Source organism: Psammomys obesus, unplaced genomic scaffold (genome assembly GCF_907164565.1).
Source record: "Psammomys obesus unplaced genomic scaffold, mPsaObe1.curated_primary_1811, whole genome shotgun sequence".
NCBI classification, from domain to species: domain Eukaryota; kingdom Metazoa; phylum Chordata; class Mammalia; order Rodentia; family Muridae; genus Psammomys; species Psammomys obesus.
The window spans coordinates 11,273,107-11,345,195 of record NW_026590767.1 but is presented as its reverse complement, the minus strand read 5'-3'; the positions used below and the strand labels follow the sequence as shown (position 1 = coordinate 11,345,195).

Genomic DNA, 72,089 nt, shown 5'->3' with positions numbered 1-72,089 from the left:
GGAGAAAGAGAGAGAGAGAGAGAGAGAGAGAGAGAGAGAACAGAGAGAAGCTGGAACACAGAGCTGGGGTGGCAGAGGCAGATGGTGATGTAATTCATTGCTAGGGCACTGAGGGAGGCCAGCAGAATTGCCCGTATGCTAACAACAGCCCTTAAGAAGAATAAAGTGTGCGGATAAGGAGTATGTTAAGTCAGAAAAGGACTCAGCATCATTTCAGCAGCACTTGCTGCAGACACTGCCTTGTCTCCACCAGTTATCTTAGCAGTGGCCGCAGATGAACTTCCTCTTCGTCTTCCTTCAATACTCCTCTTCCTTTATGTTCTCAGAGCATGTGAAGAATGTAGCTTTGACTGCCACAGCCCAGAGGAAGCTGTGAAATAGAGGAGCAGAGTCACTCAACATTAGTCTTCTCAAGATTCTGTGTCCATTCTGTCTCCTCAGGTTTCTTTATGAAGTTTATATTCATTAGCCGTAGTTCTGAAACAAGGTCCTTTGATATTTGCAAGAAAGCACTGGATAAAGTACTTTGTTTTGTGACTATCACTTTTAAAATGGTTTCTACCAGTCAGAAAAACATGATTGTGAGGATCTCATTCCATCTGAAGAATTTTGTTGCATCTGAGGTTACAGTGACTGGAATTGTCCAGTCATTGCAGCAGAGAAAGGTTTTCTAAAGTAGCAATAGCTCCATAAGGCTGCACTCAGAAAAGCAAGTTTAGGAACAGCCTAGTCCAGGAGAACAGCCTAGGCCAGGAGAATAGCCTGCACATCTCCACCTAATGTGAGAAAGAGGGCAACAGTCTGCCCAGGGCGAGCTTGACATCCTTGTTCCTCAGTGTGTAGATGAGGGGGTTCAGGGTCGGGCTGAGGACCGAGTACAGCACTGAAGTCACTTTGCTTCTTTCTGGGCTGTAGCTGGAAGCAGGACTGATGTAGGCACAGAACACAGAGGAGTAGTACACACAGACCACGATGAGGTGGGAGGAGCAGGTAGAGAAGGCCTTCCTCTTGCCCTCAGCAGAGCGCATGCGCAGGATGGTGGCGATGATGTAGCCATAGGACAGCAAGGTGAGCGCGAAGTTGATGCCTCCGTAAAAGGCATCTGCCACAAGAGTCATAACGCTATTCACGTATGTGGGGCTGCAGGAGAGCAGGAGGAGTGGGGGGATCTCACAGAAGAAGTGGGTGATGACCTTGGGGCCACAGAATGACAGCCGTGTCATCAGGCCTGTGTTGATAGAAGCATTCAGTGCACAGATGGACCATACACCAATGGCCAGGGCCCCACACAGCTGTGGACTCATCCTGGAGCTGTAATGCAGGGGATAGCAGATGGCCACATAGCGGTCATAGGCCATGACTGTGAGAAGCAGCAACTCAGAGGATCCAGACCACACAAGGAAGAAGAGCTGGGCCATGCATCCCTTGAAGGAGATAGTGTTTTCTTCAGAGACTAGGCCAAGCAGGGCCTTGGGCAGCACAGAGGAGGTGCAGATAATATCCATGGTGGCCAGGTTGCACAGGAAAAAGTACATGGGGCTGTGGAGCCCAGTGCTGGAGGTGACCAAAGCAATGATCACTATGTTGCCTGTGAGAGTCATTGTGTAGAGGGACAGGAAGCAGACTATCAGGAACAGCCTTAGACTGGGGTGCTCTGAGAAGCCTTCCAGCACAAACTCTGTCACCATTGTCTGATTGGAACTGAGCATCCTTGTGGGGAGTATCCAGTTCACAGATGTGTCTGTCATCTTCTGAGAAAACATTAGTTTACCACGCCAAAGCCTGGATTAGAAATTGGATCATCTCAAAATTCTCTGTTGTCAGAAAAGGAAAGAGTGAATGTATTTCCATTGGATAAGCCTCTTGTTCCTCACTTCACTTCCTTATCACATGATTTGATGTGTGTGTGTGTGTGTGTTTTTTTTTTTAATTTTGATTTTTCACCAAGAAATTTCTCCCTGTAGATTTGGATCAAGGACATCTGCTCCTCCCTCATATTCTTGCACATGTGGACTGAGTGAAGCATCTATCTTTTAAGACTTGCCTGTGCTTTACATGTCTGTCAGCTGTAGCTCTGTGTGTGCTGGCAGTGCTGGAAATGCAGTACCCCTTACATCACTAGAGCAGGATTCTCCACACATGCCATATTTTCAATGGATGCCCACTGAGATGACACCTGCACCTTCCTTCACACCAGAGCTACTGGATTCTAAGTCACTTTCTTTTGTCTTATATTTAGAGTGAGATCTTTTCTATCTATCCAAACCTTATCATTATAATTCTCTATGGCTATGTAGACACTTATCTTCTGATTTAACTTAACTGTGATTTGTGATTTTTTTTTCCTGTGGATGAAACTGTCCTGATTATAATCCACTTCTAATCTATTTCCCCAGAGAGCACTTCTTAAAACCTCAAACTATAAAGAGAAGGTACTTCTATGCCTTTTCTGTCTCAACAAAACATAGTGGCATCAAAGTCAAAACATCCCAACGTGAAGTCATTACCACATCTACTCCTGTTCCTGTGTGATTTCAATGGCATGAGTAGAAGCCCATCATCACCTTCCCGGATTGCTGGGATGCTTGTTTTACAGAGCACAGCTCCAACTCTCTGACCCCCCTTCTTAACTTTACCCTACGCCCCTGGAAGTTCCTGTTCCATGCGCCACATTTGTTCTTCTGCATCTTATTACCTCTTTCACCTAACTTATCCTCAAAGCTTGCAAGTACAGCTTTCTCAACATTAGAACATGCTCCCAGTTTCTTCAGCTCTTTCATGATTTCCGACTCCTTTTCATTTCCAACATTTCCAGTTTACTCCTCCATCACTCAAGAAGTACAGAGTGTGTGCCTTTAGATCACTGGTCTTTGATATCTTAATAGTACAATTTTAAACATTATTTCTGCCTCTATTTCAAACTAGAGATACTCAAAGATATTTACCTGTGACTATGTGAATAGTGTTGTATCTGCCCATGTTTCTTCCCCACTCCTATTCTTTTTTTCTAGAGAACGCCAGTTCTCTAGATGATTTGCGGACCCAGACATATGTTTACATACCTACAAACACATGATTTATTACACAGGAGTAAAAAAACACACCATAGAAAAGAAAAATAATGCGCCTTTTCAACTAATGGTCATGGTCAAACTGGATGATTACATATAGAGGAATTATACTACACCCTTATTGTTCATCATTACAAATGTCAACTCCAAGTAAATCAAGACCTCAACCTAAGACCAACACTCTGAAAATGACAGTGTAGAAAATATGGAATATGCTTGAACTCATTGTCACTGGAAAGGACTTTCTGAACAGAACCATGGCAGTATTGAGATCTATAATTGACAAATAGGCCTACTTGCAAATGTAATGCTTTAGTACGGCAAAGAGCATCCTCATTTGAGCTAAGGGGTATCCTACAGAATGGCAAAATAATTACCATTTCAACATCTGACAGAGGGTTAATATATAGAATATTTAAAAATTTTAAAAGAAAACATGCAACCCAACTCACCTGGGGAATGGAACCAAACAGAGAAATTTCAAACGATGAAACACAAATAGATTAAAAACAATTTTAAATATTCAACTACTTTGAGATTAAATCTTACTCCAGTGAGAATGGCACACAGAGAGAAAAGAGAGAAGGGGGGGGAGAGAGAGAGAACTGGCAAAGATGCAGGGAAAAGGAAACACGTATTCACTGCTAGTGGGAGAACAAACTGGTACAGCTACGATGGGAATTAGTACAGAGAGTCATCGAAAAAGCTGGAAATAGACACCGTACATGCTCCAGGTATACCACTCTTAGGCATAACCCCAAGGAAGAGTAGGTAGTGAACCTGTGGTATTTACAAAATGGAACATTATTCAACTGTTAAGGAAATTATTATTATGAAGTTTTTAGGAAAACGGGTGGAGCATGAAGCAATCACCCTGAGTGAAGTCACCTAGACCCAGAAAGACAAACCTCACATGCTTTCTCACACACATAGACATTACCTTTTTTTAAATACCATTTACCACAGTTAAATCAAGATTAGATATGCAATTTATTTTTATTTTTTATTTATTTTTTTAACTTTTTTATTTTTTATTAATTACACTTTATTCATTTTGTATTCCCCCATAAGCCCCTCCCTTCTCCCCTCCCGATCCCACCCTCCCTCCCCTTTCTGCATGCATGCCCCTCCCCAAGTCCACTGATAGGGGAGGTTCTCCTCTCCTTTCTGATCTTAGTCTATCAGTTCTCGTCAAAAATGGCTGCATTGTCCTCTTCTGTGGCCTGGTAGGGCTGCTCCCCCCTCAGGGGGAGGTGATCAATGAGCAGGCCAATCAGATTATGTCAGAGGCAGTCCCTCTTCCCATTACTAGGTAACCCACTTGGACACTGAACTGCTATGGGCTACATCTGTGAAGGGGTTCTAGGTTATCTCCATGAATAGTCCTTGGTTGGAGTATGAGTCTCTGGGAAGTTCCCTGTGTTCAAATTTTCTTGTTCTGTTGCTCTCCTTGTGCAGTTCCTGTCCTAGACATTACCTTTTAAGCTTTAGATACATGTGCTTCCTTTGAAATGCTCCTAGAGGATCGCATCTAGCAAGGCAACATGCAGAGGTAGAAGGGAAGATGACATATGATGTTTCCAAGAGGGGAAGAAGATCACTAAATAAGGATGAGGAACCAGATGCTGCTTCTTGTCAGGATCAAAGGAGGCACCCCTGCACAGCATCATGACCGACATTTTTACTGCATTGGCCACCTGGGGCATGACATGCACTCTATCACCAACAAACTAATGCACAGGGTTTTGTTTTTCTAGGATATTTTGAATTCAATACAGAGAGTAGAATGGTACCTATGAAAAACCACGGGTAAATAATTGTTCTTACTGGGTTAAGGAAGCACTGTTTTGAAGCTTGTCATTCCTAAGGGTCTAGCAGACAATATTATCTTACTCTGGCATGACACTGCTATACAGAGGGGAAAGTTAAGAGGTATTTCAACTGCTCACCTGTACATACTGTGAAGCAGTCAGACGAGCTGTGTATACTTGAGCCCTCTGTCCGTAACTCCATTCTTCTCTTTTGTGAATTTAGTTTTGATTGCTAGCATGCCCATTTCATCCTAAGCGAACACGGGAGAATCTAGTAACCAGGTGGGGAGTTTGTGTGGAGCAAATTCACAACAGCCCCTCATGGCTACATGTAAGCCAGATCTCAGCAAAGCTGACTTGAAAACATTCAGAAACTGAGCCTCAAGGAGGACCAAAGAAGCTGAGGATCCTCACCATGGTCATGAACTGGAGTGTTTGCTGACCCCATGGTCTGGCAAGAACAAAAAGAGAGAAGAAACATCTACCCCTGCAGCCCTGTTATCACAGACCTCCCCTCTTTATTTGGCCATTTTTTAATTTATACTTAATATTAGACAGGTGTAATAATCATTTCTTTAGGTGAGTCCCAGTCATGCCAGCCCTGATCTGCAGCAGACAGGGCAAGGCTAACTTCAGCAGGGCTTGCCTGATGTTTTAAACTCCATGGACTGTGAAGGTCATTTTTTTGTACCTCTGCAGTGGATTCTGGACAACAGGATGCAATTCTCCTCTTTCACATTTTTTCACCATCCTCTATGGATGCTAAGGCAAGACGGCATTCAACCCCTACTTAGTCATATGTATATATCATAGATTCATCTAAATATGCTGGTTTCATTTCAAAATTAGTGTGAGTACTGGGGGTGACGAATGAATAACTATGTTTATGAACATAAGGCAAAATATCAGACATGATTAAACTCTCCGATTGTGACTAGAAACAGACATTCTGCTGTTTATACAGTAGAGCATGAAACCAAATCTTACTATCATCTTCTGTCCTTTGACCCAGAACTATTCATTAAACTCAAGACTCATTGAAAACATGAGCTAATGTCCCTCTGTGCTGACATCCAAACATGGAGACAAATGTCACTTTTAGAGTCAGACTTTTGCTTCGGCGCTCCACTGCTAGCTAGAAGAGTCAGACAGTGGAGATGTTTTGCTTTCACTCACCTTTCCCTGATGCAATGGATTCAGGTGAACGGTGGCTTTCAGGAAAGTTCACACTGTGCTGCCCACAGCTCTCCTTTCCTGAAAGCACAGAGGCTTTAGTGTTGCTCTGAAGCTTTGTTTCTTTATGTAGAGGTCACTGACCTTTAGAAATACCTGCAATTTCTTAGATCACAGGCAGATGCTTTTCCTGGTGCCTCCTGGGATAGAGACTCAAGAAGAAAGGAATTGTCTTAGGAACAATTACTCAGGCACCCTGAAGACTGGTGTAGAGGACAATGGTCAGGGGAGCCACATACTCTGTGTAGGAGCAGTTTCCCCCCTACACCTCTCTCCGCCAACCCTCTGCACTCATGTCTCAGAAGGTCTTGGGTGTTTTCAGACCTGTTTGAAAGGTCTCCCCTCTGTGTTCTATGGAGAGTACTTCACCTGAATTTCAAACACGTGCAGTGGGCTTATTCTAAGTATGTTGTACATCTGTTCCTCTCCTTCCTCTTCCCACATTCAAGCCTTTCAGTATATTGTCATGAACTGATGTTCCTTCAGCACTTCCATTCTCTTTGCTACATTTTTAAGTGTTTAAAATATTCATTCAGCCCTGAGATTATATATACAGGTAGCATTATACAGACAGAACATGTTTTTTTTTATTAATTACAGTTTATTCACTTTATATCCCAGCTGTAGTCCCCTCCCACCTCCCTCCATCCCACCCTCCCTCCCTCAACTTTTCCCATGCCCCTCCCCAAGTCCACTGATAAGGGAGGTCCTCCTCTTCTTCCCTCTAAACCTAGCATATCAGGTGTCATCAGAACTGGCTGCATTGTCTTCCTCTGTGGCCTAGTAAGGATGTTCCCCACTCAGGAGGAGGTGATCAAAGAGCCAGCCACTGAGTTCATGTCAGAGACAGTCCCTGTTCCCATTATTAGGGAACCCACTTGGACACTGAACTGCCATGGGCTACATCTGTACAGGGGTTCTAGATTATATCCATGGTTTTTGGTTGGAGTATCAGTCTCAGAAAAGAACCCTGTGCCCAGATTTTTTGGTTCTGTTGCTCTCCTTGTGTAGTTCCTGTCCCCTCTAGGTATTTCTATCTCCCCCTTCTTTCATAAGATTCCCTGCACTCTGCCCAAAGTTTGGCTATGAGTCTCAGCCTCTGCTTTGATACCTTGCTGGGTAGAGTCTTTCAGAGGCCCTCTTTGGTAGGCTCCTGTCCTGTTCCCTGTTTTCTCTCTCTTCTGATGTCTATCCTGTTTGCCTTTCTGAATGAGGATTGAGCATCTTTCCCAAGATCTTCCTTCTGGTTTAACTTCTTTAGGTGTATAGATTTTAGTATAATTATCCTATATTATATGTCTAATATCCACTTATAAGTGAGTATATACCATATGTGTTTTTCTGCTTCTGGGATACCTCACACAGGATGATCCTAATGATTCCTAATTCCAATAATTTGCCTGCAAATTTCATGATTTCCTTGTTTTTAATTGCTGAGTAGTATTCCACTGTGTAAATGTACCACAAGTTCTGAATCCATTGCTCAATTGAGGAACAACTTGGTTGTTTCTGGATTCTGGTTATCATGAATAAAGCTGCTACAAACATGGTTGAGCAAATGTTCTTGTCATATACTTGAGCATCTATTGAATATATGCCCAGGAGTGGTATAGCTGGGTCTTGAGGTAGCGCTATTCCTAATTGTCTGAGAAAGCGCCAGACTGCTTTCCAAAGTGGTTGTACAAGTTTATATTTTTACCAGCAATGGAGGAAGGTTATCTATCTTTGCTTTTGTAAGTGGTAGTGGTGGATAATAAAACATCAGGGTAATGTGACTAGCAATTCCCTAATGACTAAGAGTGTCAAACATTTTTTAATTAATTAATTCAATTTACATCTCCACTATGGGCCCCTCTCTCTTCCCTTTCCAGTTCCACTCTCCCTTCTGCATCCCCTCTCCCTTATTCCTTAGACTAGGGAGCCCCCCTAGTTCACCTATTCACATGAAGACTGAGTTCGTCTTCCTCTCCTATGGCCTTTTAGAGAAGTCCTATCAGGGAGAAGTGATCAAAAAGCAGGCAACATAGTCTGTGTCAGAGACATCCCCCACTTCCCTAGTAGTGGGCTGACATGAAACTTAAGTTGTCCATCGGAATTATCTTCTTGGGGTCTGTGCATTGTAGTATGTCTATCCTGTACTATATGACTAAAATCCGCCAACAAGTCAATACATACTATTTGTGGGTCTATGTTACCTCACTCAGGATGATCTTTTCTAGTTCCATCTATTTGCCTGCAAATTTCATGACTTCCCTGTTTTTTAATGGCTGAGTAGTATTCCCTTGTGTAAATGTACTACAGTTTCTTTATCCATTCTTCAGTTGAGGGACATCTAGGTTGTTTCCAGATTCTGGCTGTTATGAATAAAGCTGCTATGAACATAATTGAGCAAATGTCTTTGTTGCATGATGGAGCATCTTTTGGGTGTATGCCCAAGAGTGGTATAGCTGGGTCTTGAGGTATGGCTATTCCCAATTTTCTGAGAAAACACCAGACTGATTTCCAAAGTAGTTGTGCAAGTTTGCACTCCCACCATCAGTGGAGGAGTGTTCCCCTTTCTTCACATCCTCACCAGCAACTTTTGTCACTTGAATTTTTGATCTTAGCCATTTTGACAGGTGTAAGATGGAATCTCAGAATCATTGTGATTTGCATTTCCCTGATGGCTAAGAATGTTCATTAAGCATTTCTTTAAGTGCTTCTCCACTATTTGAGATTCCTCTGTTGAGAATTTTGTTTAGGTCTGTATATGATTTTTTTAATTAGATTAGTTGGTTTGTTGATGTTTAATTTCTTGAGTTCTTTATATATTCTGGGTATTAGACATTTGTAAGATATAGGATTGGTTAAGATCTTTTCCGAATCTTTAGACTGCTTCTCCATTCTATTGATAGTCCTTTGCTTTACAGAAGCTTCTCAGTTTCAAGAATTCCCATTTATTAATTGTAGCTCTTAATTGTAGAGCCTGAGCTGTTGGTGTTTTCTTCAGGAAGTTGTTTCCTGGGACAATGAATTGAAGGTTCTTACCTACTTTCTCCTTTAGAAGATTTAGTGTATCTGGTTTTACGTTGAGGTCTTTGATCCACTTGGATTTGAGTTCTGTGCAGGGCAATAAATATAGATCTATTAGCATTTTTTTCTACATGGAGACATCCAGTTAGACCAGCACCCATTTGCTGAAGAGACTGTCTTTTTTTCCCACTGTATGGTTTCAGCTCCTTTGTCAAAAATCAGGTGTGCATAGGTGTGTGGGATTATTTCTGGGTTTTTAATTCAATTTCATTGATAAATCATGCCATATCATGCCAGTACCATGTAGATTTATTACTATTGCACTGTAGTATATCTTCAGGTCAGATATGGAGATAGTTCCAGAAGTTCTATTATTGCACAGGATTGTTTTAGTTAGTCTGCTTTTTTTTTTTCCATATGAAGTTCAGAATTGTTCTTTTGAGGTCTGTGAAAAATTGTGTTGGAATTTTGATGGTGATTTCATTGAATATGTAGATTGCCTTTGGTAAGATGGCTACTTTTTACTATGTTAATCTTACCGGTCTATGAACATGGGAGATCTTTCCATCTTCTGGTATCTTCTTCAATTTCTTCCTTCAGAGACTTGAAGTTCTTGTCATACAAGTTTTTTACTTGCTTGGTCAGAGTTACCCCTAGATATTTTATATTTATTTGTGGTTATTGTGAAGGATGTGTTTTCCCTAATTTCTTTCTCAGTCTGATTGTCATTTGTATACAGGAGAGCTACTGATTTTTAAAAATTAATCTTGTATCCATCCACTTTGGTGAAGGAGTTTATCAGCTGCAAGTGTTCTCTGGTGGAATTTTTGGGGTTGCTTATGTATACTGTCATATCATCTCTGAATAGCCATACTTTAACTTATTCCTTTCAGATTTGTATCTCTTTGATCTTGTTTAGTTGTCTTGATGCTCTAGTTAGACTTTCTAGTACTATATTGAAGAGATATTGGGAGAGTGGGTAACACTGTCTTCTTCCTGATTTCAGTGGAATTTTTGTAAGTTTTTCTCCATTGAATTTGATTTTTGCTATCAGTTCACTGTATATAGCCTTTGTTATGTTCAGGTATGGGCCTTGTATCCCTGATGGCTCCAAGACTTTTATCATGAAGGGGTGCTGGATTTTGTTAAAGGCTTTTGCTGCATCTAATGAGATGATCATGTGATTTTTTTTCCCTTCGGTTTGGGTATGTGGTGGATTCTGTAGACTTAGTTTTTTTTTTTTCACCAAACCTACTTTATTTAGGGTTCTTAAACTCCTTTACCTCCTTTCCAACCCCCTGACTTTCTGTAGGAGATGAGTAGGGAAAAGGGATGTAGACCTCTTTTATCTACTTCCTGCTGATTAGGGTGGATGGATCCTTTGGGGATTAACTAACTCGGTCATCAGGATACCAACAGTCCAGTCCAAAGGACAACACCAACCAGCAACACGAATTGGTGCAATTTAGAAGATTGGGGCAAGTCAGTGAGAACTGCAGGACTCAGTTGGATTATCCCCAGAAGTTCTCTGGAATGTTTCTCTCTGCAAAGTCAAGTGTCAAAGCACGAAGATCAGCCCAGCAATATCAATCCAAAAAGTGATGTCTCACCATGCTTGGGCTTCTATATATCTCCTCTCCTCTGGGTCCACTCACGGATGTTCTCAGCTGGCCAAAGTCATGCACCTTCCATGAGAGAGTTCACAGCAAAACATCACATGCCCTCTCATAAGACAGCTTTTAGCAAAACAGCACATGACTCAACTGAGTTTTTAAAGAAACCAGAAACTTACACTTCAGGATTACTTTGATGAATTTTCATACGTTGAACCATCCCTGCATCTCTGGGATAAAGCTTACTTGATCATGGTGGATGATGTGTTTGATGTGTTCTTGAATTCAGTTTGCAAGTATCTTATTGAGTATTTTTCCCTTAATGTTCATAAGGGAGATTGGTCTGAAATCTTCCTCTGTTGAGTATGGTTTAAGTATCAGGGTGACTGTATAGAACTTCATAGAGTGAGTTTGGTTAATGTTCCTTCTGGTTCTATTTTGTGGAATAGTTTGAGGATATCAGTGTTACCTCTTCTTTGAAAGTCTGGTAGAATTCTGCACTAAAACCATCTAGTCCTGGGCTTGTTGTTTGTTTGTTTAGAGACTTTTGATGACTGCTTCTATTTTCTTAGGAGTTATAGAGCTGTTTATTCTGTTTACCTGCTCTTGACTTAACCTTGGTAGATGAAGTCTATCAAGAAAATTGTCTACTTCATTTAGATTTTCCAGTTTTGTGGAATACAGGCTTCTGAAGTAAGACTGAATGATTCTTTAGATTTTGTCAGTGTCTGTGTTATGTCCCCCTTTTCATTTCTGATTTTGTTAATTTGAATACTGTCTCTTTGTCTTTTAGTTTGGCTAGGGGCTTGTCTAGTTTATTTTCTTAAAGAACAAACTCTTCATTTCACTGATTTTTTGGATTGCCTTCTTTGTTTCTAATTTATTGCTTTCAATCCTGAGTTTGATTATTTCCTGCTGTTTACTCCTCTTGGGTATGTCTGGTTCTTTTCACCTAAAGCTTTCAGGTAATCTATTAAGTTGTTAACATGGGATCTCTCCAATTTCTTTATAAAGGCACTTTTTGCTACGAAATTTCCTCTTAGTACTGCTTTCATTAAGTTTGAGTATGTTGTGTTTTCATTTTTACTGAATTTTAGGAAGTCTTTAATTTATTTCTTTATTTCTTCCCTGACACAGAGGTCGTTGAGTAAAGAGTTGTTGCTTTTCCTTGAGGCTGTAGGCTTTCTGTTGTTTCAGTTGTTGTTGATGTCCAACTTTAAGCCATGGTGATCTGATAAGATACAAGGTGTTATTTCAAATTTTTGTATCTGTTGAGGCTTGCTTTGCAATTTTGGGAAAGCTTTTGTGAGTCGCTGAGAATAAAGTATATGCTTTTGTGTTTGGCTGAAAAGTTCTGTAGATATTTGTTAGGTCCATTTTATTCATGACATCTGTTAGTTTCATTATTTCTCTGTTTAGTTTCTGTCTTGATGGCCTGTCTATAGGTGAGAGTGAGAGTGTGGTGTTGAAGTCTCTCATCATTCATGTGTCACATTCAATGTGTGATTTAAGCTTTAATGCTGTTTCTTTTACAAATGTGGGTGCTCTTGTATTTGGGACATAGATGTTCAGAATTGAAATGTCATATTGGTGGATTTTTTCTTTGATGAGTATGGAATGTCCTTCCCCATATCTTTACATTAATTTTGGTTGAAAGTTTATTTTATTACATATTAGAATGGCTACTCCAGCTTGGTTCTTGGGTCTGTTTGCTTGGAAAACTTCTTTCCAACCTTTTACGCTGAGGTATCTTTGTTGCTGAGGTGTGTTTCTTACATGCAGCAGAATGATGGATCATGTTTATGCATCCATTGTTAGCCTGTGTTTTTTTTTTTTATTGGGGAATTGCATCCATTAATGTTGAGAGATATTAATGACCAATGATTGTGATTTCCTGCTTTTTTGATGTTGGTGGCAGTAGTGTATGTGTGTGTTTCTTCTTTTGGCTTTACCTGTATTTTCTTGGTGTAATTAACCTCCTTGGAAAGGATTTTTCCTTCTAGCATGTTCTGTAGGGTTGGAAGTGCATAGATATTGTTTTAATTTTTTTATGGAGTATCTCATTTTTTCCATCTATGGTGATTGAAAGTTTTGCTGAGTATAGTAGTCAGGGCTGACATTTGTGGTCTTTTAGGGTCTGCAAAACATCTGCCTGGGCCCTTCTGGCTTTTAGAGTCTCTGTTGAGAAGTCAGGTGTGATTCTGATAAGTCTGCCTTTATGTGCTACTTGGACTTTTTCCTTTGCAGCTTTTACTATTTTTTCCTTTGTTCTGTATATTTAGTGTTTTGATTATTATGTGGCAGGAGCAATTTCCTTTATCATCTAATCTATTTGATGTTCTGTAAACTTCTTGTATGTTTAAAGGCATCTCTTTCTTTAGGTTGAGGGACTTTTTTATGATTTTGTTTAAAATATTTTTCTAGTCTGGCCCATCCTGTGGGCAAGTCGAGCAGGGTCTACCTGAAAGAGGGAGTAGGAATAAAAGGGGCAGAGACACGAAGATGGGAGTCAAGACAGGTTTCTGATCAAGACTCATTTGTTAGGCACTGAAGCAGCTCTTTTAAAGCAAAAACCCACAAACAACTTTCTCACGATAACAGCTCAACTGATTCACTTGAAAGCATCCAAGATTCACTCAAGGTTACACAAAGTTTGCTATCTGGTTCCAAGGTTGCACGGAGTTTGTTATCTAGTTCTCAGGAGCAGAGCACCCCGCTGGAGAAGCTGCCAAGGTCAGTTTCTGGGAAACTGAACTTTAGATTAGAGCCATATCTACCAATGCCAGGAGGCAAAATTCCATTACCAGATTCCTTCACTGGTCCTTGGAGCCAGGAATCTTCTCTTTCTATTTTCTTAGGTTTCATCTTTTCATGATGTCCTTGATTTCTTGGATGTTTTATGTCAGTAATGTTTTTTATTTAATATACAATTTCTTCAATTGTATTTTGTACTCCCGAGGTTCTCTCCATCATCTCTTGTATTCTGTTGGTGATGCTTACCTCTGTGGTTCCTGTTCTCTTCCCTAAATTTTCAATCTTCAGGATTTTCTCATTTTTTAATTGATTATATTTCCATTTTCAGGTCTTGGATATTTTATTCATTTCCTTTACCTGTTTCATTGTGTTTTCCTATACTTCTTTAAGTGATTTATTAATTTCATTTTTGAAGGTCTCCATTTGTTTGATTGTATTTTCCTGTATTTCTTTTAGTGATTTAACTGTTTCCTCTTTAAAAGCCTCTACCATCTTCGTAGGTATAGATTTAAAGTAATTTCAGCTGTGTTAAAATATGCAGAACTTGCTGCCATATTGTCCTGGTTTTTGTTGATTATTGTTCTTATTCTTTAGCCATCCTGTTGTTCCTGGAGTCTGCTGGGCTTCTTGGACATGCAAGAAGAGTCTTAGGTCATGAGCTGAGGGCTGGATCTTCTCAAGTAGCCTGTAGCTCTTCTCTTCTGGTTGTGTGTCAACTGGACCTATAGGAATGGATTTAGGGTGTGGGTTTCTAACCTGTGTGATCCTGCAGGTCTCCTCAAGACAGCTAGTAGATCCATGAACAGAAGGCTGGAACTGCACATCTCTGGAATGTGGAGTCTTCCTCAGGATAGTGGGAGTAGCTCAGGGGCCTGAGGATAGTGCTGTGTGTGTCTGGCAGTTCTGATCTTCTCTTCTCTTAGGGAAACACAAATGGATGCTAGTGTTTGGAGTTAGCAGTGCAGGGGTTTGATCAAGCCTCAGTCACTGCACTCCTGGTACTCAGACTCTGCTGGTTGCCACCATCTTGGTACAGGACCCTGTATGTTTCTATTATCCAGCTGGACTTCTCAGGGGAATGGGTATAACCATGGACCAGAGGTTGGGACAATGTTTCTGGTATCTGGGAGTTGTCCTTGGGGAAATAGTAGAATTCTGGGGTCCAGATGCTGGAGCTGTGAGCTGTCATGGAAGGAATAAAGAAAGAAATGAAAGACTTCCTAGAATTCAATAAACATGAAGGTACAACATCCCCATACTTATGAAATACAATGAAAGCAGTGCTAAGAGTAAAGATCATAGCACTAAGTGCCTTCAGAAAAAAACTGAAGACATCTCATACAAGCAACTTAATGACACACCTGAAAGCACTAGGAGAAAAAAGCGACACATCTAAGAGGAGTAGACTGCTGGAAAGAATCAAATGCAGGGCTGAAATTAATAAATTAGAAACAAAGAGAACAATTCAAAGAATCAATAAAACCAAGAGTTGGTTCTTTGAGAAAATCAACAAGATAGACAAATCCTTAGTCAAACTGAAAGGCAGAGAGACACTATCCAAATCTACAAAACCAAAAATGAAATGGGGTCATAATGACAGACACTGAGGAAATCCAAAGAATCATTAGATCTCATTTCAAAAGACTGCCACAAAATTTGAAAATCTAAATGAAATGGAAAATTTTCTTTGTAGATTCCATTTACCAAAGTTGATTCAAGCTCAGATAAACAAATTAAGTGTCCTATATCCCCTAAGAAAACAGAAACAGTCATCATAAGTCTCCCAACCAAAGAACACAAGGGCCAGATAGTTTCAGTGCAGGATTCTGCCAGATCTCCAACGAAGAGCTAATACCAATATTCTTCAAACTATTCCACAAAATAGAAACAGAAGGAACATTGCCAAACTCATTCTATGAGGCCACAGTCACCTTGATACCTAAACCACACAAAGACCCAACATAAAAAAAAGAATTACAGACCAATTTCCCTTATGAACATTGATGCAAAAATACTCAATAAAATACTTGCAAACTGAATCCAAGAACACAAGAAAGAACCCATGACCAAGTAGGCTGCAACCCAGGCATGCAGGGGTGGTTCAGTATATGGAAACCTGCCAACATAATCCACCATATAAACAAGCTGAAAGAAAAAAAAATCATATGATCGTCTCCTTAGATGCCAAAAAACATTTGATGAAATCCAACACCCATTTGTGTTACAAGGCACATACCTAAACATAGCAAAGACAATATACAGCAAGCCTATAGCCAACATCAAAAAACAGAGAGAAATTTAAATCAGTTCCACTGAAATCAGGGACAAGGTAAGGCTGCCCACTCTCTCTGTATCTCTTCAACAAAGCACTGAACATCCTAGCTAGGGCAATAAGATGACTAAAGGAGATCAAGGGTATATAAACTGGAAAGGAAGAAGTCAAAGTATCATTATTCACAGATATGATAGTATACATAAGTGACCCCAAAAATTGCACCAAAGAATTCAAATAGCTGATAAACACCTTCAGCAAAGTGGCTGAAGAGAAAGTTAACTAAAAGAAAAAAATCAGTAGCTTTCCTGTATACAAAAGGTAAACAGGCGAACAAAGAAATTAAGAAAATACCACCCTTCACAAAAGCCACAAAAAAACCTTAGAGTATAAAGAAATGTTTATCGTCCTTAGTCATCAGGGAAATGCAGATTAAAACGACCCTGAGATTTCACCTTACACGCATCAGAATGGCTAAGATCAAAACCTCAAGTGACAACACATGCTGAAGAGGATGTGGAGAAAGAGGAACTCTCCTCCATTGCTGGTGGGAATGTAAACTTGTACTTCCACTTCGGAAATCAATCTGGTGCTTTCTCAAACAATTAGGAAAAGTACTACCTCAAGAGCCACTATACCACTCCTAGGCACATCCGAAAGATGCTCAAGTATACAATAAGTACATTTGCTCAACCATGTTCATAGCAGCTTTATTTGTAACAGCCAGAATGTGGAAACAACTTAGACGTTCTTCAATTGAGGAATGGAAACAGAAATTGTGGTACATTTACACAATGGATTACTACTCAGCAATTAAAAACAAGGAAATGGTGAAATTTGTAGGCAAATGATGGGAACTAGAAAAGATCATCCTGTGTGAGTTATCCCTGTTGTAAGGACTATTAATATTTACTCATAATTATCTTTTAGTAAAGCTGCTATTAATCCTAAACAGCTGTATAACTAAATCACCACACAGAGACTGGGTTTATTTAGTTAACCTAGAATACAATGTTGGGCAATAGTTACTCCATCCTAAACCTCCAAGCCCTCATAGTTTCCTAACATTTAGATTTCCCACATTATACTTGCTCTTAGTGATATCTTAGGTCCAGTCCATCACTCCAGGTCCTTCCAAGATCTCTCTCTAGCTCTCTTCCTAGCTCTCTTCTCATGCAATTTCTCATCCACTCATTTCCTGCCCTCTGGCTCCTCCTATTCATCTCCTGCCCTCTGGCTCCTCCCATTGCTCAACATTGTGGCTAGTTGCTTTATTTTGGCCTGTTTACACAAAGTTGAGACAGGATGCTTAGAACAAGTATCACAATGCAATATCTGATTGAAACCAGAGAGTGGGGGGCAGAAATCAGCATTTGAATGAACAAAGGTAAGGTGTATACATTTCAAAAGAACATTATACCAACATAACCCAGAAGCAGAAAGACACACAGAGTACATACTCACTTATAAGTGGATATTAGACATATAATATAGGGTAATCATACTAAAATCTGTACACCTAAAGAAGCTAATCAAGAAGGTGGACCATGGATAAGATGATCAATCCTTATTTAGAAAGGCAAACATGGTAGACTTTAGAAGAGGGAGAAAACAGGGAACAGGACAGGAGCCTAACACAGAGGGCCTGAAAGACTATACATACCCAGCAAGGTATCAAAGCAGATGATGAGACTCAGTCAAACTTTGGGTAGAGTGCAGGGCATCTTATAAAAGAAGGAGGAGATGAAAGACCAGGAGGGGACAGGAGATCCATAAGGACAGCAACAGAACCAAAAATTCTGAGCACAGGGGTCTTTTCTGAGACTGATACTCCAACCAAAGAACATGCATGGAGATAACCTAGAACCTCTGTACAGATGTAGCCCATGGCTGCTCAGCCTCCAAGTGGGTTCCCTTGTAAGGAGAACAGGGGCTGTCTCTGACATGAACTCAGTGGCTGACTCTTTGATCACTTTCCCCTGAGGGGGGACTTATCTGGCCACAGAGGAAGACAATGCAGTCAGTCCTGATGAGACCTGATAGGGTAGGGTCAGATGGAAGGAGGACCTCTCCCCTATCAGTGGACTGGGAGAAGGGCAAGGGAGGAGAAGAGGGAAGGAGGCAGTATTGGCAGAGGATGAGGGAGGGGGCTAGAGCTGGGATACAAAGTGAATAAATTGTAATTAATAATAATGATAAAAGAAAAAAAGAGTTAAGTAATGTTCCTTCCATTTATCTTTTGTGAAATAATTTGAAGAATATTGATGTTGACTCTTTTTAAAATACTGGTATAGTTCTGTGCTCAATTTTTGGCCCTAGGCTGTTTTTTGTTTTTGTTTTTGTTTTTGTTTTTTTTGACTGAGAAACTTACTCTTTCTATTTTATTAGACATTATAGGTCTGGTTAAATTGCCTTATATGATTTTGATTTAGTTTTGTAAATGGTATTTATCAAGAAATGTACATATTTCTTTTAGGTTTTCCAATTTGCTGTAGTACATATTTTTAAAGTATGTCCTTATGATTCTCTGGATTTTTTTCTTTTGGTCTCTAATTTCATTAATTTAGATCTTCTTTCTCCACCTTTTAGTTATATTGGCAAAGGGTTTATCAATCATTGATTTTTCTCAAAGAATCAAGTCTTTGTTCCATTGATTCTTTGTTCTTCTTTTATTTCTTTTGTTTTAACTTCAGCTCTTAGTTTGATTATTCCTTGTTGTCTACTTCCTTTCGATGTTACTTTATCTTTTATTTCTAGAGCTTTTACTCTATGTAAGCCTTTACATTGATAATATGGGATTGCTCCCATTTTTGGGATGTAGGTAATTAGCGTTTTGTCCATGCTTCTTGATACTTTATTGTGTCCTATAGGTGTGGGTATGTTGAGTTTTCATTTTCATTCAATTCTAAAAAGTTTTTAACATCTATCCTAATTTCAGTTCGACCCATTTCTCATTCAGTTTCCATGAGTCTGTGTACTTTCTGTAGTTGCTGGTGTTGATATTCAGCTTTAATCCATGATGGACAGGTAGGTTACAGGGTGCCTTTCAATGTATCTCTTGAGGCTTGCTTTGTAGCTGAATATGTGGTCAATTTTTGAGAAAGATCCATGAGCTTGTGAAAAGAAGATATGTTGATTTTTGTTTGGGTAGAATGTTCTGTAAATATCTGCTGGGTCCACTTTGTTTACAGAATCATTGAGCTCCAGCATTTCTGTTTAATTTTAGTCTGGATGAATTGTGTGTTGGGGAGCTGGGTATTGAAATTACCCAGTATTGCTGTGTGCGGTCAATACATGATTGTAGTTATAGTACTGTTTCTTTTTTCTTTCTTTCTTTCTTTTTTTTTTTTACGATTTATTTTATTTATTTATTACATATACAGTGTTCTGCCTGCATACCAGCAGAGGGCACCAGATCTCATTATAGATGGTTGTGAGCCACCATGTGGTTGCTGGGAATTGAACTCAGGACCTTTGGACGAGCAGCCAGTGCTCTTAACCTCTGAGCCATCTCTCCAGTCCAGTAGTGTTTCTTTTATGAACTTGGATGCCTTTGTGCTTGTTTCATAGGTGTTTAGAATTGCAATAATGAGCACATAGTGTCCTTTAATACATCTTCTGATTAGTTTTGGTTCGAATTTATTTTGTCAGATATTAAATTGGCTAGTTCTGCTCGCTTCTTGGGTACATTTTCTTGGAATATTTTTTTTCCATCCTCCTGATCTGAAGTGATGTTTATCTTTAATATCAAAGTGTGTTTCTTTACTGTAGCAGAAGGATGGATCCTACTTTCGTATATGATTTGTTAGCCTGTGTCTTTTTCCTGGGAAATTAAGACTGTTGATTGATGGTAAGAGTTATTATTGATCAGTGTTTTTATTCCACTTATTTTGTTGGCATGGTTGGTGCTCCTGCTCCCACATTTTGATTTGTTAGTGTGTTCTCTTGGGTGTGTTAAATCTCTTCATGTTGAAGTTTTCCTTCTAATGCTGGACCTCAAGGTGTGTATGTTGGTGGGTTTTTTATTTCTCTTGGTAATTTTTGTCTTATTTGTTTGGGTTTGTTGTTCTTTGTTTGAAAGTGGGAATAAGAGACAGAGACAGAGAGATACAGAGAGATAGAGAGAAACAGACAGATGGAGAGATTGGGTGAGTAGGTAAGTGGGTAGGTGGGCTCTGGGAGAAGTTGTGGGGGAGGGGAAAGATATGATGTACACTAGCATTTATTATCTATTTTTTGATGATTTTTATTTATACCGTGAAATAAGACTTCCACTATACCCTTAGCATGTAGACGTTCAACTAGTTTCCTCAAAACTATTTGTTAGAAATAATGAATATTTCCCATGAGTTCAATTATCATCATTTTCATAAGCAAGCTGGACTCTCATGTGTGAGTTCATCTTTGAAACATGAAAGAATCTCTGTTCCATAGTTTACATCTTTCTCCATTCCAGCTTTGACTTCCACAGCTCAGTAGGAAGCTGTGAAGTGGAGGACACAAGTTACTCTACTTTTGTCTTCTCAAGATTCTGCATTCATTCTATCTCCTCGAGTCTCCTTATGAAGTTTATATTTATTAGCCATAGTTTTGAAACAAGGTCCTTTGATGTCTACAGGGAGGCACTGGATAAAAGCACTTTGTTTCATGACTATCGCCATTGTCACGGACTGAAAATCTTCTAGGTGAGGTGTGCAGAATCTCCACTTAGATAAACTTTACTTTTGAAATGGTGAGCTTTGCAGCCAATCCTGAAGATACCTGATAAAACAGGATCAGATGAATGGGGAGGAGGTCCCCCCTATCAGTGGACTTGGCAAGGGACACGGTGGAGATGAGGGAGGGAGGGAGGGACTGGGAGGGAATGAGGGATCGGGACACGGCTGGAATACAGAGTTAATAAAATGTAACTGATAAGAAAAAAATAAAATTAAAAAAAAAAGAAATGGTTTCTGCTAGTCAGGAAAAAATGTTTCTGAGTTTTGGTATACATTACTTCTAAAGAATTTTGGTGTTTTTGAGGTTACAGTAAGTGGAATTGTGCACTCCTTGCAGCAGAGAAATGTTTTCAAAAGCAGCAATAGGTACACTTCCACTCCATGAGGCTGCTCTCCGGAAAGCATGCTTAGAAGCAGCCCAAGCTAGAAGAACAACCTGCACATCTCCACCTAATGTGAGAAAGAGGGCAACAGTCTGCCCAGGGCGAGCTTGACATCCTTGTTCCTTAGTGTGTAGATGAGGGGGTTCAGGGTCGGGCTGAGGACCGAGTACAGCACTGAAGTCACTTTGCTTCTTTCTGGGCTGTAGCTGGAAGCAGGACTGATGTAGGCACAGAACACAGAGGAATAGTACACACAGACCACGATGAGGTGGGAGGAGCAGGTAGAGAAGGCCTTCCTCTTGCCCTCAGCAGAACGCATGCTCAGGATGGTGGCAATGATGTAGCCATAGGACAGCAAGGTGAGCGCGAAGTTGATGCCTCCGTAAAAGGCATCTGCCACAAGAGTCATAACGCTATTCACGTATGTGGGGCTGCAGGAGAGCAGGAGGAGTGGGGGGATCTCACAGAAGAAGTGGGTGATGACCTTGGGGCCACAGAATGACAGCCGTGTCATCAGACCAGTGTGGACAGATGAATTCAGAGCACAGATGGACCACACGCCAATGGCCAGGGCCCCACACAGCTGTGGGCTCATCCGGGAGCTGTAATGCAGGGGACTGCATATGGCCACATAGCGGTCATAGGCCATGACTGTGAGAAGCAGCAGCTCAGAGGATGCAGACCACACAAGGATGAAGAGCTGGGCCATGCATCCCTTGAAGGAGATAGTGTTTTCTTCAGAGACTAGGCCAAGCAGGGCCTTGGGCAGCACAGAGGAGGTGCAGACAATATCCATGGTGGCCAGGTTGCACAGGAAAAAGTACATGGGGCTGTGGAGCCCAGTGCTGGAGGTGACCAAAGCAATGATCACTATGTTGCCTGTGAGAGCCATTGTGTAGAGGGACAGGAAGCAGACTATCAGGAACAGCCTTAGACTGGGGTGCTCTGAGAAGCCTTCCAGCACAAACTCTGTCACCATTGTCTGGTTGGAACTCAACATCATCCTGGAGAGTTTTGGGTCCTCTGCTGTGTCTATCAGCTTCTGAGAAAACATAACCGTGTACCACTTCAAAGTCTGGTTTCTAAACTTGGTCATCTCAAATTTCTCTGTTGGAGAAAGGAAAGGAGTGAATGCATTTCCATCATGGAATTCCATTTTCCCTTATTGTCTGTATCACACTTTTTGAAACCACATATATTTCATATAAATTTGATTTCACATCTAGAAACTTACAGCCTGTAGATTTGGATCAAGAGGAGCATCTGCTCCTTCCTCATCTTCTTGTAAATTTGGGATGAGTGGAGCGTCTTTCACTCAGCTCCTACCTGTCCTACCTCTCCCCCGTCACAGCAGGTATTTCCCATTTGATGTCAAGGTTTGGGTGGCGCACACTCCTGTGCCTTCCTTACCTTGGAGTGGGGGCTCTTTGATCCACTTCAACATGGTAATTGTCTTTTCCATTGCCAAGTAGCCATGTATTTTCTGCATTTTACTTATTGTGATCTGTGAATTCTCCTGTAGATGAAACTTTCCTACCTCTAATCCACTTCAAATCTACCAGCCCAGATGGTCTCAAACCTCAGCCTATAATGTACTTCTGTGTCTTTTCTGTCTCAACAAACAATGACATCAAAGTCAACATAACCATAGTTGAAATCATTGCCAAAGGCTACAGACTTTCCTGTGTGCTTGCAATGACCATACGTAGAAACTTAACACCACCTTTTCCAGTGTTTCAGGATGCTTATTTTATAGAGCACACTTCTCTCTCTCTGACTCATTGTCTTACCTATAGCCTATGCCTATAGATCCATACATGTTTCTTGTTCCATGAGCCAACAATGATGTTTTGCATCTTCTTACCTCTCTCACCCAAAGAGATAGTAATAAATGATTAGGAGTCATGCTAATACTATGTCCATTTAATAGAAAAATAGCAGTTGTTTTTTTCCCCGTATGGCCTATGATCTATCTAACCACAGGTACTTGGCCCTTGTTAAGCCTTCCAGGTATGGGTTCCAGATAGTGAAGTGAGCCTCATCCGGTCCTCAAAGCCTGCAACTATATCTTTTCAAACATTACAATTCATGTTCTCAGTGTCCTCGGCTGTTTCGTGGTTGGTTTCTGTCTTCTTGGCATTTCCAGCATTCCTGGTTTTCTCCTTCTTCACCCAAGAAGTACAGCGTGTACATGTTATGATAAATGGCCCTCTTCCACTAGTCCAAATTTAGTATGTCTCTCCCCAGTTCTTCAGCAAAACACACTCTTGCTTGACATGGAAGGCACACCTGACATCGCCCACCAGCCTTTCCATAGGCTCCTTCATGTTTTCATATGTGAGCACACTCTTTCCCTATCTAAAAACCTGTGTGTGGCAATTGTTTGTAGGGTTACTTCTCTAGAAATATTCTTTGCTTTGCACCTCTTTTTCAGTGCCCAAGACAGAAAGACATTCCCTTCATGACAGAGCACATTCATGACTTACTAGTCAGTGAGGTGTGTTCCACTTACTGACTCCAGTGGCTCTCATCACTTCCCCACTTTGCCCCACACCAGTCTTCTAACACTTTATTTTGTTAAAGTCAGATTTTATTTTCCGTATCTTCTCTATAGTATAGCTCACAACCTATTTTTTCCTCATCTAAGTAGGAAATATTGAGTTTTAAACATTATAGCTGTCTTTATTTCAAGCTAGACATACTCAAATGTTATATTTATCCTCTGCAACCATGTGGACAGTGTTGAGTCTGACCATGTTTCTTCCATACTCTCAAATTCATTGTACTAGAGAATGCCAATGCATAGTTTGGTGTTTCATTTTATTCTCCAGAAACAGAATTATCAACGTAATTCCTGAAATTATTTTAGTAGTTTCTGGATCTGAGTACCTAATTCAACTATACGTAAACTGTGAAATACTCTTCTGATAGTATTAAAAACCTTTTGATGATGTTCAATCCCAATCCCCAGGGTTTACCACCCCCAGAGTGCAGGGAGTGTTGATTCAGAGTGAGTCTAGGCTGACCTAGAGAGGAAGATTTGAGAAATAATTGAAACCTGTAAAACACATTTGCTGTTTGATAGAATTCTCCTATTACCTATAGCACAACAATAAAAAGCTAATCAGATGGACAATAACTAATAGATATGTAAACGGCATACATGAGAAGAAATGAGAGTAATGTAAATAAAAGGGTGATCTGAGAACCCAGATGTATGTTCACCCACCTAAAGACACATGACAAATAAGTAAATACAAAAATACACACTAGAGAAAATACAGCATCTTCAACCAAAGGTGCTCTTCAAACTTGACAGTTACATGTAGAATAACGAAACAAGATTCTTACCTCTCATCCACTTCAAAACTAAACTCCAAGTAGGCCAAAGACCTCAGTATATGACCCAAACATTTAAACAACAGAGGAAAACTATGAACTATCCTTGAACTCATTGTCACAGGAAAGATCTTTTTAAGCAGGACCACGGTAGCACAGGCATTAAGATCAATAACTGACAAACAGGCTGAATGAAATAATAAAGTTTCAGTATATCAAAGTGCACCACCATTTGAGTGAAGAGACAGGCTACAGAACTGCAAACATTTTACCAAGTATACAAATGACCAAGGGTTAACATCTAGACTATAAAAATAATTTTAAAAATTTATCTTGAGAAGAAAAAAATTTGCCATCAATCTCACCCTCTCCAGAACAATATGAACTACAATAACAACCTGCTTTATAAGATATGGCAGTCAATACAATAGTATCAATTCACTGTTATGGGACCCATACCTGAAAGTCTTAACTAGATAGATCTAGTGATTAGATAGATCATAAGCCACAGAAGAGAACCTACTACTGTTTTCTACTAAATGCATGTAGGGGCAGCATAATTCCTAATTATTTATTGCTATACCCATATAGCAGTTGATCGTTCAAACTCCATCAGAGGAGCTTCTTGTGATAGATGGCAATTAACACAAAGGTCTACATGTGGTCTATGTAAACAGAATAAGTAACTTTGGGGTGTTTAGACCTAAATGGGAAATCACGCTTCTTTTCTCATGAGCAAGGGTTCTTCATGGAAGAGGAAGAGAAACACAAATTGTTGGAGCCAGAGATGTTAGGTGACTTCCAGAGGAGAATGCTTCCTAGAAACAACGGGGGCAGATAAACATATGAACTCACAATGATTTTTACAGCATACACAGAATATGTGCAAGCTAGACAAAACCCCAGCCCTGAAGAAAAGGGAGGCACATAACCCCACCCTTAACTGAGGAGCTATTGGCCTTTGCTAGCTTCTGAGGAAGGCAGAGTCAATGTAATTTAATGATATGAACTCTCTCTATAGACCACACTCCAAAGATGACCACACACTTTAGAGTAGGTGAGTTGGATCCAGTGAGTTTTAAAAGAAAAAGAGAGTTATAAAAGTTGAGTGGGCAGAGAAAGGGGAGTGTATCTGAGAGGTGTTGGGAAAGGAAAGTGAACATGATCAAAATACAGTGTATGAAATTCTCAAAGAATTAATAAAAACATTATTTTTAAAAATACAATATTTCAAATGCTGGTTATGTTGTCATATACTTTTAATCCAGGCTGTTGGGAGAGAGGGTAGTTTAAAGCCAGACTGGTATACATAAATGAGTTCCGGAATGGCCAAAGCTACATAGTGAGACACAGTTTCAAAAAGCAGAAAACGGTTCCCAAGGAAATAACACCAATGTATCAGAGAGACACCAACACTTGCTTGTGGAGAAGTGGTAATACTGCCAAATAAGTAGAATAAGCCTAGAATGAAGAAATAAAGAAGGGGCGCTTTATATGTTCAAAGTAATATTATTATATTAAAAAACATGATCCCTTTTATGTACAGTAAAATAGATGGGAATGGAGATACTGCATTTAACTCTCACATGTGGAAACTAGTATACTCTATCTCAGTGAAATAATGACTAATAGACATGTTAATAGCAAAGATGAGAACGTGTTAAGGAAGGTAGGACAGTAGGAACCAAGCACATGTAGACAGAGATCTAGGACTCTGCATGGTAGACTGACTACACTCCATAACCATCTCTTATGTATTGACAGATAACAAGAAGAGAGGAGCTCAAAAGTTGAGAATGAGAGATGACAAAATCTCAGAAGCAAACATTTACTTAGAATATGTGCAAAAATATTGAAATATGTCTCATCAACATATGCAGTGATTTTCTGTTACAAATAACTGCATTGACTGACACCATTCATGGTAGCTATTAATATTCATAATACTAGTTTAGAAAAATATATCACAGAAAAGCCAGATATAAACAGACAACAGTCTGGATAGAGCCTAAAGCTTAAGATGTGCAAAATAACTGTTCATGGTGGAGGGAAATAAACTTGAAACCTGATCGGTAGCAGGAAATGCACATCTGTGTTACCTTTTAATTATTGTGGCCTGAACAAGAGGATGTAGAGGACTCCTGGGATCCTGAAAATATCCTGCATCTTCATAGAGCTTGGCTATATGGAAGGAAGCACTGTGTAAAACACACCGAATGATTAAAAAAATGGAAACTTCTTCCTTAAGTGTACCTTGAAACGGTAAAGACAATTTTCACTTGTTAAGTTTATTTGGTGTCAAAGCCTTGGCATCTACCTTTCAAATGGTGTGTTAGAGCAAATAGAATGTATAATAAGTGTAACAGGAGCCACAGGCCTTAAGGTGAAGAGAGGAGACACCCATGAGAGAGGGGAGAGAGTGTGACCTCTGTGGAGTTGTCTTATTACTGAGAGGTTAGGTGGAGACATGCCTTTTGAACAGTGTACCGCAATGCCTTTGCCACCTGAATACTCCAATGGCAACATGTACACTTTTTCATTCATTTTACAACAGTGAGAGAATGAATATGAGTGTGTGTACAATACCAGACAGGTCTGAAACAAACACAAGAAAACATCAATTGTTGCCTAGCGTGTGTGCCAAAATTTCTGGTCAAATCTGTATTAACCACGATGAAAACTACCATGTTCCACTTGAACATGAAAACTACCTTGTTCCACTTAGAAGCAAGAACAGAACAATTACAACAAATGTCTAAAGCCTGATAAACATCGTATCTCAGTAAATGGACTAAGGGCTTGTTCAGGGCCTTGGCTTGGACAGTGTGGTAACAACCTGTAAGATCTTGTAATACCATTATAAAAAAAAATGGACACCTGTCCTAGGAGACAGAGGCACCATCAGGGCTCTTGCCTGTGAACCCTGAAGCACCTACATCTGAAAAAAAATAGTGAAATCAGACAGGTGCCCAATTCTGAGATTTCTATGCAAAATTGAGACTGGCTAGAACACTGGAGCTGAGCTTTGTTCTTGAAAACAGTGGAGAGGAGATTAGAAGATCATGATAATGAATCTAGATGGGCAAAGGCTGGATTGAACACAGGACTTGAAGATAGTCTCGGCTCTCCACATATGTGCCGTCTTCACAGGAAGAGCTCTGACTTCGCCTTGTGCACCCCACCAAGTGGTACCCATTGCTGCTTCTCATCTGGATCAAACCAGGTGTCCCCTGCACAGTATCATGGAGGACCTCAGTATTCGTATTGTCATAGAAGATAAACTATGGAGAGAAGATGTTGGAGTAGGATCACTTCGGTAGTCAGTGATTGCTGTTTTGCCTGCATTGGCCACCTGTGGTATGTCATATACTTTGCATCCAAAAAAGCTAGTGTACTGATTTCTTTGTGTGTGTGTGTGTGGGGGGGGTATTTTGCATTGTGCAGCAGAGAGGAGAATAGCGCTTTTGGTAAACCATAAATCAGTAATTATTGTTTTTATTTTTTTAATTAAATTTTTGTTTTTTATATTAATTACAGTTTATTCACTTTGTATCCCAACTGTAGCCCCCTCCCCCTCCCCTCCCAATCCCACCTTCCCTCCTCCATCCTCTCCCAATCCCACCTTCCCTCCCTCATCCCCTCCCAAGCTCCTCTCCAAGTCCACTGATAGGGAAGGTCCTCTTCCCCTTCCATCTGACTCTGGCTTATCAGTTCTCATCAGGACTGGCTACATTGTCCTCCTCTGTGGCCTGGCCTGGCTGCTCCCCCCTCAGGGGGAGGTGATCGAAGAGGCATACACACTATGTTTAGCAAACTATATTTTGATGCCTGTCATTCCTGTTGGCCCAGCAGACAATATTATCTTAGTAAGATGTGATACTGCTATCACAGTAAAAATTGATGTTTTTTGAGGGAAAAATTGATGTTTCCCAAATGTTCAACCTTACACACCATGAAACAGAGAGATGATCTGTGCCTACCCAAGCCCTCTTTCCATAATTCCATCCTGTTCTCATGGGAATTTATCTTTGATTGCTTATGTGCCCATTTGTGCCTAAGTGGACATGGGAGAATCTAGCATCTAGGTGAGAGTTTGAGTGGGAGCAAATTCACAACAGCCTCTCATGGCTACAGTTAAGCCAGATCTCAGCAAGGCTGACTTGAAAGCATTCAGAAGCTGAGCCTCCACTGGAAGCAAAGCTCCTGATCCTCACCATGGCCATGAATAAGTCTGCAGATGCCATGGTCTGTTCAGAAAAATTGGTAGAAGAAAAGCCTACACTTGCAACCCTGTTCTCACAGTCCTTCCCCTTTGTATTCGGCCATTTTTTTTCTCTGATACTTTAGGTCAGACAACAGAAATTGTTTCTTTAGGTAAGTCAGATTCATGACTCATGGCAGCCCCAATCTGCATCAGGGAGAGTTTGGCTAACACCAACAGGACTGGGCTGGTGCTTTTAACTCCATGGAAGGTGAAGGTTGTCTTCCATACCTCAATAGTGTGCTCTGGACAACAGGGTATGAAAATCTCTCTATGGCATTTCCTCACCATCTCCTGTGGATGCCATGGTCAAACAAGGCAACATTCCATTTCTGGCTAGTCAATATAGCTCTTAGATTAATCTAATTCTGTTGGCTTCATTTCAAAATTAGTATGAGTTCTGCGGGTGATGAAATGAGGAAGTCAGGTTTTTCACATAAGGACAAAAATCAGACAAAAAACTGATTGTGATTAGAAGCTAGACATTATGCTGTTTATGTAATAGAGCATGGAACCAAACCTTTCTACCATAATCTGTTCTCTGACCCTCAAACTCAGGCCTCATTGAGAGCATAACTTATGCTGTTTCTGTCTCTGTGCTGACATCCAAACGCTGGGACAAATGTTACTTTTACAGTGAAACTTTTGCTTTGTAGGTTCACTGTTAGCTAGTAGAATCACGTAGAAGATTAGTCTCCACTCACCTTTCCATGTCACAGTGGATTCAGGTGACAGCTGGCTTTCACACGTGCTGTCCACAGACTCTCCTTTCCTGCAAGCACCATGTCTTTAGTGTCTCTCTGAAGCTCTGTCTTCCTCTGTATAGAGGTCATTGACCTTCAGGAATACCTGTGATTTCTGAGATCAAGTCCTGGTGCCTCCTGGGATAGAAATTCAAGGAGAAATCTCTTAGGATCAATTAAAGGGGACACAGGGTTTAATGACTCAAGCTTCCCACAGAGAGCAGTCAAGGGAGTCACACAGGGTGGACAGGAGCAGCTTTCCCACTGTACCCGCCTCCGCCAACGCTCTGCATGTATGTCTCAGAATGTCTTTGGTGTTTTTATAACCTGGTAGAAGGTCTCAACATGATAAAAATGGACTCCTTTGCATTCTTCTGAGAGTATTTCATCTGATCTTTTAAAAGTGCAGTGGGTTAATTCTAAGTACCCTTTACTTTCTATGCCCTACTTCCTTTTCCCACAGTCAAATCTCTCAATGTATTGTTGCGTATTAGTGTCCCCCAGCACTTCTGTTTTGCTTGCTATATTTTAAGTATTTAAAATATCTATTTAGGCCCGATACATAGATATAGGTGTTGTTCTCTGTCCAGTGGGGGCCTGGGAAGGTCTTCGGGATGAGGCATGCTGTTGGGCATGGCACTGAGGCTGCTGGATTCCGAAGGGTAGAATGCTGTGCTGGAAGCTCAGGCTTCCCTATAGTAGAAGATCACTGGTTCCCGATTTCAGGAACACTGTTCGAGTGCTTTAGGATGAGACCTGTGTGCCCTAGGCCAGGGTGTGGAAAGGATTTTACATGAGCATTACAATTTAGCTAACTCTTTTAGAATGAGATTGCTGGTGGCAATGGAAGCTCAGACATTCCGAAGCCTATGGCGATTCCAAAGTGTTACAACTCTTGGTTAAGCTGCTGTGCTGGCAGAGATACGGGAAAACGCCCATGCCTGGTCAGCTTGTAGCTGATGAGACACATGGTGAGGCCCAGGCCTAGTGGGCCAGAGGCAGGTCTGGTGAGAGGAGGCACAATAGGGGATAAATGACGAATCTCAGGCAGCCACGGTGGAAGTCTGATGGTACTACGGAGCAGGAAACTAGCCAGCACATTTATTTGAAATCAGAGATTTATAAATCTTGGACAATTGTAGAGATTTTGAGGGTGAATTTGTTTTGGTTCACTGGGGTCAGGGGGTCAGGGATACTTGGTTTACATCTAGTGATACAGTGCCTCATTTTCCGTGCAGTAGCATGGTCCTATCACAAGGAGAACACAGTACCTAATTATCCTGTGGGTGGGAGAATCTACAAGTACAACTGAAGGTCACTGCTGAAGACTAAGATCCTTAGCAGGGTGGAGTATGTCTAGGAATTCCCAGATGCTTGCTGGGCCAGTTCCTTATCAAGAAAGTGTACGGTCTATAATCTTCCCTGAGGGCTATGTGACACTCTTGCAAAACTTAGGATCACCCAGATCTCCAGAAACATTTAGAATCTCACTGAGAAAATGGAGTCCACCATCATAGATCAAGCCCAAATGGCCAACCAAGAATGTCAGACTTCAACTTAATTCAGCAAAGCTCCACATATAGGTATCATTATTCTGACTTAATTGGTTATATTTAGGAATATATGTGTGTGTGTATGGGTGTGTGTGTGTGTGTGTGTGTGTGTGTGTGTACTTATAGTATACTTATATACATGCAATAACAATTAGTAATAAAAAAGAGGTCATGCATTTAGAGGAGACTAGGTGTGGTCATATGGGAAGGTTTCAAAGAAAGAAAAGAAGAGATGAAATGAAATCAAATTACAACCTCAAAAACATTAAAGATAAAAGTCACTCAGTTATGTTGAAAGACCCCTGCCTCACCCTAAGTTAAACATAGCTAACGCCATTTTGTGGGACACCACTGTTTTGAGAAACTGTAGGCTAGGTGGGGAACTGAAAAATTACTGAGAAACCCAGCTGTGTCATGTCTGCGGTCAGGCTGCCCCAGTCGAGCTAAAAACAGTTTGTGTTAATCACCCTCATGGGATATCTGTGAGATTGTTCCAGTTGAGATAAGAGTCCTAAGGAAAACAACAGGTGGCGGGCCAAGTTAAGGGGGTCATCATGACCGTTTCGACCACCCAGTTCCTGGAATCCTGGTGTCCCTGCCAAACTCTGACTCAAACTGTGGTCTCGTGTAAATGTACCAATCAGCCCCCTGTAACCATGCTTCTTGCTTCTGTACCCGCGCTTCTGCTCTAAAACCCTATAAAAACCCCAGCTTTCCACCCAGGGGGCGCGCAAGTCCTCCGAGTGACTCTGCTGCCCCGGGTACCCATGTATCAAAATAAAAGCCTCTTGCTGTTTGCATCCGAACGCCTGGCCTCGTTGTTCCTTGGGAGGGGGTCTCTCAGAGGGAAGATACCCTCCGGGGGTCTTTCAATGTGACACCATATCCTTCATAAATGAAAACCTAAATAAAATCATTATTCAAAAATTTTAATTGTAAAAAAATTTTATATAATATATTCTGATCACTATTTCTCCTCCCCCAACTACTTTCAGATCCTTCTCACCTCTCCACTGACCCAGTTTGGATACCCTTTCTTACTTTCTCTCTCTCTCTTTAGAAAATCAACAAACAAACAAATAAATTAACCCATACAAGGAATAATAATAACAACAGCAACAACAACAATAAACACAATCTAAAATCATAATATACAAGCAAAAGGTCATTAAGACAAAAAAATGCCCTCCCCCCCCAATTCAACATGAGACAAAAAATATTTTAAAATACTATTAGGTTTGTTTTGTGTTCGTGGCCATAAGGCCTTCCCTTAACTGTGTTTGATATACCCTGTGAGACGCCAGTGGATATAACTAATTTTTTTCTTGCAAACAGTTCTCATTTGGAGACAGCTTCCTGGTTAGGTCTAGCTTGAACCTATGCAGTACCTGTGTATGCTGCCATAGGTTCTGTGAGTTCATGTGTGCAGCAGTCCTGTTCTGTCTGGAAGACATTGTTTCCTTGGAGCCATCTATCTCATCTTACATTCTTTCTGTCTCCTCTTCCTCATAGGTCCCAGAGTTCTGAGGGAAGGAGTTTGATGAATATATGTCATTTAGGAATGAGGGTTCCGAAACCTCTCAGTCTCTGCACATAGTCCAGTTGTGGGGCTCTGTGTTAGTTCCTGTCTACCACAAGAGGGAGTTTCTCCGATGATGTCTGAGCAAGGCACTGATCTACAGCTATAGCAGAGGTTATTAGGATTAACTTTATTGCTACGTTCCTTTAGCTGAACTATAGTATTTTCCCCTTTAGGCTCAGGGTCTATTCATTCCCAGGTTCTTAGCCTCCAGAGCAGTGTCAGTCATGAGTTACATATTTTGGAATACTCCTTCAATCCAATCAGATAGTGTTTGATTACTTCCATAATGTTTTGCCACAGTTGTACCAGCACAGAATCCAGAACAGCAAGATTGAGTATCTTCAGCATACATGAAGACAAGTTGTTGTTGAAGACTGTAGAAGGTTTGTAGCAAGTTTGTCATTACTTTTCTTCTCTAGTAGATTACTTTTGGTGATCCTCTGGCATAGATTATCTTTAAGAACACTAGTCAGGAGTAAAGGCTCTAATTAGGCAGAAGATCTACTTCTTTGTGTTCAGTGAGATATATAAGTGTTGTCTTCAGAAGTAGGGCCATCAGTTTGTCGAGAGCAACCAACAGCCTTGGTAAAATCCTGAGACTTTTGGAGGTCAAAAGAACTGTCTACTGGGAAAACCACAACTACTACACATTTCTAAGATTCAGAAATTGCAACAGAAATCAAGAGATGGGATCCCCACGTAACAAAGTCAAGACCACGTGTCAGCACATATAATCACCTTAATTATCCCAACTCCAGATGCACAGAAACCAGCACAAAGCACAAAAATTAACATCCAAGGCAATATGCCTCCACCAGAACCCTGTAATCCTATTACAGTAGGCCTTGAGAAATGTAATGTAGCTGAAGCAAAAGACAAGGACTTAAGAACAACCCTGCTCAGTGATTGGCTGTAAGCTGTTTTATTGGCATATCAGGGGACAATTAGGGAGTAGTGTTTACACAACATTGAGATAAGAGAATCTCAGAACAAGAGGTGCAATCAGATATGGGGGGGTACAGAAATCATCATTTGAATTACACAATAACCTTATGCCTACAACTCTTCACCTCTCCTCTCTGCCAGATGTATTCCCTGTCCATTTCCTTTAAGAAAAGAGCAGGTCTCCCAGGATATCAACCAAACAGTTGATAAGTTACAATAAGACAGTTGATAACAGTTGATAACAGTTACAATAAGACTAAGCACATACCTCATATCAAGGATGGATGAAGTAACCAAGTAGCAGGAAAAGAATCCCAAAAGTAGACAAAAAAATCAGAGACAACTCTCAGTTCTCACCATTAAGAGTACCACAAGAACATTAAGCTATACAACCATAACATGCAAAGGACTTAGCTCAGACCCATATAGGCTCCATGATAGCCTCTTCAGTCTCTGTGAGCCACTCTGAGCCCCAATTAGCTGATTCTGTTAGCATTGTTCTCATGGTATCCTCAATCCATCTGGATCTTACAATCTTTTCTCACCTTCTCCTGTGGGGTTCTCTGAGTTCTACCTAATGTTTGTGGATTTCTGCATCTGCTCCTATCAGTCGCTGGATGAAGCCTCCCTGATCACGATTGGGCTAAGCAACAATCTATGAATATAGTAGAACATCACTAGAAATCATTTCATTGACTTTCTTTTCTTCCCTTTCTTTTTCTCCTTTCTTCCTTCTTTCTTTGCTTCCTTCCTTCATTTATTTATTGATTGATTGTGCCACTTGTGTTTGGTTCTATCTTAGCTCTCTGTGTTACCCAGCCTCTGGTTCCTGGACATCCAGGAAGAGTGAGGTATGGGCTTCCTCTAGTAGCATGAGCCTCAATTTGGACGAATCATTGGCTGGCCACTCCCACAAGCTCTGTACCACCATTACCCCAGCACATCTTACAAGCAGGACAGATTGTAGGTGGAAGGTTTTGTGCCTAGGTTGGTGTTCCAGTCCCACCACTGGAAGCTTTGCCTGGTTACAGAAGATGATTGATTCAGGCTCCTTACCCCCACTACTAGGAGTCTTTGCTAGGGTCACCCTCATAGATTCCAGGGAGTTTCAGCCATACTGCTTCCACATCATCCTCAAAGGCCCCCTCATTTTCAGTCATCTCTCCCAGTACTCTCTCCCTTCATTATTACCCTGTCCGATCTCTCCTGTTTCCATCCCCACCTATCCTCATTTTACCTGCAAAACCTATTCTATTTTGCCTTCCCAAGGAGATCCTTGTGTCCTCCTTAAGGCCTCCTAGTTACTTAGCTTCTCTACTAACAGTTACTTAGCTTCTTGGGTCTATGGATTGCAGCATATTAATATTAATATTAATATTAATATTAATATTAATATTAATATTAATAGCTAATATCCACTTAAAAGTCTGTCTTTCTGGGCCTAAGTACCTTACTTAGAAAAATTTATTCTACTTTCTTCCACTTGCTTGTGAAAGACCCCAGCCTCACCCTAAGTTAAACATAGCTAACGCCATTTTGTGGGACACCACTCTTTTGTAAAACTCTGAAGGCTAATGGGAAACTAAAAAATTAATAAGAAACCCAGCTGTGTCATCCACTTGGGATATCTGCGGTCAGGCTGCCCCAGTGGAGCTAAAAACAGTTTGTGTTAATCACCCTCATGGATATCTGTGAGACTGTTCCAGTTAAGATAAGGGTCCTAGGAAAAAATAAAACAACAGGTGGCGGGCCACGTCAGGGGGTCATCATGACTGTTTCGACCACCCAGTTCCTGGAATCTTGGTGTCCCTGCCAAACTTTGACGCAAACCGTGGTCTCATGTAACCGTACCAATCAGCCCCCTGTAACCATGCCTCTCGCTTCTGTACCAGCGCTTCTGCTCTAAAACCCTATAAAAACCCCAGCTTTCCACCCAGGGGGGCACGCAAAGTCCTCCGAGTGACTCTGCTGCCCCGGGTACCCGTGTATCAAAATAAAAGCCTCTTGCTGTTTGCATCCGAATGGACTCGTTGTTCCTTGGGAGGGGGTCTCTCAGACGAAAGATACCCTCCGGGGATCTTTCACTTGCAAGTATCATAATGTCTTTACACAATGGAGAAATGCTCCACACTTCGTTTCTCCATTCATTAGTTGAAGAACATCTAGGTTGATTCTAGTTTCTGGCTATTGTGAATAAAGCCACTATAAACATAGCTGAGCAAATGTCCTTGTAGTATTGTCACTGCCCGCAATGACACTTGAATACCGCCTCAGTGAGGGCTGGGGAGAAAAAGAGCAGGGCGACACAAGGAGGACACCAAGTCAAGATTCTGATCAAGGTGCCATTTATTAAGCATTCAAGCAACACTTATAAAGCAAAAGATCACACGCAATTTTCTCATGGTAACAGCTTCACTTGGCAAAGAGTCCAAGGATTCACTCAAGGTTACAAAGAATTTGCTATCTGGTTCCCAGGATTGCACGGAGTTTATTATCTAGTTCTCAGGGACAGAATACCCGACTGCAAGGACTGCCAAGGTCAGCTTCTGAGAAACTGAACTGTAGATTAGACCCATGTCTGCCAAGGCCAGGAGGCAAAACTCCATGTACCAGAAACCACTTGTCAGACTCAGCACCCAAACAGAAATACACACTCCATTTTGGCTGCCATATAGTAAGATAGTAAGGGTGTTCTTGGGTATATGCCCAAGAGTGGTATATTGGTCTTGGGGTAGACCAATTCCAAGTTTTCTCAGGAACCATCATATTGATTTCCATAGTGGCTGTACAAGATTGTACTTTGAGCAGCAGTGGAGGAATGTTCCCCTTGCTCCACATCCTTTCAAGCAGGAGCTGTTACTTGTGTTTTTGATCCAAGTTTGTGGAGTACAGGTTTTTGGTGTATGACCTAATGATTCTTTGGATTTCCTCAATGTCTTTTGTTATGTCCCCCTTTTTGTTTCTAATTTTGTTAAACTGGATATTCTCTGTGGGTCTTTTAGTTAGTTTGAATAAGGGTTCATCTATCTTGTTGATTTCTCAAAGAACCAGCACTTTGTTTCATTGATTCTTTGTATTGTTTTGTTTCCATTTTATTGATTTCAGCCCTAGGTTTGATTATTTCAGTATTGCACTCCTCTTGGATGTTTGCTTATTTTTCTTTTAGAGTTTTTAGGTGTGCTGTTATGTCACTAGCATGAGACCTCTCTAATTTTTTTATGAAGGCACTAGTGCTATGAACTTTTCTCTTAGCACCATTCCCACGGTGTCCCATAAGTTTGGGTATGTTGTGCATTCATTTTAATTGATTCTAGGAAGTTTTTATTATCTTTCTTTATTTCTGCCTTTATTCAGTAGTCATTCAGTTGAGAGGGAATAAAGGAATTTAAATTGGTTTCTCCTTTTGCCTTCTCACATGCTTGCTTGTCCCTAGTGCATGTAGAGGCACTACTCATTGGTTCCTGCCACTTAGTGAGTCCTCTTTGGAAACAGTTTATAGATAATCACAGAGGTGTCTCTCAGCAATAATCTTGGAGCTCAACCCAGTCAAATTAAAAACAAGTATATAAATAATGACACCATTATTCATTGACATGGCCTTGTTTTACCTATTTTTCCACATTCTGTTTACCACATTTCTTAATCATGTTTTTGCCATTTCTTCTGTGTTAGTCATATGACTCTATGTAACATATAGACAAACACCACAGTATGTGAAATCACACCAACATGATAAGCTCTTTATTTCAGAGTTTCTGTTCCAGTAGAACAGAGCTCATGCCAGGCTAACATTACATACAACAAGAAGTGTTGAGTGATAGTAACCCTTGAAGGATAGCTCTGTCACACAGAACTCATCCAGTCAGGAGAATGATGAGGTACAAGTTAGAGTCATGAGTTAACAAACCTTTGAAATGATATATGGTCTGAGAAAGGAGCCACCACACCAGTGTCTCATTCTGGTCTGACATCTATGCATGTTTGAATAAAAGACATTTCCATAGGAATCAGAACTCAGCCCCTAACTTGGGTCCCCTATGAGAATTTCCTTCAAAAAATTGTAGGATAAACCAAGCACCAGGGGAAACTGTGAGATAATAACAAAAAAGATGAAAAAGCCAAATCAGGCCAGGAACTGTCCAGAGCAAGTGTAGGGAGGATTAATGTTTCTCTCTTTAACCATACACTTTTGACTATTGCAAAAGAGGATCAAAAAATTTAAATAGGTTTACTAGAAGGACAGCACTCAATATTTAACTAGATTTGATTCAGTTAGTTACAGAAATAACATAACGACTAATAGCATTGAACTTATAAACATACATTTTTATGTACTAAGTAAAAATCATTAAAACTATCTAAAGCACTCAAAATAGTACAAATCTGGTATTATGTGGCAAACAGTATGATGTCGCATGGATGAACTTTAAAGAGTTAGCCAAGGCTATAACTTAGTGTGTGTTTCCCTGAGTCAGGAGATTCACAAATGGTCTTGAGTTACTTTTTTTAGATTGTCACCCACTGCTTCCAAAGTTCTCCAAGCTCAAAGTTATCAACGTGACAATAAGAGTTTTTTAAAGGATGCTTTGAATTCCTTGTTTCTCAGGGTATAGATGAGGGGGTTCAGAGATGGGGTCACAGTGGTGTACAGAACAGCGATGATCTTGTCCAAGAGTCCAGAAGTTCCCAGAGCTGGCCGGATATAAGTATATAGAACGGTGGAATAATAAAGGGTGACCACAACCAGGTGGGCAGAGCAGGTGGAGAAGGCACGCTTCTTGCCCTCAGCTGAGCGGATACGCAGGATGCTGGCGATAATGAAGCCGTAGGATGCCATGGTCAATAGAAAGTTCAGGCCAGTCAGGAACATGTCTGCAATGACTGTCATGATGTCGTTGATGAAGGTGGGGCTGCAGGACAGCATCAGCACAGAAGGGATCTCACAGAAGAAGTGTGTGATGAGATTGGGACCACAGAAGGCCAGTGGCAACACCAGACAGGTGAGCACCAAAGAGTTGAGAGCTCCAGTGAACCACACAAAGGTTGCAAGGGCCACACAGACCCTGCCACTCATGAGGGTACCATAGTGCAATGGCCGACAGATTGCAAGGTAGCGGTCATAGGCCATGGCAGAGAAAAGCAGAAGCTCAGAGCCCAGGACCCAGGAGAAGACGAACATCTGTGTGAGGCATTCTCCATAAGAGATGGTGTTCTCTGCCACCAGGCTCTGCAGGACCTTGGGCAAGACAGTCACGGTGCAGATCACATCCATCAGGGCCAGGTTGACTAGGAAGAAGTACATGGGAGTGTGGAGGTTGGAGCTGTTATGGATGGTCATGATGATCAGCCCATTGCCAGCTATGGCCACCACGAACAAGGCAAAGAAGAGGCAGAAGAGGGCATCCTGGATCCAGGGGTCATCCACAAAGCTTTGCAGGATGAACATGGTCACAACTGACTGGTTCCCAGGAGCCATGGGAAGCACCTCTAGGCTCAGGATGGGAGTTGTAGCTTGGGACTCTAGCAAAAGAAGTAATGAGTTTTAATCTGATTAAGAGGAAATCATTTCAAAACTCAGGCAACAGTCAAGTCTGTGTAATGAGGCACCTGTTTTGGTAAAAAAAAAAACAAACAAACAAACAAACAAACAAACAAAAAAAACCAGAATAGTTTAGTTTTATTCTTGTGGCTCACAGAATAAAGGAAAGAGCAGGTCACAGACACACCCCACACAGACTCACTCTGTGAACATGGGTGGACCCTGGAGGGGGGTTTCTAAGAAAATTGTTCCATACAAGCTGCATCTTATCAAGGAGGGGGAGATTGCCATGCTCATGTGAGTCAACCAGGACGTAGTTACTGGGGACTGGTGTGTGTATGCTGAGGAGACATGAGTAATCTCCAAGTGATCAAGGAGGGGTGAGGGGCAGTGAGAAGGGTTTATTCTGGTGCTGGATTACGGGGAGTAACACACAAAACATTAATTGAATGTCTCTCTGGACACAGAACCAAGTGTGGTTTTTGTGACAATGTGGCTTCTCATCCAGGTGACAGCAATGAACCCAGAACTGTATCTCTTTTTAAATTTTATATTAGTTTATTTACTTTACAGCCAGTGGGTACCCTCTTCCTCCCCTCCTCTCTGTTCTTCCCCTTCCTCTCCTTCCCCCTTCCCCTCTCCTTCTTTTCCCAAGAAAAGGGAGCCCCTCCCCCACATTAACCCTCCCCAGCACATCAAGCACATCAGAACTGCACATATCTTTATCTCCTGAGGCCAGGCCAGGCCAGGCAGCCCTACCAGGAGGAAGTGATCCAAAACCAGGCAATAAATTCTGTGTTAAAAGCAGCCCTCCTCCACTTGCCATTTGAAGACAAGGGAACTGGAAAGGAGATGGAATGGGGAGAGAAAAAAGGGTAGGGGTCAGATGTGGAGAGAATGGTGGTGGAAAGTGAGAGGGCTGGGGATGGAAAGAGAAACTGGGGAGACTCTCTTGTTCAAGCTGGAGGCCTGCTACAGGGTAGGCGCCTGGGAGAATATGGGTGTGACTCTAGCTGGAAGTCCTAACAGGGGGCAGGGGAGGCATGAAGACTGAAGTGACAGCCTGCTAGCAAGGCAGGACTAGTGGAAGGAGGGGATCAACCACCCACCGACAAATCTTGTGAACCAAAAATTACCCTGCTTACAAGAAGTGTAGGGATAACGAGGAAACAGAGATAGAAGAAAAGTCCAAAGAATTGGCTCTACCTGAGGCCCACCCCACAGTATAGAGCCAGCCCCTGACACTAATAATGATGCTCTGCTATGCTTGCAGACAGGAGCCTAACTTGATGTCATCTGGAAGGCTCCAGCCAACAGCAGATCAACACAGATGCTGGGACTTACAATCAAGCATGGGGCGGATATCTGGGGGTCCTGTGGAAGTGTGGGGCAAAGATGGAAGGACCCAGAAGTGACAAGAACCTCATAAGAAGGTCAACAGAGACAACTGACCTAGTCACATGGGGCTTTCAGAGACTGAGATAGCAACCAAGGAGCCTGCATGATTTTGACCTAGACCCTCCTGCACACATGTAGCTGGCAGGAGGCTTGGTCTTCAGAACTGTATCTTGAAACTCTGTTCTGATAGGATTCTAGGCTAAGGGGTAACATCCAAGACTTGTGCCAGACCTTTGAGAAAAGTTGGGTTTCCTGAGGATCCTAGGGTATGTCTCCAACCCTGGAGCCATAGAAATTCTGCAGGTCCTCAGTGCAGCTCCTGCAAAGCTGCTCAGAGAGCCCTCTAAAGGAATCAAACAATCCCTGTGTGACTACATTTACTGTCACTATCCGGCTTGTCTCTGGAACACACAGTCCCCAAATGCTGGAAAAGCACCTCCTGTTGATAGCAGAGGGAGTTGTGGTCACCAAAATTGAGGTCATCTGGAATATGTGTGTACTGGTCATTTGTCACCTCCCATTACCAGACTCTGGCAATTAGGGTATTGTGAAAGATAAATCCTTGAGTAAAAGTTAAGAGTCAGATTGTAAGGCCAGGCTGAAAGTGACAGGTGACAGGACTTTGCATTACGGCCTCTCAGATGGAGGGTAGATGTTATGTGCTCTCATCCAACTATCAAATCTAGCATGAAATGACATTTCAGGTTTCCGGGTAAAGCATTTTTTTACATTTTTACATGCTCTAAAACGGAAAGTGGCCTCTGAGATTCATGTACTGGAGCTTCCAACACACTCTGCACCGGCCCCGATTCTCCACCCCACAGTGCTCCAGAGGGGTTTGCAGGGAGAGGAGTGACTGACTATTCTTTGCTGGCTCCGTCCCCGCCTTCCACCCGGCAAACCAAGCTCAAAGTCATGATGGTGCAGCCTGGGCTGGCAGGCCTGGGAGCCTTCACCTGAGGTTGATCTTCGCTGATTTTTTCCAAAGGGCCTCAGACCAGGCTATACACAACCAGCAGCCTCTCCATTTCACAAAGGGCTCTACTAGGCTGGGGTGTGAGCACGGTGTTCATGAACACCAAGAGTAACTGACCCAGTTTTTAGATTTAGCAGACAAAATCCAGGAAGTTGGATTAAACAGGAGTACCCTTACAAAAACACGTCTCAAATCCTGCCTAGGAAACCCCGATTCTAAACAGAATTTGTTGCTGATCTAAAATGCAGTTTGATCTGGTCTTCTTTATTTTTGTCTGGCCACTGATGTCCACCCCAAATCATCCATCTCTTACCTTATTTGTCTTTGAGGCCAGGACCAATTGTGAATGCCTCTGTGCCACGATTCACAGAATGGAGAGATGAGCCACTGTGTCAAACATGAGAATATGAATCCTGCCCCACACTTACCTCCAATACTTGCCCCACAGTGGACTGTATAGAAGGGTCAGGAGCAGCTTTCTGCATGTGCTGCCTAGGCAGCCTAGAAAGAAAGGAAAAGGGTGAAGTCAAAGGTCATTCCTCCCCCTGGGGAAAGTGAAGTGACCTCTGCATGCTTTTCCCACTGGGATGAGGTTGAAATGTCCATGGTAACAGCTGCTCCAGAGAAGCAAAGGAGCTCCGTGTAGGAACTGCTGCTGGATGGCATGCCACAGAGCCCTACCCCACCCCCAGAAGCTCCCTACTTTCTGTTTGAGGGATTGAACCCTACTTTCTCCCAAACCACGGCCAGCATGTTTCTACATGTCATTGTGTAGTGATGAGCAGACTACACAAACTATATGTGAAGAAAGTATTTCCATTTTCTAAAGTGTGGAAAAGTCACATGAGTGTGAAACCTACCTGAGTGTCCTTACGCATGTATCTGTGTGTTCAGCAACGTATGTGCAAAGGAACCTGAGAGGAGGGAAGAAGAAGAGAGAGAGAGAGAGAGAGGCTGTGATTTCACTATTACCCATTCTCCAGTCCATCGTCTTACTTCTCTGTGATAGCGCTTGGACCTGTTGATCCTCCTCTGGACATCAGAAACATGCACAGAAACACACCTTTGTTCTTTTACATGAAGTCCCTGTGGCCCTAAAACACCCAGATTTTATAAACACACCTCCTGATTGAACAGATGACAGGAAAGAAAAGACACAGCCAACTTAAGCAGCAATACACATTAGTGGGTTTTGAAACTAAGACTATTTTCTAGATGAGTTCCTAGGACTCTGACATAGGGTTGGGGATCCCTGTCTAGACAGATGCATCTGGACCCTATAAGAGAGGGTCATCTAGGTTATGTCCTCACCACACCATTTGCTCTGCAGGGATGCCTTAGTCCTGAGGAGTACAGAGGTGTCTGTTTGCTTCAGGTAATCCTGGCTTAAACCTAGAAAGCTTTGGCTGTGTGATGCAACCCAAAGCAGTCATGACCCCATGGGAGCCATGCCCCAGAGTCCTGGCTGAGTTGGCCTTTCAACTCTCTGTCAAGTCTACAGTGTAAAGTGGAGCTGGAGAGGGGCCTGGCCCCAAGGACAGATGAGAAGGACATTGGTTATGCTTGCTTTGGCAGAAACTCATATGGTTTTCCAGATGGAGCTTACTCCTTCACATCTATGTCACAGTTGACCACAGCAAGGAAGGGCTCAGGGTCAAGGGTTCACTGGCTAAAGCTCACCAGAAAAGGATCTCAGATTTCTCCAATGTTGTGGGACATCACTGCCTTCATTTGAGGCTGTGATGACAAGGTTTGGGAAAGGGACAACCTACTCATTGTATCTTCATCTTGGCAGACAGAGTTGGAGCAGGCAGGAGTCCAAGATCCCAGGCTGTTCTGTTGTATCCATCAGCCACTCAGGAGCTGTGGTGTGCTGCACAGTCATCTGGCTGTTGCTACAAAAGCCTAGGTCCTCTAAAAGGTGCCAGCCATGTGTCCTCAAATGGACTCACTTCTCTGGGTATGTTCTCACACTTGCTTCCCAAGACAAAGGTTTTGGGATGTCAAATATCTTCAATTTCACCAGATATATAAACAGAGTAATGTTGAAAATGGTATCCTTTGTGTTGGAAAGATTTTGTTTTTTATTTAAAATTCAGAAACATTAAGTATTTTTATTTTAACTTTTGAAGTCCCTACTTATTCACATTTATAACACACCTTTTAGGATAGCAATTTTATTTTCATTTGCATTTTTTAAAATTTTGGGTGTTGTAAAGACATTATCATAGTCTACAGTCTTTGTTGTTGGGAACAACATTTTGCAAGAATTTCAGACTTACAGAGAAGCTGAGGAATACCACATCATTTTCCCACCTTTTGTCCAGCCACTTCCAATCCCTTTGTGTCAGCCAAACATACCAATAAATGCCATCTATCTGGAAATCCCAGTGACCACACCAGGCTGGGACTGAAGTAGTTGATTCTCATTTTTATACCCGTCCTGCATCACAAACTCTCCAGTCTCATCCCCAGCCCTACCTGGTTGAAGGACCTGTCTTCCCATTCCACATTCAGTCTTGATGAACTCTGTCAAATCTTGGAGTGGACTCAGCTGTTTCTTCCATAGACCTCCCTCATCCTCTTTCCTCCCCGTCTAGCCACCCCCTTTCTTTCCTGTACCCAAAATGCTTTCTACCCAGACCTTCAGTTGGCCATACCTGGTGGAAACTCTGGTAGGTGAACTACACTATTCTTCTTGTCCTCCATTATAATCTCTCCATTCTCATCCAAACCCAGTAACAAACTGCTTTTAGATCACACTCCTCCTACTTCAACTGTATTCACTGGAGACTCCCACTCTTGGATCGGACCCAGGGTCTCCTAATATTTCATCTCTGTCTTTCCAGATAGTTCTTTGCTTTACAGTAATCTATTTCCAGGATCCCTTATTCCCACAACACCTCCAACACCTTATACAGTCAAATTCTAAGTGTTAATGGGATCCCCTTAGCTCTGAAGCCCCACTTAGCCTTCCTCTATCCCTCTCTGCCATCCACTGACCTGCACAAGCAGTCAGCCACCACACCTTCCTAATATCTAGAGTGCAACAGAAACTGAGGAATGGAACATCTACCCAACAAAGACATGACCGGTGTCAACAACTGAAATCACCCCAGTCACCCCAGTCCAGATACCTAGACAGCAGAACAAAAACACAAACGCTAAAACTGAAGATAGCACGCTTCCACCAGAGTCCAGTGGCCCGTCTACAGTGAGCCTCAAGACATGGAATACAGCAGCTGAAGCACAAAAACAGATTTTAAAACAGCCATTATGAGTGTGTTCAAGGCTCATAGATAGAATATAAATAAATTCCCTAATGGAATCTGAAAAACCAAACAGGGGAATGAACATAATGACAGCAATTGATGACATGAAAGAATAATTTAACAAAAACTAAAAATCACTAATTAAAACTCAAAGTGGGATAAAACTGAAAATGAAAAGTTAGAAGGAGAAGAAACTCAGGGGGAAATATTAGAAGAAAATATTTTTAACAAAATCACAACCTAAAAAAGGAGGTGCCTGTTAAAGCACAACAAACACCCAGAACACAAAATAGGAAGGCAGAAAGAAATTCTCCATGACACATAACAATCAAACATCAAAAGTACAGAACAAAGAAAGAATATTAAAAGCCGCAAAGGGAAAATGACCAAGTAACACATAAAGGCAAATCCATTAGAATAACACCTGACTTCTTTATATAGAGTAGACGTCAGAAGGGCCTGGACATATACGTTCTACAAACTCTAAGAGACCATATATACCAGCCCAGATAACTATGCCCAGCAAAATTATCAACCACAATAGACAAAGAAAAACAATGTATGATAAAACTAAATTTAAGCAGTATCTATCTACAAATCCAGCTATATAGAAGGAACTAAAAGGAAAACTTCAACCTGAAGAAGTTAACTACACCCAAGGAAACACAAGGAGCAAATATTCTCAGATCAACCTATCAAAAGAGGAAAAAATCCATACCATAATTTAAAAAATAACAGGAATTAATGAGCGTTGTTCATTGATAACTCTCAATATTAATGATCCCAGTTCTCAATAAAAAGGGACAGACTAACAGATTTTAATTAGAAAACAAGGTTTATCTTTCTACTACATCCAAGAAACACACGTTACCATCAAGGATAGGCATCACCTCAGGGTAAAAGAATGAAAAAAGAGATTCCAAATAAACGGATCAAAAAAGCAAGCAGGGGTAGCCATTTTAATATCTGAAAAATAGACGTCACACAAAAACTAATAAGATATAAAAGTACACTACATTTTCATCAAAGGGAAAACCCACCAAAAAGGATATTGCAGTTCCTGCACCAAATATAAAGTTACTTAAATTTATGAAAGAAAAACTACTACAGCTAAAATAAAATATTGGCTCTCACATGATACTGAGTGACTTCAATACTCAACTCTTACCAGTAGACAGACCATCCAAATAAACACTAACAGAAATGCTGTAGCTAAATGATGTCATCAATCAAATGGACCTAGCAAATAGTTATAGAACATTTCTTCTCTGAATGGCTTAGAACTTTCACAACATTGACCACATACTGGGGCACAAAACAAGTCTTAACAGATCCAAGAAAACTGTAATAGCACCTTATGTTCTGTTTGACCACCACATATTTAAACTGGATAGCAACAACAGGAGAAACAGAAAGAGAAAGTTTTAAAATAGAAACTCATGAAAACTAAATAACTCACTGTTGAATAAAAAGTGGGTCAAGAGTGAAGTTAAGGGAAGCATTAAAAATTTCCAAGGATCATGCATGGAGATAGCCTAGACCCCCTGCTCAGATGAAGCTCATAGGCTACTCAGTCCAAGTGGGTTTCCTAGTAAAGGGATCAGGGGTTCTCTCTGACATGAACTCAGTGAACACTAGACAGCTTTTTGATCACCTCCCCCTGGGGAGTGCAACCTTGCCAGGCTACAGAGGAAGACATACAGATAGCCTTGATGAGACCTGAAAAGCTAGGGTCAGATAGAAGGGGAGGAGGTCCTCCTCTATCAGTGGACTGGAAGGTGGGTCATAGGGGGAGTAGAGGGAGGGTGGGTGACACAGGGAGTAGAGGAAAGAGGGAGCTACAGCCAGGAAACAAAGTGAATAAATTGTAATCAATAAAATAAACAAATTTTAATAAAAAAAGAAAATGAGAACACATGCCCAAACCTATGGGACTCAAATGGGTCTCAAATGGGTGGTTTTAAGAGGCAATTCATTACACTAAGTACTTCATCAAAAATAAAGAGATACCATATTAACAAATTAACAACAGACCTGAAACCTCTAGGAAAAAAAAATGTGGCATAAGAGGCAAAAGTAGTAGATGACAGAAGAATAGTCAGACTCAAGAGTGAAATCAATAAAATGGAAACAACAACAAAATATACAAAGAATCAATGAAATGAAAAGTTGGCCCTTTGAGAAAAATCAATAAGCTTGATAAACCAAATAATCTAAAAGACACACAGAGAAAACATCCAAATTAATAAAATTGTAGAAAAAATGGGAGGTATAAGAACAGACATTGTGGAAATCCACAAAATCAAAATGACGTACTTTAAAAATCTGTACTTCACCAAACTGAAAAATCTAAGAGGAATGGGTAAATTTCTTGATATATACAACCTACCAAAGTTAAATCAAGATTAGAAAAACAATTTAAGCAGATCCCTAACCTTAGTGAAATAGAAGCAGTAATAAAAACATCTTCCAAACAAAAAAAAATTAAAAAAAAAACAACCTAGCATCTGATTGATTCAGAACAGATTTCTAACAAACTGTCAAAGAACAAATAACAACAATATTTCTTAATTATTACACAAAAGAACTGAAGGGACATTTTCTAATTGTTTTCATGAAGCCATAATTACCCTGATACCTAAGCCACATAAAAATCCAACAAAGAAAGGGAATTATAGATCATTGTCTCTTATGAACATACATGTAAAGTTTTTCAATAAAATTCTTGCAAAGTCAATATAAGAACACATATAAGAACAATATAAGAATCTTAAAAAATAATCCACCATGATCAAGTAGGATTCACCCCAGAGACACAGGGATGCTTAAACATAAATAAATCAATAAACATAATATACCACACAAATAGTCTAAAAGACAAAAATTACATGAGTCTTATAAGATGCAGAAAGGCACATACCTCAACATTAAAAAAAAGTGATTTACAGCAAGCCTACAGCCAACATCAACCTAAGTGGAGAGAATCTCAAGGCATTTCTTCTAAAATTAGGGGCAAGACAAGGATGTTTACACTTTTCAAACCTATTCAATATAGTACTTGGAGTCTTAGCTGGAGCAATAAAGCAACTGAAAGAGAATATAAGATGCAAATTGGCAAGGATGAAGTCAAAGTACCTTAATTTGCAGATGATATGATTTTAAACAGAAATGACATTAATAATTCTACTAAGAAACATTCTATCAACCATCAGCAAAGTATCAGGATATAAAAATAACACAAATAATTAGGAGCCTTCCTATATACAAATGACAAACAGATTGAGACAGAAATCAGGGAAGCAATATCTTTTACAATAGTCTCAAAAACTATCTTGAGGTAACTCTAACCAATCAAGTGAAAGAATTATGTAATTAAAAACTTGAAGACATTAAAGAAAAAAAATTAAAGAAGATATCAGTAAATGAAAAGATCTCCATGTTCATTGGTCAGTGGGATTAGTATAGTGAAAATGGCCTTTCCTGAAAATACAATCTAGATATTCGTGCAATCTCCATTGAAATTCCAAAACAATTTTTCACAGAAATAAAACATACAATTCTGATCTTAGTCTATCAGTTCTCATCAAAAGTGGCTGCATTGTCCTCTACTGTGGCCTGATAAGGCTGCTCCCCCCTCAGGGGGAAGTGATCAACGAGCAGGCCAATCAGATTATGTCAGAGGCAGTCCCTCTTCCCATTACTATGTAACCCACTTGGACACTGAACTGCCATGGGCTACACCTGTGCAGGGGTTCCAGGTCATCTCCACGAATAGTCCTTGGTTGGAGTATGAGTCTCTGGGAAGTTCCCTGTGTTCAAATTATCTTGTTCTGTTGCTCTCCTTGTGGAGTTCCCGTCCCCTCCAGCTCTTACTATTTCCCACTTCTTACATAGAATTCCATTCACTCTGCCCATCAGTTGGCCATCAGGCTCAGCATCTGCTTTGACAGTCTATACTGCAGAAGCTTTCAGAGGCCCTCTGTGGCAGGTTTCAAGGTTGTTTCCTGTTTTCCTCTGGCTTTCAGAGGCCCTCTGTAGCAGGTTCCGAGGTTGTTTCTTATTTTCTTTTTCTTCTGATGTCCATCCTCTTTGCCTTTCAGGATGGGGATAGACTAAGATCAGAAAGAAGAGGAGAACCTCCCCTATCAGTGGACTTGGGGAGTGGCATGCATGCAGAAAGGGGAGGGAGGGTGGGATCGGGAGGGGAGGAGGGAGGAGCTTATGGGGGGATACAAAATGAATAAAGTGTAATTAATAAAAAATAAAAAAAGAAAAAAAAATTAAAAACAAAAAAACCCCAAAAAACAATTAAAAACAAAAAAAGAAAAAAAACATACAATTTTTCAGTTTCATATGAAAACAGAAAAAAAAAACTAGGTCAGCTGAAACAATCCTGAATAATAATAATAATAATAATAATAATAATAATAATAATAATAATAACTACAATAATAATAAAACTGGTGCATGATCCTTTGAAGGAGTCTGGTAATTGGAATTCTGCCTCCTGGCCTTGGCAGATGCATGAATTCTCAAGGCTACATGAAGCTTTGCCAGGTGATGCAGATGAGTTTCTATTGTGAGAAAATTTCCCTGTAACCCTTTGCTATATAAGTGCTGATTATACATTTAGTAATTTGAGGCTTTGATCAGAAACCTGTCTTGGCCTCCATTCTTCGAGTCTCTGCCCCTCCCCATTCCCACTCTCTCTTTCAGGTAGACCCTGTTCAACTAGCCCACAAGATGGATCAATCCCTGGTCTCAAATTCAACTAAAGAGCTATAGTATTAAAAAACAAATCATGGTATTGACACCTTGATCAATGGAATCAAATTGAAGACCCAGACATAAGTCTACCTAACTATGGATACCTGATTTTTGATAAAGAAGCTGAAAATTCATTCCAGAAAAAAAAATGGTGCTGGTCAGACTGGATGTCTGCATGTAGAAGAATGAAAATAGACCTGGATTTATCAACTTGCATGAAGCTCAGCTCTACATAGAATACAGACATTAACATCAGCCCAGTACACTGACTGATAGAATAGACGGTGAGGAATAGTCTCAAGCTCATTGGCACAGACAAAGACTTTCTGAACAGGAAACCAATAGCAGAGCCTGTACAACAACTAAGAAATGAGTCCACATGAAACTGAAAAGCTTCTGCCTGACAAAGGAGCCATCATTCAGACAGAGTGGCAGGCTGCAGAATGGAAAAAGATCTTTATCAATTATACATTCAATAAAGGCCTAATATTTAAAGTATATAAATAACAACAACAACAACAAAATAAGACCCTGGACATCAAGAATACAAAAACCCAATTTAAAAATGGGGTACAGAACTAAACAGAGTTCTCAAACTATGAATCATAAATGACTGAGAAACATTTAAAGAAATGTTCAACATCCTTGGTCACCAGCGGAATTGAAATCAAAATTACTTGAGTATTTCCTGTTACACCAGTAAGAATGGCCAAAAGGAATAAAAGAAATGACAATTCATGCTGCAGAACATGTGAGTTAAAAGGAACACTGCAACCATTGCTGGTGGGACTGAAGACTTGTACAGCCACTATGAAAACCAATGTGATGGTTCCTGAAGAATCTGGGACTAGATCTACTTCAAGATCCAACTATACCACTCTTAGGCATATACCCAAGAAACCCTAAATTCTACTAAGAGACACTTTCTTACCCATATTAATTCCTGCTCTATTTATAATGCCAGAAATTGGAAACAGCCTAGCTGGCTGTCAACAGATAATATGATACATGGACATAATGGAATATTACTCAACTTTTAAAGATGAAATTATGATAGTCACAAATAAATGGAGGAAGCTATAAAAACAATCATCCTGAGTAAGATAATCCAGATCACAAAAGACAAATATGGTTTACATTTGCTTGTATGGAGTGTTGGGTGTTAAGTGTTTGATAAGGAGGCTGCAGTCTATATAAACAGAGGTTAGGTATAGAGTGAGGTATTAGGGAGAGGAAAGTATCTCCCAAGGAAAAGGAAATAGAATATAGCTATGAATGGGTGAGCATAGGGGAAGACTGGAATGGGAGAATCAAACAGAGGGAAGAAGAGAAGTGGGGTAAGAGAGAAAATATGGGGAGGGACAGTCAGTTTTAAGAGACATTTGAGGGTCATCTTGAAACCTACAACAGTCTTAAAATACACACATACATATAAGATAAAAATCTAAATGGAATCACGAAAAAACGGGAGATAAAGTTCCAACTAGTCCTCTCTTGGCGCCTAGTGAAAACTCGTGTGCTAGGAATGGAATATATCCAATTGAGTTTTGGACCAAAAGAATCCCATGAAATCTCCCAAACAACCAGGCTATTGCCAAAGCTATTAGTTACCCTCCACAAACTGATGGTAAGACCCTGTTGCTGAAGAAGTCATTGAAGATGGAAAAATCAAGCTGGGGCCTGTGTAGAGCCTTCACCACTCCTGACTAGAGTTCATGGTACTGGAAGGTACTCCACATTCTACCAGAGGAGAAACGTAAACACCAACTCAGCTACAAACCCTTCAATCTACAGCGGTGACCTGTGTACCTGCTAGGTTGGTGAAATAGTGGCACAAACATTGTAGGAGTAACCAGCTAACGGATGATTGGATTTAAGACCCATTCTGTAAGTGGAGACCCAGGCCTGACACCACTCAGGTGGTCAGGAATCCGTGACTAGCTCGATCACGGATATAAGAAAAATACAAACATTACTCTTCTGCTAGTAAGATGATTCCTAATGACATTCTCCTATACTCATAGATCAGTATCTTGCTCAGTCATCATCAGAGAAGCTTATCCATGCAGGTGATGGAAACTAAAACAGAGACCCATTAACCGAAAGAGAATGAGAGACCTTTGAACACTCAGTCCTACGTATGATGTCTCCATGAGCTCCCTTCCCTCTGGTTCAGAGGACTATGCAGCTTATGAGGCAGAAAGATTGAAAGCGCAGGTGGGTATGGAAGACACCAAGCGAAAAAGGCCTTTCAGACACAAGAGGGCTGACAGACATTTAAACTCACAGACCATGGCAGCATGCACGCACGAGTCTAAACCAGAGGTGTTCCCAACAGTGAGATGAGAAGTTGAAACAAACCACCATCCTAACCCAGAAGCACTCTCCAGTTAACAGCTGTTCATAAAAGAAAGATTGGTTTTCTCCAACATTGTCTCACTTGGTAAACCAACCACACTTCAGGCCAATGTCCAGCAGCTGATGGCCAACAGAAAACAAGCCCGATGGTGTTTTTGCAGGGTTTGTGTGTCATAATACCTTCTCTTGACATTTTTTTAACCTTAAAGATCTTTGCTTATGTTTCATGGTTTCCAGTTTTGTGTGTTTGTGGATTTTCTCTGTGTGTGAATATATGTTATGCTTTTTTCCCTAATGTTTCGTTCTATCCTTTCTTTGTTTTATTGCCTCTTTGTTTTCTAATGAGAGAGAGAAAAAAAGAAAGAGTGTGGATTTGGGTTAGTTTGGGAAATGGGGAAGGTCTGGGAAAGGTTGGGAGCTTAGGAACCATGATCAGAACATACTATGTGAAAATTATATTTTGAAATAAAAAGAAAAAATTAAAACATTTTTAATTTATAAGTCCAAAAAGAAGTCTTGGAAATGGTAAATACTTAAAAAAGTAATTGTTACTGTAAAACTTTGGAAGGGGGTCTACATGGAGCCATCATTTATTATCAGGAAATTTGGGATCTTTTCTTGGGTTCCTAGTCTTATTACTACAGTAACTTAAGAACTCATTCACACGGAAGAGCAAAGGCAACTTTTTAGAACTTAAAAGAAAAGCCTTGAGTTCAGGCCAGCTGTAAGTCTTGCAGCTTCCCAGAATAAAAGAATGGAGAAGGGAAGGCGGGAAGGGGGCATTCTGTTTGAGGGGGAAAGTGTGGAGGTCAGTCACATGGCTCAGGGAATTTTTTAGGGGAGAAGCAAGAGGGCTTAAAATATTAGGGAATTAAAAAAAATCAGGGAAAGCAAGCTGTAAGTCTAATAACTGCCTTGGAGGAAAAAAAGAATGAAGAAAAGAAGGTGAAAAAAAATCCATGTATGAAAATAAGCCTGAAGGAAGGTCTGTCACATGGTAGCAGATAGACACAAGCTGGGGACCAGAGCTGGGAGAGAAAGGACACCTAAAATTGTCAGGGAGTTTAAAGGCATACTTATGCTCTGTCCAGCACCTGAATGAAAAAGACAGAAGTAAAGAAAAAGGAATAGTTCTGTCGCTTCAAATGAGGACTCAGAAAGGCTGGCAGACACAGCCAAACCCCATGGTAGCTCCTATGCACTATGCTAGCAGGGGGAGAGATTCCTAAGAAGGAAAAGTGTATCACCTTAATGTGGACCCACCTTTCTAAGGGTTGCATCCTCACACTCTACACCCACACCCCAGCCTGGGCCTTAATCCCGTGCCCAACCAGCTTAACACTCAAGGGAGGCAACAAGGGCCTGGCTCTGCCTAGAGGTAGATTTCATTTTTACTATAGCAGGCTTTGTTTGGACTGTGGACTTGAAACCAACCCCAGCCACTCTGTTGGTGGTGATGGTGCATACTGGGCACAGAGGTCCCAGGAGAAGAGGACAGGCTTGTTTCTGCCTCACATTGATTATTTCTTTCTCACATTGATTAGGTCCAATTCTAAAAACTCCATCTGATCACTTTCTTATTAATACAGCCATGTCTTGAGAAGCCAATGCCCAAATGATATACTCTAAGTAGAATGGACAGCGATTGTTCAACAAAAGGAGAAGGCTATGGATTTAATATGAAAAATCTCCCAGAGGCTTATGCGCTGGGGTCTGTTACCAGCTGATGGCCTTTGTGAAGTAGTTAGACACTGAGAATGTGTCCCTGTCTCTACATGTCATTATGTCATATTGGGAGTTGAAGTCCTAGTCTTGTCTACAGACATAGGAGGAAGCTGAGTTTTTGGAGCAAGGGGCTAGAGCTTTTGAAGCTATTGATGGAGCCTCTTCCACACTGTGCTGGCCATGCCTCACGTTATTTCGTAGAGTAGGCAGGGCCCTAGTGAGGCAAACCTAGCTCTGTTCCCTGAGGTTGGTTTGAGACCTATTCAGAGCTGTGACCAACAAATTGTAATTGATGATGCATTTGATTGGACCATAGGCCAGAATCGTGTGCATAGGGCACAGGATTCAATGTGTACATGTCAGTAATTTATGGAACGTGCAGTAGGTGTGGGGGGGGGCTGGAAGAATGAAAGTCTAATACACCAGCCCTTATTCCTTTAAGCAGTTCAGTGAGATGTGATTGTGCCTGTGAATTCAAGAATACAATTAAGGTATGAATCTGATTACCGAGGCAAGGTGAGTTTATGTCAAGGTCCAGCCCCAACCTGGAGAGGTACCCTGGCCAGAGCCCAGGTGTCTGACAAAGCCTGTAGTTTGCCATGGTCATGAAAGAACTAGCTAGCCACGTTGCAACATAAAATGATTTGGGTCCCCGAAGAGCCACAGCAGTCATGTGACCTCTCTGGGGATAGGGTGGCCTCCTGGACCCAGACAAGCATTAGTCCAGCACCATTTGCTGAGGGCCGGTGACTTCAGGTCTGGGATGAGATGTTATTGTGCCTAGGTGAAGTTTGTTTTTGTTCACAGGGTGAGGAAATTGGACATGAGAGCAGAATTCTGACAGCCACACCAGCCTGAGGACATTTTCCACTTAGAGGAGATAAAACTGTGTGGTGACGAGGGACAGTCTGTGCCAGAGGACAGCAGACAGGGCTGTGGAAAGTGTTCTGGCCTTGGCCTCTCAAGTGCTTCTGTCTGGATTGAGGGACTCTGAGATTGGAAGAAACTATGGTTTGGGAAGTTAATTGGCTCAAGGCCCAAACATCAGCCCCTGATCTTCCTGAGTGTTCCCTTTACCCTCTGTGGCCACTGGTGATGTTGGTGGACAGCAATCCCTGGTTAGCAGGGCAGAGAACCAGCCCTTGGGTCACCAGTCATACCAAGTATGTGTGTGTTTCCCAAGAAGAGGCTTGGTCACCTCCCCAGCCATTCCTGCTCAAGAAGCCAGGGTGGTTCTACCTAATTGGTCCCTCAGGGCCTGGTTTCTCCCTGTGAGCACTTGTCTCTTCTATAATACAGGATGCAGGGCCCCTGGTCCTCACATTGGCATCCTAATGTCCTCTCTGTGCTTTGAGACGTCACTATTTGCTCATTAGAAGTTTGCAATTTAATCTGATTCTGTTTTCTGATGAATGCTGATGATTTAGCTTCTCCCTCATTCTGTGTGTGCATGTCTGTCTGTCTGTAGGTATGTATGTATCTTTATATGGGTGCTGAGAAACAAGTTTCTGGAGAGAACACCTTGGAAGATTCTTGCCATAGGCTTACCATGTGAGTTTTGTATTGATTGTACACATGCATGTGTTTAATGACAAAGTTTTGGTAACAGGGGTGTGTTATTGCATTTTACTGTGTGACCCAGGTTTATGAGATCACATAAGCTGTTGTTTTTTGAGAACACTCTGTAAGCATCTAAAAAAAAACAACTTTAACAAATCATGGCACAATCTTTCAGAGTCTGCCCTTATCTCCTTCATCTCTATCTCTGTCTCTGCCTCTGTCTTTCTCTGTCTCTGTTTTTTTCTCTCTTTTCTGTCTCTGTTTCTCTCTGTGTCTTCCTCTGTCTCTCTCTCTCAGTCTTTTTGTGTTTCTCTTTCTTTCTTTTCTATTTTTTCTTGCTGTCTTGGTGCCTCTGTCTTTCCCAATCTCTCTGTCTTTCTTTGCTTTTATATCTTTCTGTTTCTGACCCCCACCCCTGCCATGTGTGTGTCTACTTCTGTCTCTCCTCATCTGTGCCTCACTGTCTTTCTATCCCTGTACTTCTGTCTCTGTCTTCGTATTTTTCTCTGTTTTTCTATCCAAATTTACCTTTCTTTCTTTCCTTGTACTCCATTCTCAGGTATCACATTGAAATGTACAGCATCTCCTGTGCTAGGAAACACACTCCACAGAGAATGTGATCTGCTATTTTCTGGCTACCTCTACAGAGTCACAGCCCTGTAGTATTCATTCACCTCTCAGACATTGTCTGAGGCAGATAGGAGAGTTGAGGTCTAAGCCCAAATCAGTAAATTATTTGTTATGATGCTGGCTATATACAGGTGCATGAAAATAACAATAATATTTAATAGACAAATAGAATGGAATGATTTTCAAGCTTGGAGCTCCAGCAGTACTAAATTTAAGCAACAGTTTATATGAGAGGTCTCACAGTCTGCTCTTACCTCACCACTTGGAAATAGGCACTTGTGCATCCATGCATGCCCTGCTTAAGACCTTCTGAACTCAGATGCAGAGTTTTAACCCTGAGGCAAGTGTGTGGTGGTGTTGGTATAGGAATGAGGCAGGGCTCAGTCCTGCTTGAGTGCCCTACTTTTAAGCCTTTGATGTCTACACATGAATGACTGCTGCTTGCATAAGTGCGTGCCCCAGTCACCTGTGAAGACCATGGTTGATGATGTTTTATATGGCCAGGTGAGGGACATTTTGCCATCTCCCTCATGTCTTCCCTGTTCCCATCCACTGTCTAAGCCCTTGAATAGAAGGTAAACAAAACTATTCCTGTTACCAGGACACAGAGACTTTTTCCCCATTAAGTATTCCTATCCCAGCTCCATGTTTCCTAAAGTCTTGGCAAAGAACCTCCCAGTGGGCAAAGGTCCTAGTGCCCCAAGGTTTATGAGCAGCTGCATCAGTCTCCTAGAAGTCCTGCACCTAGAATGACACCTTCAGCAGTGTGGCACAGAGTTCTATTCTTACCCCATGTAGCCCTGACATTCAGGTTCTAGGTTGGCCTCACCACATCTGGGTTGGGTCTATAGCACAAACTGAAACTAGAGCATGTCTTTCCTCTTCAGACACTTTCACAGCTGCCAAGGAAAACCCACCAGCCCTGGATCCTGAGGCCTCCCAAGCTCTGTGATGAATGGAACACTGGTCACTGAGTTCCTCATTCTGGGATTTTCAGAAATGCCCCACCTTCGGGTACCACTTCTCCTCATCTTCTTCTGCCTCTACATGGCTGCTGTCTCAGGAAACCTGCTCATTATGGTGACAGTCAGTGCCAGCCCAGCCTTACATACCCCCATGTACTTCTTCCTGGTCAACTTGGCCATGGTGGACATCCTCTGCACCTCCACCATCCTACCCAAGCTACTGGATAATATGTTTGGGGGAAGGACCATCTCTTATGGGGGCTGCATGGCCCAGCTTTACTTCTTCACATGGTCAATGGGGGCAGAGCTTCTGCTCTTCTCAGCCATGGCCTATGACCGCTTTGTGGCCATCTGCTGCCCACTGCACTACAGTGCCTGGATGGGCCCCAGGGTGTGTGCATTCCTGGCTGGCCTTGTCTGGTCCATCAGCCTTACTAACACCAGCGTGAACACAAGCCTTGTGCTACACCTACCATTCTGCAGCTCCAATGTGATAGAACACTTCTTCTGTGAGATTCCCCCACTGTTGAAGCTTGCCTGTGCTCCAACACAGCTGAACGAGGCCATGGCCTTTGCTGCAGATGTGTTCCTGGCTGTAGGAAACTTCTCTGTGATCATCCTCTCTTATGGCTTCATTGTGGCCAGCATCCTGAGGATCCGCTCAGCTGAGGGCAAGCGACGTGCCTTTTCTACCTGCTCCGCACACCTCACCGTGGTTACCATGTACTACTCCACTGTCATCTACACCTACATCCGCCCTGCATCCAGCTACTCACTGAACAAGGACAAGGTGGTGTCCATCATCTACACCTCTGTGGCACCCACGTTGAACCCCCTCATCTACACTCTGAGGAACAAGGATGTCAAAGTTGCACTCAGGAGACTTCTGTCCTGCTGCTGAGCCTGTGCCAGCACCAGTGCCTTCACCGTTAATGCCTTGGAGGATCACAGGTTTGATAGACTGCTCCTTTTTTGAGGACACACCATGTTGAACCATATGGAACAACTGTTTGGTGGCTGCATTTCCCGGGAAGTCCTGGGACCTCCATGTGATGCTCTGTAGGTTTGTGAGTTATCCTTGTGGCTGTTAACTTTAGTAATTGAGTGAATCCCCAAAAGACAGGGAATGTGGGTGTGGCCTATTTCTAGCCCTCTCTAGCCCTCTCTGAAAGAAGCAATCACATGAGTCAAGAGTTCTGGGTAGATACAGCTTAGAGCCCCTGTTTTCTTTTTATCTCCAAAGGTTACTCAGCATTGGTTGTGGCTGGCATGTAGGTAGGGGATGTGGGGATGTAAAATAGCCTGGAGGTTTTCAGACAATTGTTCTGTCTTGTAAGTAAAAAATCTTAACAACAACAACAAAAATAACAAAGATTTCCTGCCAGTTTTTAGTACTTCTGAAAGAGATTTTATGGTCAGGCTCTTGCCATGCTGTGGATATGCTGTGTCAGTGTGTGACAAGATATGGCCTGCCTTTGCCTTCCAACTTGTCCAGTGTGAACCACCGATGCTTGTCAGCAGCTTCCATGTCACCCAGGAGGGTGTCAGCAGCATTTTGTCAGCATGAGGTTTCTTAGAACCAGGGCCTTTTAACTTCCATTGTGAAGTAATGAGGCAGGGCTGCTGTATACTTGGGAGCCTGTTGTTTCAGAGGAAGTGTTCAGAAAGAGAACTATGAGAGGAAACATAGCTGTGGTCCTTTAGGAGATGTTGACTTCTTGGACAAAATCCAGAGACATTTAATGCCCCATCCAAATCCTCACTCTGGCCGGGGAGTCTCAGAGTCATAAGCTAAACTCTGGCGTCGTATTGACCTCTCTCTCTCCTCCTGGTTGACTCACGTTCCTTTCAATGTTGCTTTCTATTTCCCCATTCAATACCAATTTTATTAGTTAGCTAATTTTTGTATTTTTTGAAAATTTATTTAAAATTTTACATATGTGTATAGTATTTATATCAATCCTCCTCATCCCTTCAATCCTTTCTCTGCTCGTCCACGTCCTTTCAGGTTCATGACCTTTTTTCTTTACTATTTTCATTGTTACATAGATGTGAATAAATATGTAAATACAAGCTGCTTAGCATTAATGTTTCTGATATTTATACGCATTTAGAGCCAACCACTTGGTATTGGATAATTGATTAGGGGCCTACTCTGTGGGGAAAACTGATTCTCCCTCTCACGGGTCACTAATTGCCCATAGCTCCTCAGATTTCCACCATCCATGTTAGCATGTCAGCCGGTGTTGCTATTGTTCAGGTTTTGTTTAAGGAACCATATTCTTGAAGTTTTGTAGTTACAGCTTCCCTGATACATATAGAAGACACAATAGTGCAGCAGACATCTTGGTCCTCTGGGCCATTATTTTACCACTTCCTTTTCCCTGATGTTCCTTGAGACTTATCTGTGAAGTTGAGTTATAGAGGTATCCATTAGGACTGAGCACCTCACAGTCAAGCTGTGCTCTGTAGCTGTGGCCTTTTATATTGATATTGACTGCTACAAAACTCAGTTTCTTTGATGTGGGACAAGAGCTACATCTATTTGTGATATAAGGCTTGGTATGAAGACAACAGTTAGAGATTATATGGGTTTGAGAAAGTAGCAGTAGTCGGTTCTCCTCTGTGACCTGTCTAGCCTGTCTAAGGTAGCTGGCTAGGTTTTCAGTACCAGGCATGAATTCTGTCCTACCGAGTAGGCCTCACATCCAATTAGAGAGCTGCTGTTTATGGCTGAGATATAAGTGCTACTGCTGAACCTTTAGGGATATCTTGTCACGCTGCTCATCGTTGCGGTTCACAGGTATCACAGTGGGAAAGATACTGATTGCTTCTCTTCTGCAGCCTGCATAGCACCTTCTAGTACTATGAAAATTGGTCCCCAGTGGGGAGGCTTCTGGCTCAGACACAGCTGGATCCCTCCAAATCCTGTGTCAGAAATGCATGATGTTTCCCGCAATACAGACTTACTCTCAGATTCTGGGAGGTGTCCCCGGGCAACAGGAGTAGTCTATATTGTTTCTAGAGATGCTTGGACTCCCCTTGCTAACAACTCAAAAGGAGGATTCTTGTGTCTGGTGCTGTGGGTTTTATTAGATAGTTATTTGCTTTTGGGACGACATTATCAATCCCAACTGGTCTAACTTCATTTAAGCTACGTATTAAATGTACAGTTTCAAATATCTTCAATGCTCTTTATCCATACTCCCTAAGTCTACCTCCCCTGTCCACTTAAAGACCACCTCCTAATTTTGTTTCTTCTCTCCATGCAGATTATAGGCTTTTGTTAGCAAGACAGTGTCTTGTTCTTATTCCTACTCTAAGAATTGAGCTGGCACCAGCATGTGGGCTGCCACAACAACAAAAAAGGATGTAGTGATTGTTTTCACCAATTAGATCTTTACACTTAGATTTGGAAAAGCCAGCCAAATGAGTAAAGGAACCATTCATTCTTTTTCTTTAGTTGGAATCCAGTACCATGTTCCTGCAGAAAATGTAAATCTACCAAGTGGAAGAATTTGCAATTAGATTTGGAGTCTCTAAACTTTGTGCAACACACTTATGGGCATTTTGTCAGTGGATATTTGATGAGACTAGTCTGGCAGCACTCAAAAGTTTAGACTTCTAAGGGTGTTTGCTGTGCCTGCCTTGCTACTCTGATCTCCATGGGAAAGAAGCCACATGAAATGCTTTCAGAGGTAGTTCTGAATACAGAAGTCTGTCTGAGTGTGAGTTCCTACAACATCAGGAGTAGATGGGGCACTCTGTGCTAAGGTGAGTGTTCAGGCCAAGTGTGAGCACCCGGATCAGGAGGCATGCACTCCTAACACTTTCTTTCTTTCTTTCTTTCTTTCTTTCTTTCTTTCTTTCTTTCTTTCTTTCTTTCTTTCTTTCTTTCTTTCTTTCTTTCTCTCTCTCTCTCTCCTTCCTTCCTTCCTTCCTTCCTTCCTTCCTTCCTTCCTTCCTTCCTTCCTTCCTTCCTATTAATTTTTTAATTGATATACTGACTCCTGATATAGTCCCCTCCCTCATCTCCTTCTGATTCCTCCTTCCTCCATATTCCCCCATATCATTGAGTGGACCTTAAATAAGGTTAAATAAATAAATAGCCATGATATTATTGAGCAAATATTCAATTGCTTATTTCTGTGCCCTGCCCCATATCTGGTTGCAATCCTTGTTCTGAGAAACTCCTGTCTCAACGTTGTGTAAACACTGTGTAAACACTGTTTCCCAATTGTTCCCTGATATGTCAATAAAGCATCTTAACAGCCAATCACTGAGCAGTGGAGAGAATAGGGGTGGACTTCCTTCCAGCCAGGGGAGGAGAGAGGGTGGGTGGAGGGAAGGAGGGAAAGAGAGAGAGAGAATGAATATGGGATTCAACCATGGGCAGAGGTCCAGGAGACATGAGGAGAGCAACTATAGCAGAGGAGGCCAGATTAGTATAGAGGATTAAAAATAGATTCTTACTGCTAAGTTTTACATGGTGTAAAGCATGATAAACAATTATCATTGTCCATTCTCAATTATTTGGATGCTAGCTTGGTTAAAAAGAAACTTTAACACACACATTTTTTAAATGCCCCTAACACGTAAATCTAATCAGAAAGTGTTTGGTTACTCCACAACTTTTGTGTACTGTTGTAATAGCCCATCACTTGCACAGATCACTATTGCAGACTGAAATGCTTGTAGCTGAATTGGTGTTTATATTTCTCCTCAGGTAGCATGTGGAGTGCCTTCCAGCACCATAAACTCTAATCAGAGGGGTGAATCCTCTTGTTAGACATCAGCTTGATTTCTCCATATGCAATGTCTTCTGTAGGTATTGTCTTTAGCAATAGTTCCTTATCATCAGTGTGGAGAGCAACCAATAGCCTTGGCAATAGTTGTTTGGAGGTGGGAGGGTGGGAGTGGGGGTGGTCCTATGGATCACCTTTGACCAACAACACAATTAGTTGTAACCGTTTCCTGGCACTGGATATTTAACTTGGTGACAAGAGAGGACTGACTGATGCTTTTGTAAAAACCCTGTTATTTGGCAGTTCCATTTAGATTTCTTTTGTATATGTATGTATTTTAAGAAGCCTCTACTGTGGTAGGTTTCCATATAACCCCTCAATTTGTCTTGGTGTTATATGTCATTCCTGATATTTCCTCCCACGTCTTCTCTTTATGCTCCCCCTCTCCATTTAGTTATTTAGTTATTGTAATCCAGTCTCCTCCATCTCTTCGGAATTATATTCTATTGCCCCTACGCTCAGAGTTTCCTTCCTCTCCACTAATTCATGACTCTGTACCTAACCTTTGTGTCCATGTGAATAGTAGCAAATATTGGTAGTTGAAAAGCTAATACCTGACACGAGGACTTCTTTCTCTAGTTCTGAGTTTGAGGTAGACAGCACATATTGGGGAAAAGAGAGGATGTGCAGGCAGGTTGAATGCAGAGGTTGGAAATGACTTGAGTGAAATGAAATCAGGCAGGTAGAGGTGATTGAGCTGGTATACAGGGCGTGCCTCCTTGGAGTGTGAGGGTAGATCTGGATGAATGGAAAGCCTGAAAATGGATGTGGTGCAAGAAAAGGAGGCCAAACTAGTCCGGGGCACTGGATGTGGAACACAGGATAGATCTGGTGGGTTGGGGAGAAGGTGTAAATGGAGAAGTTGGGGAAATTTATGGGGAAAGACCCAGGAGGAAGTGTGAAGTCTGTCTTGGTGGAGGGGTTAGATGTAGTTCCATGTACTCTAATTTTCAATCAGCTGGGTCCACTTAGTGCTGTGTATGTGGGCCTGGGCTTAGACCATCTACTAGAGCGTGAGCAGCCTGCAGGATCATATTCCTGAAGAAAAATGACCCTCAATCCACCAGCAGCCACCAATCTCCCATAGCTCCTCAGCTAGGAGTGGGTTCTTTTTTTTTTTCTTTCTTTCTTTTTTTTTTTTTTTGTTAAATTTTATTTTTTCTTATCAGTTACATTTTATTAACTCTGTATCCCAGCCGTGTCCCAGCCGTGTCCCAATCCCTCATTCCCTCCCAGTCCCTCCCTCCCTCCCTCATCTCCACCATGCCCCTTTCCAAGTCCACTGATAGGGGGGACCTCCTCCCCATTCATCTGATCCTGTTTTATCAGGTATCTTCAGGACTGGCTGCAAAGCTCTCCTCTGTGGCCTAACAGGACTGCTCCTCCCTTGGGGGTGGGGAGGCCAAAGAGCCAGTCATTGAGTTCCTGTTAGAAATAGTCCTTGTTCCCCTCACTATGGGAAACCAATTGGTTACTGAGCTGCCACAGGCTACATCTGAGCAGAGGTTCTAGGTTATATCCATACATGGTCCTTGGTTGAATGTCAGTCTCAGAAAAGACTCTGTGCCCAGATATATTTGGTCCTTGTGGAGCTCCTATCCTTTCCCCATCAGACTAACTCCCCTTCTTTCTTATGCTTCCCTGTACTCTGCCAAAGGTTTGGTCATGAGTCTTTGCTTTGAAAACACTGCTAGTTAGAGTCTTTCAAATGCGCTCAGTAGACTCCTGTCATACGTTCAATGTGCATCCCATCTGTCTTTCTAAACAAGGATTGATCATCTTACCCCATGTCCGCTCTCTTGATTATCTTTTTTAGGTGTACAGATTTCATTATGTTTATCACATCTTATAGGTCTATATAAGTGAGTATATACCGTGTTTGTCTTTCTCCTTCTGGGATATTTCACTCAGGATGATCTTTTCTAGATCCCACCATTTGCCTGCAAATTTCATGATTTCCTCCTTTTTGATTGCTGAGTAGTATTCCATTGTGTAAAAATACCACAATTTCTGTACCCATTCCTCTGTTGATGAACATCTGGGTTGTTTCCAGGTTCTGGCTATTACAAATAAAGCTGCTATAAACATGGTTGAGCAAATATCCCTTTTGTGTACTTGAGCAAACTTTGGGTATATACCTAGCAGTGGTATAGCTGGGTCTTGAGGAAGCACTATTCCTAATTGTCTTAGAAAGCACCAGATAGATTTCCAGAGTGGTTGTACCAGTTTACATTCCCACCAGCAGTGGAGGAGGGTTCCCCTTTCTCCACAACCTCTAGGAGTGAGTTCTTATGAGCTCATTTTAAGCAGAATTTTGACTGGTTTGATCTTTCCTTGAGCATGCAGTCACGGCTGTGGCGAGTCTCAGTGGTAAATATTGCTCCTCTGCAGATGTCTGCTACATCCGGCCCTTACAATCTTTCTGTCCCCCATCCAAGATTCCGAAATGTTTTCATAGTCCTGGCAAATGTGTGTGTGGGAGAGAGAGGTGGCAGGATGTGGTGGGGGTGGGGGTGGGGATGGTAGGAGATCTGATTGCCATTTAGCACTGAGCACCCTGGAGCCTCTTACTCTGTACACATTGACCAGTCATAGATCTCTGCTAATTGCCACCTACTGCTAAAAGAAGCTTTTCTGATGAGAGTTGAAAGATGCTCTAGTCTATAGGTATAAAAGAACTTATTACTATGCTATTTAGTAAATTAATAACATTAGAAACTCCCGTAAGGCAGGCTTTTGGTACATTTAATGGTACCAGGTATGGATCCCATCTTTTGGAGTAAATTTTAAATCCAATCAGAAAGCATGTTTGGTTTTTTTGTTTGTTTGTTTGTTTGTTTTGTTTTGTTTTTAACTTCCATTACATTCATGCTGTTATGGTATCAGTGGCATATCTTGCCTAGTCAGTTATTATTGTAGTTCATGGGGTTCACAGTTTGTTAATACCATTGACTTTTTTTTCCTGATAGTATCATAGAACCTTACAGTACTGTGAAAGTTAGCCTATAGGGATAGAGTTTTTAAGTCAAGACAAACTGAGTGATGGTTTTTCTACGTCTAACAACTCAAGCATTTTGTGTTTTCAGATAGGATCCGCCAAGTTCTCAGTGGTAACCAAGAGCACTAACTGTAGCCTGTAATGTTGTGGGGTACCCTGGTTATGGTTGCTATTTCTGTGATGAGACACCATGGCCAAAGTAGCTTGGGGAAGGAAAGGATTTATCTAGCTATACTTCATCATTGCAGTTCATCATCAAAGAAAGTCAGGATAGGGACTCAAACATGGCTGGAACCTTTTTTTTTTTTATGATAAATAAACACTTGTGATATTTTGTAAAAGTTTACTATAAAAGGATCAGGAAAATAAGGTTCCCGGTCTCTTGGTGGACTGTATCTATGGTTTAAAGTTTATTTTGAAACTTAACGAGATTTAATTAAAATTTTTAATTTTTTTCCTTTTTATTATTATTATTATTTTTAATTACACTCTATTCATTTTGTATCCCCCCATAAGCCCCTCCCTCCTCCCCTCCCGACCCCACCCTACCTCCCCTTTCTTCATGTATGCTCCTCCCCACATCCACTGATAGGGGAGGTCCTCCTCTCCTTCCTTCTGATCTTAGTTTATCAGATCACATCAGGAATGGCTGCATTGTCTTCTTCTGTGGCCTGGTAAGGCTGCTCCCCCTGCAGGGGGAGGTGATCAAAGAGCAGGCCAATCAGTTTATGTCAGAGGCAGTCCCTCTTCCCATCACTATGTAACCCACTTGGACACTAAATTGCCATGGGCTACATCTGTGCAGGGGTTCTAGGTTATCTCCATGAATAGTCCTTGGTTGGAGTATGAGTCTTTGGGAAGTTTCCTGTGTTCAAATTTTCTTGTTCTGTTGCTCTCCTTGTGGAGTTCCTGTCCTCTCTAGCTCTTGCTATTTCCCACTTCTTACATAAAGTTCCATTCACTCTGCCCGCCAGTTGGCCATCAGGCTCAGCATCTGCTTTGATAGTCTGCAGGGCAGAAGCTTTCAGAGGCCCTCTGTGGCAGGTTCCTAGGTTGTTTCCTGTTTTCTTCTTCTGGCTTTCAGAGGCCCTCTGTAGCAGGTTCCTAGGTTGTTTCCTGTTTTCTTCTTCTTCTGATGTCCATCCTCTTTGCCTTTCAGGATGGGGATTGAGCGTTTTAGTTAGGGTCCTCTCTTTTGCTTAGTTTGTTTAGATGTACCGATTTTAGTGGGTATATCCTATGTTGTATGTTTTTATGAGTGAGTATATACCGCGTGTGTCTTTTTGCTTCTGGGACAACTCACTCAGGATGATCCTTTCCAGGTCCCACCATTTACCTGCAAATTTCATGATTTCCTTATTTTTCATTGCTGAGTAATACTCCATTGTATAGATGTACCACAATTTCTGCATCCATTCTTCAGTTGAGGGGCATCTGGGCTGTTTCCAGCTTCTGGCTATTACAAATAAAGCAGCTACAAACATGGTTGAGCAAATGTCCTTTTTGTGTACTTGAGCCTCTTTTGGATATATGCCTAGGAGTGGTATGGCTGGATCTTGAGGAAGCGCTATTCCTAGTTGTCTGAGAAAGCGCCAGATTGATTTCCAGAGTGTTTGTACAAGTTTACATTCCCACCAGCAGTGGAGGAGGGTTCCCCTTTCTCCACAACCTCTCCAGCATGTGTTGTCACTTGAGTTTTTCATCTTGGCCATTCTGATGGGTGTAAGGTAAAATCTCAGGGTTGTTTTGATTTGCATTTCCCTAATGGCTAATGCGGTTGAGCGTTTCTTTAAATGCTTCTCTGCCATTCGATATTCCTCTACAGAGAGCTCTTTGTTTAGCTCTGTTCCCCATTTTTTAAGTGGATTACTTGGTTTGCTGCTTTTCAGCTTCTTTAGCTCTTTATATATACTGGATATGAGTCCTCTGTCAGATAAAGGGTTGGTGAAGATTCTTTCCCAATCTGTAGGCAGTCGCTTTGTTTTGATGACAGTATCCTTTGCTTTATAGAAGCTTTTCAGTTTCAGGAGGTCCCATTTATTGATTGTTGCTCTCAGAGCCTGTGCTGTTGGTGTTTGCAATTCCCATCAAATTGCCAACACAATTCTTTACAGACCTGAAAAGAAAAATTCTCAACTTCGTATGGAATAACAAGAAACCCAGAATCGCTAAAACAATCCTCTACAATCAAAGATCTTCTGGAGGTATCTCCATCCCTGATCTCAAGCTGTACTATAGAGCAACAGTTATAAAAACTGCATGGTACTGGCATAGAAACAGAATGGTAGATCAATGGAACTGAACAGAAGACCCAGAAATAAACCCACACACTTATGGACACCTGATTTTTGACAAAGGTACCAAAACCATACAATGGAAAAAAGATAGCATCTTCAACAAATGGTGCTGGTCTAACTGGATGTCTACCTGTAAAAAAATGAAAATAGATCCATACTTATCACCCTGCACAAAACTGAAGTCCAAGTGGATCAAAGACCTCAACATAAAACCAGACACATTAAATCGGCTAGAAAAAAAAAAAAGTGGGGAATACCCTAGAACTCATTGGTACAGGAGAGAACTTCCTGAACAAAAATTTTAATTTTAAAACTCAAATTTGATAAAATTATAAAACCTTTTCATTTGATAGTTATTAACTGGTTGTATTTTGTTAAAGATAATTTAGATATAGAAGTTAATACTCAATCACCTTATTAATGATGAAATTCTTTAATGTGCTCAGAACTATGTTTGTAGATATGCTAAGTAGACATTTACAGAAACAAGCTTGAAGCTTGGAGAGAGAGAGAGAGAGACCAACTTATATTTTCTATTATACAGCCTTCTGTATATGTTGTCAAAGTAAAGTCTAAAGCAAGTAACTAAAAACAAATCAAAGTAAACAGAAAGTTTATTTGATGTAAGATAATATTCAATGTTGGGTATATTTTAAAATTCTGGCCATAAAAATTTTATTTCTTGAGGATAATTAGTTAAATTTACAATACACGTGCACAATGTCCCCAGTCCCAAGTAGTCCCCTTGGATGCAAAACAATCCCACTAAAGTAAGTTACATGCTAGCCTCAGTATAAGATAAGAGGTGTGGTGAAATAAGCCCTGCCAGAAGTCTGCTTCTCCTGTCTCCAGCTGTGTAGGTCAAATCAGAAAAACAAGACAAAACAAAACAAAACAAAACCCTTTTTCTTATCTACAGGGAAGATGAATTACTCTTCATGTCTCACATGACAGGGACATGGATTCTCTTGCCCACTGGAAAACCTTAGAGTCTCTACCCACATCCTAAATGTCTAAACAATACAGAGGCAAATAACAATTACACTCTGTACTCAGTGTTTCCCAGACTGACATGAATGTGCCAGGAACAGGGGAGCCTTGTACCTAAATTTACCACCAAACTGGTTTGGGACCCAAATATTAATTCAATTGGCCATGCCCTTTACCCTGGCATTCAGTTCCTCCTCTTAACAAAAGCTAATTCTGGAGTTCACACCCTAACTTCCCATGGTCCCTGATTAAAGATACTCTTATCATCAAACTCACAGCTTTGGAAATTATTCAGAATATCCAAGTGGTGTCTTTGGAACTTTGCTAGACAATACTGTAAAATGACTCGATAACATTACATTTCTCTTTTAAATCATGAGTTTGGATGCTGAGTTTAACTGACTTCTTTTACAAACCTTTCAGGTGCTCGTTCCTTCTGCAGGAGTCTGATGTAACAAACAGCTGATTACAATTACCTCATCATGCTACAGAACATGGGACATAGTCCAGCCAATTGTACAGGTGCATTTAACTTTATGTTAAATTTATACTTAATCTCATACTAACGTGTGTTAACCTTGATGTAAATTATTTTTCTCATAAACTTTGTTTCTTAATGTTCCCCACAAAGTTGTACAGTTATCACTTCCTGACTTGGGTTCTTTGTCATCTGCTAAGTTTTACTGTGGCCTCTTGGAATGACCATCCTCGGAGGCACTCTAACTGCTGCCCTTTCTACATGAACCACTTTATCAACTGGAAGCTGTTACAGGGAGCTCAGCACCCCAAACTCCTGAAAGCAGTTTGGGTGACCACTGAGGGAAGGACTAATGGGCCACGGGCCATCCAACTCACTCTTCTTCTTGCCATACTAGGCAATGTTTTCAGGACGAAAGCAGCTGGACTGAAGTCTTCTTTGCATCAGTTAATTTCACTCTCTTGCCATCTCTCAAGAAACCTTAAAGAAATTTGAGATCAGCTTAACCTATTTCAGGACCAACCCAGAGGTTACGTCCTCATGTTCTTCAGCAGGTAGATGTTTCTCCTGTCTCCTTGGGAGAGTACAATTTATGCTTTTTTTTTTGTTGTTGTTGTTACTTGTTCTCATTTTGTTCATACTTCTGTTCATGTGGGGGAGGCTGCAAAACACTATTGCTCACTTCCCTGCCACATTTGCCATTAATAACTCACAACATGAGCATTTCTTACAACTCTCAGGGACTGGCTAGTGTAGAAATACCCACGAGGGTTTGAAACAACAATTAGAAAAACAAAAAGGGGAGGATTCTCTACCTCTCCCAATTCTCTAAATAAGACCCCGTTTAAGTTTTTCAATTGTACAGAAGATGACCTCACCGCCATAGAATGGGTCTGGTTGCCAAAGGTCAAGGGAATAAAAGCGAAGGTCCTGTGGAAGTGTGTCATGATGAGAAAATTGTTGCCTATTCCCTGTGCTAATGTGTGGATGAGGGTATGCTGTGTTTTGCCTGAAAGTATGGAAAGGCTACTTTGAGTGACTTTCAAGGCACATAAAGGTTAATGGATCCAGTGGAGAGCCTGATTCCAGGCATGAAGATGCTGAGACTAGAGCCCACAGAGAACTGACAGGGGGTGTCTCTTAAAGCGGATTGAGTGGTCCTGAGTGCCACTCTGTGTCAGCTTCTCCTCTGGTCCATTGTGCACCAAACTGGACTGGAGGGAGGGAAGCTTAGCTGGATGCAGGTTAGCACAATGTAGGATCTTGGTAGGTCAGTAAGTAAGGAACACACCTGGGAACAGCTTCAAGTAACTGGTTCTGTTTATTGGGGGTGCAGTGGGGGCAGGTGGGAAGGGGGTATTTATGCCCCTGGGGAGGTAACTAGGGTCTCTATGGCAAGGTTTGTATGGCCCTGTACCATTGGCCAGGGCAGGGATATTGGAAAATGCTCTTGTTGAGGCGCACCAACATTGAGACATGTCCAGACATGTCTAGGCCTTATTGTCTAGCATAACTGCAGCCATTTTGTTTTTAAGTCTTCATTTTGATCATAAGGTGAAATTAAATTCAGCTTCTCAGGCTCTGCCTGCCTGAGAATTTGAATAGCCTTTTACTTAGCATTCAATACCTGTTGAATGTTCTGCTTGAATTAATGATATATGTTCTACTTAAACAAAACTGCAATAACTTGCTATGCACCTTTCTTCTGGAATGGTGGGGAACTGGAAAGTCCCCAAGCCTATAGTCCCAGCCAATCAGCTTAAAATGCTTTTTCTAGCTACCTAGATTCAATGTGCTTGGAAATGCTTTGTTTAACTGGTCAAAATGATGTAATGCTGCCCTCCCCTTATTTTCTACACCCGGTTACCTGGTTGTTACATGGCTATGGTTTTTCTTATAAAAATCCTGCCTTAGAGACAGACCAGTATCACAATCTGACTCCCAAGCCCAGACTGTGTCCTTGACCAGTCAATCTTTGTCCAGTGTTCAATGAACTTCCATCAATCTGTCGTTCAAATGGCCAGTGTGTGGCTATTCCTGAACCCACAACACTTCATCTGCATACCCAGATGTATGTGGGCTGTAATGGTGGTGGGACCTCATAAGGTCAAACAGGGAGTGAAGCCTGGTAACTGTCGGAGTAATAAACTCATATTAGGGTTGATGGTGGGGGAGATGGTTTTATGGTTTCAGATTGGGAGGGAGAGGTAGCCATTTCCTGCCGTCCTTATGTTTGAGGTATTCAGCGATTGAAGCTCCCTCAACTCTTCCTCTACTACCCTGGGCCATTATGGTGCCACAGAGGAGGAGGCTTCCTCACAAACTACAGTGAAGATGCTACCACCAACCTGGGGCAAATAGTGATGACAGAAGCATGAGGCCTGGGCTTGGGAAATATCTAATGGCTGTGTTTCTGATGAGTCTGGTAATCATATTCATGCAAGGAAGTCTGGCCAGGGAGATGTTTACTAGTTTTATGTCCGCAAGCCACCACTATTTCGCTCAGTGGCTTGATCACATTCTTCTATACTTACTTATATTAATACTACATTTGTTTTGGGATGTACTCCTCTAACTTCCAGGTCAGTAGGCTCTGTTGAACTATTCAGGGAAGTCGACAGCCCAGATATTTAGATAGGAATTAATGTGTTTCATGGGTTACCAGCACATATGTGTGGCAGCAGCTCTTTATGAGAGCAGATATAATTGGAAATCAATTGGGGTCCACTTCCTGGTTGTTTGGACCACAATACCAAGAGCAAGGGTGTGTCCTATCTATATCAACACATCCTAGAAACACAAAACCTTATGATCAGATTGTTTCTTCTGCAAATACTGAAAAAAAAAAAAGATCATAGACAAGTGTCAAGACTTCAATACCCTTTGCTTGTTAAGGCATTCCTTTATTTTTGTTTGGTATAGAAGCTGTTTTGTTTTGAGACAGTTTCTCTGTGTTGTTCTGGCTGTCCTGGACTCACTTTGTAGACCAGGCTGGTCATGAACTCACAGTGATTCTTTTGCCTCTGCCTCCCTGAGGGCTGGGATTAAAGATTTCCTTTTTATTGTCTTTACTGTCTGGTGTTGAGCATCGTAGTGGACTTCACCTGGAGTAAATTTGAAGAGTCAGCATAAACATCTAAGAAGTAAGAAAGGGGGAGATTTGAGAGTGGAGGAAGCTCAGAGTGAGTGTGTAAGGAATGGCAAAATCCCGAGTGAGTGTGCACTGTTGACATGGTCATGTCAAGCAAGGACCTCAGTGCCTTAGATTCATGTGAAATGGCAAACCCTTCCCTAGATGAGTGGTAATGTTGACAGTGTATGTAGAAACTACCAAGCACAGCTTCCTCCACCAGGATGACTGCATCCTGACATTGCCATGCTACGGATTCCTCCTGAAAGGGTTAGATTAACTTTGTAACCTGTATGTCTTCTAAAGCCTATAGTTTTGAGTTTTAGATTCAGATTAAGCTAAAGCCTCTTAGTACCTTTCCAGAGAATGGAAAAATGTGACCCTATTTATGAGGACAGATAGAAAAAAGGCAAGCAAGCAATGACCTTCACGCAACAAAAAGAAGGACCAGATCCTTGTCTTTGAGATAGTGTTTCTTAGCAACGAACCCAGATGTCTTCTGAGTAGCTTTTGACATCCAGCCAAAAGTCTGCAGCCCCTAATCTTCAAGGATGAGCTAACCACCCCCACCTTAAATTGCAGCTGCATCCACACTTGGCAGGACTGGCCAAGCTTGAGCACCTACGACTAACCAATTATCTTACTTTATAACTTCCTCATCCAATCTTAAGTTGCCAAAACTGCAACTTCAAATTTCCTGCAATTTTTCTTTTAAAAACCTAAAGGCCTTTGTCTCCTGGTGCCACTCTTTGCTGACTGGCAGGGGTGACCCCATTGCGCAATGGGGTCTTGGTTTTTGCAGCGAGTCTTGGTCTGGGGGAGTTTCTGGGAAGGGCACGATCTTAAATTCCTGAGCTGTGAGACCGCAGGTCTTACACTCCTACCAAAATTACCTAAGCCTGCTTTTGCAG

General features: G+C 41.5%; 4 protein-coding genes across 4 annotated transcripts; 1 reads left to right on the top strand and 3 right to left on the bottom strand.

Moving 5' to 3' along the window:
* Positions 1-776: 776 nt before the first annotated feature.
* LOC129678197 (olfactory receptor 13A1-like) lies at positions 777-1,727 on the bottom strand. Its single transcript, XM_055608919.1, has one exon. The coding sequence runs from the start codon at positions 1,707-1,709 to the stop codon at positions 777-779; it is 933 nt and encodes a 310-aa protein (XP_055464894.1). The 5' UTR covers positions 1,710-1,727.
* Positions 1,728-20,934: 19,207 nt separating this feature from the next.
* LOC129678196 (olfactory receptor 13A1-like) lies at positions 20,935-21,873 on the bottom strand. The gene has a single exon (XM_055608918.1). It carries the CDS (start codon positions 21,868-21,870, stop codon positions 20,935-20,937), a length of 936 nt encoding a protein of 311 aa, XP_055464893.1. The 5' UTR covers positions 21,871-21,873.
* A 15,969-nt stretch (positions 21,874-37,842) lies between these two features.
* LOC129678141 (olfactory receptor 13G1-like) lies at positions 37,843-38,766 on the bottom strand. Its single transcript, XM_055608838.1, has one exon. The coding sequence runs from the start codon at positions 38,764-38,766 to the stop codon at positions 37,843-37,845; it is 924 nt and encodes a 307-aa protein (XP_055464813.1).
* A 17,700-nt stretch (positions 38,767-56,466) lies between these two features.
* On the top strand, positions 56,467-57,381 carry LOC129678144 (olfactory receptor 13G1-like). The gene has a single exon (XM_055608840.1). It carries the CDS (start codon positions 56,467-56,469, stop codon positions 57,379-57,381), a length of 915 nt encoding a protein of 304 aa, XP_055464815.1.
* Positions 57,382-72,089: the final 14,708 nt, after the last annotated feature.

What these genes read in the sequence shown, in the direction of transcription:
- LOC129678197 (XM_055608919.1), bottom strand. Translation starts at nt 1,709, where the DNA reads ATGCTCAGTTCCAATCAGACAATGGTGACAGAGTTTGTGCTGGAAGGC.
- LOC129678196 (XM_055608918.1), bottom strand. Translation starts at nt 21,870, where the DNA reads ATGATGTTGAGTTCCAACCAGACAATGGTGACAGAGTTTGTGCTGGAA.
- LOC129678141 (XM_055608838.1), bottom strand. Translation starts at nt 38,766, where the DNA reads ATGGCTCCTGGGAACCAGTCAGTTGTGACCATGTTCATCCTGCAAAGC.
- LOC129678144 (XM_055608840.1), top strand. Translation starts at nt 56,467, where the DNA reads ATGAATGGAACACTGGTCACTGAGTTCCTCATTCTGGGATTTTCAGAA.